This window comes from Perca flavescens, chromosome 17, assembly GCF_004354835.1.
Source record: "Perca flavescens isolate YP-PL-M2 chromosome 17, PFLA_1.0, whole genome shotgun sequence".
In the NCBI taxonomy this organism is placed as follows: Eukaryota; Metazoa; Chordata; class Actinopteri; order Perciformes; family Percidae; genus Perca; species Perca flavescens.
In genome coordinates, this window is record NC_041347.1 from 6,772,219 (window position 1) to 6,843,737 (window position 71,519).

The 71,519-nt window shown below is 42.0% G+C and overlaps 3 protein-coding genes across 5 annotated transcripts; 2 read left to right on the forward strand and 1 right to left on the reverse strand.

Annotated features, from left to right (window-relative positions):
• Positions 1-647: 647 nt before the first annotated feature.
• On the forward strand, positions 648-10,614 carry wbp1la (WW domain binding protein 1-like a). Of its 2 annotated transcripts, XM_028603864.1 has the most exons (4): positions 648-826; positions 3,580-3,682; positions 7,142-7,303; positions 9,750-10,614. In XM_028603864.1, exons 1-4 carry the CDS (start codon positions 764-766, stop codon positions 10,238-10,240), a joined length of 819 nt encoding a protein of 272 aa, XP_028459665.1. In that variant the 5' UTR covers positions 648-763; the 3' UTR covers positions 10,241-10,614. The 2 variants fall into 2 exon arrangements, with proteins under 2 accessions (XP_028459665.1, XP_028459667.1); XM_028603866.1 differs by lacking the exons at positions 648-826; positions 3,580-3,682 and adding an exon at positions 6,450-6,893.
• Positions 10,615-29,157: 18,543 nt separating this feature from the next.
• Positions 29,158-53,108, forward strand: nt5c2a (5'-nucleotidase, cytosolic IIa). Of its 2 annotated transcripts, none has more exons than XM_028603430.1 (18): positions 29,158-29,216; positions 33,102-33,208; positions 38,818-38,891; positions 41,441-41,558; positions 41,671-41,766; positions 42,001-42,092; positions 42,813-42,870; positions 43,141-43,234; positions 43,336-43,389; positions 43,577-43,660; positions 44,806-44,847; positions 44,944-45,051; positions 45,197-45,263; positions 46,702-46,872; positions 47,303-47,354; positions 47,591-47,651; positions 51,953-52,129; positions 52,733-53,108. In XM_028603430.1, the coding sequence occupies exons 2-18, from the start codon at positions 33,108-33,110 to the stop codon at positions 52,982-52,984; spliced, it is 1,701 nt and encodes a 566-aa protein (XP_028459231.1). In that variant the 5' UTR covers positions 29,158-29,216; positions 33,102-33,107; the 3' UTR covers positions 52,985-53,108. The 2 variants fall into 2 exon arrangements, with proteins under 2 accessions (XP_028459231.1, XP_028459232.1); XM_028603431.1 differs by lacking the exon at positions 29,158-29,216 and adding an exon at positions 32,446-32,513.
• Positions 53,109-65,710: 12,602 nt separating this feature from the next.
• borcs7 (BLOC-1 related complex subunit 7) lies at positions 65,711-70,017 on the reverse strand. The gene is made up of 5 exons (XM_028603748.1): positions 69,834-70,017; positions 66,963-67,025; positions 66,285-66,328; positions 66,153-66,173; positions 65,711-66,030 (listed from the first exon to the last, which is right to left on the reverse strand). Exons 1-5 carry the CDS (start codon positions 69,963-69,965, stop codon positions 65,979-65,981), a joined length of 312 nt encoding a protein of 103 aa, XP_028459549.1. The 5' UTR covers positions 69,966-70,017; the 3' UTR covers positions 65,711-65,978.
• Between the last annotated feature and the right edge of the window lie 1,502 nt (positions 70,018-71,519).

The window sequence follows — 71,519 nt, forward strand, 5'->3', positions numbered from 1 at the left end:
ACACTGAAGAAATGACACTTCGCTACAATGTAAAGTATTAAGTGTACAGCTTGTATAACAGTATTCAAATAGCCTGAATTAAGTATTGTGGTGCTGAGATGTCTCGGACTACAAATCATATCCTACAGACTAAAGAAAAAAATCTTTGTTTGGTACAGATCCTCGCAAAAATCACACTATAATCAATTTAATTTTTTTCAATGTTAATATATTTTCAATGAAAATGAGAATAATGATACAAAAACGATCATTCCCTCCAATATCGTGAATCTTATCGCAATCGCAATATCAGTCAAAATAATCGCAATTAGATAGGTCTATTTTCCTCGTGTGTGCAACCCACACACATAACAATCCAGAGACATATTGTAATATAAGTAATTACTCTCAATTGGCAGTAACTAGTAATCTATAATGAATTACATTTTGGAAGTACGTTAACTTGCCAAACACAGCCTATTGATAATGACATTATGTTTCCTATTCAATCGCCCCGCTGAATTCATTTGAAAAGATTTACTGTTGTGATAAAAGATGCACACGTCCAGCACCATTTCAGAGTGACGACGGAAAGAGCCAATCGCTGTCCAAGAAAACGACAACGTTCATGAATGGACCAATGGCTGAGAGGAACAGCGATCTGATGAGGAAGTTGAAGTTGGACTTGTTTTGGTTAGACACTGAGACCGACTTTTTGTTAACAATGCGATGGTTAAATAACAATTTAGTGGTTAATAAACATTAGTATTTAATATTTTTGGCAATGGGGTCAGTGAAGTTCAACGCTGGCCAAGAAAATTCAGCGACGGCGACCGCAGTTGCAGAGGTAACAACTATAATTTAGCCGATGTTTTGTTTTTAGGTTAACGTTAGCTACATTAACTTAGTTAACGTTAGCCTATTGGCTAAAACGAATGAGCCCGATGTTGACTGATCAAGTAACTTTTTTTTTCATTATTTTGGTTGCTGACTAGAAGATTGGGGGATTTTTAAACTTTAAACTAACGTTACCTTCCTTGTAGGCCAGTGTTCGTTTTCGCCCCAGCAGTCAGAAACATGGGTAATGTTAACTTTACTAAAGTTAGCAGTAACTTAGCAGTATGTTAAAATAGCAAATTAGATTAGGCTAGCTAACTTGGGTAACGTTAGCAAGGATGGGTAATAACACACGTTTTAAATTAGTTTTACACAAAGTAATACGGATGATCTGCCGATATATAACTCTTGAACCAGTAAGGACTGTCATACTATAACCCTGTATATGACGGTCCCATATTAAGCCTATAAATAAGATTTAAAAATGAATGCTGAAATATTTAGTCGTATGTTTAAAGTAGCTAGTGACATGACACATTTAACACCGCATTATTTACATCCTTTTAAATAAATAAATCTATTGAGACATACTTTTTACTTTAGTGATAGCTACTGTTGTTGTGACTCTGGAAAAAGACTAATGCGTGAACGAAGTAGGCTACTGCCAAGTTATATAATATGTCACATTATAACCCAAGTGACACTAGATAAGTACAGTATGTGTGGTTATACAGATATCAAAATAGAGCATTTGGTCATGGTGGGTATTTATGCACCGGCAATATAGCTGGCATTCATAATCGAGTCACAGAATATGGTGGAATATGAAGTAGGTCTGTAAGCACTGCCTACACATTTGGAAACCGAAAGTGAGACATTGGAATCTAATTATAGAAGCTGGTTAAGTTTGCTGTAAAACGAAGACTTTAGGGTTAGAGCTGAAACTATTTTGATGATGAAGTTGGAGAGGGCAGGACTATATGATATATATAGCTATTTAGTGTATTTTTCTTTTTGCAAATTGAACACCTTATGTAAAATTTTACTTTATGCATATGCATAACTTGTTTTATTATGTATCCATCAAAGCACTTTGGGTGTGTTTGGTAATATTTATTGTAACAAGTAATAAGGGTGTTATGCTTAAATTGGGTGGCAAATAGTTTGACCACTGTCTCCTCAATGTAATGACATTTTCAGAGGTTTACTAAAAACACTTATGTGCTTGCGATGCAAGAAAGTGTTATGGTAAGTAGTTTTATATTTTTTTCATAAATTACCCAGTTTTTGGTACTTTGTCAGAATGCTGTAGGGCTTGACAATATATTTGTATATTATAACGACATCGATATATGAGGTTAGAAATCCTGTTCAATTTTGGATATCCTAATATTGTGATATGACATAAGTGTTGTCTTTTCCTGGTTTTAAAGGCTGCATTACAGTAAAGTGATGTCATTTTTTTTTTACTTACCTGACTTACTAGCTGTTTTATTATTTGCCTTTACCCACTTAGTCACTGTATCCTAATTATTGGTGATTATTTATCAAAACTCTCAAACAAAACACATCTCAAAGCAGTTGCACATCATTCGGAGGAAACATGTCGTTCGACCAGGAAACTGTAGAAAAACAGCGCACACCGTTTTGAGATTGAGCGTGCCCAAGAAAAACAGGAAGCAGCAAGACATTTGCCCAGAAGCCACACGTGGTCGCTCAGGCGCGCGCACGGTACTGCATACAAAAGTCGTAACCCAGCGGCGCATTGGCGAGGAGAAATAGGGCTGAAAAGGCAGCACCCAAACGCCAGATTGTAACACAAGCAACAATGACTAGTCGTTTTGGTGCCTTGTCCTAACTGTCATCGCCGCATGATGCTCACTTTTTCTTGGCTAAACGCCGTAGAGACCACCCCCCTTCTGGGGAGTGTGTCCCGGTGTGTCCACTGTCCTTTCCATTCATTTCTGTAGGAGCAGCCATGCAATGTATTCTGGTAGCGTCACGGGGACTTTGGAGAAGCGGGGCTTCTGCCTCTCAAAAACCCCATAAAAAGTCTTTTAAACTAACCGTTATAACCGGAATAAGGACAGATTCCGCAACTGCACAGCCCATTTCTCGCATAAAATTTATATTATGGTGTGTTTTGAAATCCGGGAACAGATGCGTTATTATGAATCCCACTTTGTTTCTTGCAGAGCGAGCGGTCAGAGCAGAGGTGAGTTTAACTTTAGTAGCGAAGATATCAACTGAATACAGCACGTGGATGTTGTCCGGTGCGTTCTTGACTTCAAATGTGACGCACCAGAAGAACAAATCAAATGCATATTTGTCTACTTGCAAAGGGAATGTCTTTCATTAGCAGATTTTCCAGTTCAAAAACTCACATATATGGAAAATGGTATAAGAACAGTTACACTGTCGTCTGGTGGAGATCCCAACACACTACAAATAGGCAAACTGGCCAATACTTTACACAGCCATATCAGTGGCTATAACTAAACAAAACGAGACAAAAATGATCGGCCCTCTATCGGCAGATATTGCTCATTGATGATTATAAATCGGTATCGGAAGGCTAAAAACATGATCGGGACATCTCTAACATTAACTGTATCCGCATTTAGTACATGTAGCCATGCAATCAACACAGCATGTTTCATTTTACTGAAACATGCAGAGCAGCATTAAGCAACGAGATTGTTTCTTTCAGTAGCTTCTTCAACCCAGTGTTTGTGACCGAGTGGTATGTTTGTGTGTTTACAGGCCAAGTTGGTGTGCCTGGGGTTAAACAACCAGAGCTACATCTGTGAGTCGGGTCACTGCTGTGGAGAGACACAGTGCTGCAGCTACTACTATGAACTGTGGTGTGAGTTACCCACCTCATCTTTATTCATTCTGAAGTGTTTGAATGGTTTCTCTTATTGGCACACAGAACTACAAGCACACAAATGTGTCCATAAATAATCCATACAGCTTACACAATGTGCGTTTGCTATATTTGTACTTCATCAAACAAATGTAACCCTGAAAGTAAAGGAAATCTGAAATGCAACAGAAGGGGACGCAGAATGAGGAGCTGATGTTTGATAAAGGTCAGTCCTGACCTTTATAAAAACATCAGCTCCTCATTCGGCTGTCACAATTCTCCAAATCCTCGATTGGATTACATTTTCGATTCTAAGGGTCACGGTTCGATTCGATTCTCGATTTTTACATTTATTTATTTTAAAGCACAGGTTGCTATGCCATTTTTAGACTAGACTTTATGCAATTTAATATATGACCTTTGTTCGCAATGCACCACACTACAATGTCAAATTTAAAACATTTATTAACAACATAATATAACAATAACTTATATCTTCAGTCAATTGGAAACTTAAGCAAAATAACCTGCCATCTAGTTTCTCTTTTGTAACTGCACATGACATTCAAGTCTTCTCTGAACAATTACGTGTCTTAAAGGTCCCATGGCATGAACATTTCACTTTATGAGGTGTTTTAATTTTAATATGAGTTCCCCCAGCCTGCCTATGGTCCCCCAGTGGCTAGAAATGGTGATAAGGTGTCTCCTTATGAGGTCATAAGGAGAAAGGTTACCTCCCCTTTCTCTGCTTGGCCCACCAAAGAGAGAGAGACATCATGACTTGCAAACAAGCGAAGCATGGCCCACCCTCCACCTTGCCCCCCTCCCCTATCTCCTCCTCAATAGCATTTAAAGCTACAGACACAGAAATGGCGTGTCCTAAGTAAAGCTCATTGTGGGACTGGCCCTAGTGGCTGTAATTCTGGACCAAGGCTGAATTTCGGGAAAGAGACTTCAGATACAGTATTAGGGGACCACTAAGGTCTATATAAAAGAGACTTCAGATACAGTATTAGGGGACCACTAAGGTCTATATAAAAGAGACTTCAGATACAGTATTAGGGGACCACTAAGGTCTATATAAAAGAGACTTCAGATACAGTATTAGGGACCACTAAGGTCTATATAAAAGAGACTTCAGATACAGTATTAGGGGACCACTAAGGTCTATATAAAAGAGACTTCAGATACAGTATTAGGGGACCACTAAGGTCTATATAAAAGAGACTTCAGATACAGTATTAGGGGACCATTAAAGTCTATAGACTTCAGATACAGTATTAGGGGACCACTAAGGCCTGTATAAAAGAGACTTCAGATACAGTATTAGGGGACCACTTAGGTCTATATAAAAGAGACTTCAGATACAGTATTAGGGGACCACTAAGGTCTATATAAAAGAGACTTCAGATACAGTATTAGGGGACCATTAAAGTCTATAGACTTCAGATACAGTATTAGGGGACCACTTAGGTCTATATAAAGAGACTTCAGATACAGTATTAGGGGACCACTAAGGTCTATATAAAAGAGACTTCAGATACAGTATTAGGGGACCACTTAGGTCTATATAAAAGCATCCAAAAAGCAGCATGTCATAGGATCTTTAACAAACTATTTCCGAACAGTTGAACATATACCACACAGATTAACTGCCATGTTAGTCGTGCTGCCAGTGGAAGAATATGGTACACGCACATAGCTGAGCTTGCAAACTGTGGCTTTTTTTGTCGACAACGCAAACTCACTGGAAATCCAAAATACTTCCACACCGGCGACTTCAGTGAAAGAGGCGGGGGTTCAAGTTCTGTTGATGGGTCTCCTGCATCTGCATTTGCCATGCTATCTTTTGACTGTCTGTTGCTAAGTTAGAGAAGGTTGACTGGCAGTACTTCAACACTAGTGTTGACTGACCGAAGAGCCGGTTAATTAACCCAAGTAGTGTCACTGAACCGAGAGAATGCTGAGTGTGATCAGTGTATGCTCCGTTGTGTGTAGCTGGTCTTCTTCTGCTACTGTGTGTAGCAATCTAGCTCATTAGCGCCTCCACTGGAGTGGCGGTAGAATCAATCAGGAAATGGGCTACCTCGAGCAGGCTACACGCAAGCCCCCAGGAAGAGCGCCATGTCTTAAAGCCACCCCCATGGTGGATAAGGGTGGAACTGCACCCTATGGCCCAGAAAGACTTTTCACATAGACTTTGCATGGCGACAGAAACTTCTATATTTCAGCGGATCATTTTTTTTGGGGTACATCAACCTACCAGCCCGAACACTTAAAGGGTCCTCGTTTAAAACGTCATGTTTTTAACATTTTTAACATTCACTAGTAGCCGAATCCAGAGTTATTAAACTAGGTATGATGAACGCGCATAATGGCCGAGCAGACCCGCCATGTCGCCCTGCACTTCACATGCTCACATGACCGTTCTCCCGAGGTCCTGTAGCTGTAATAATGGATATAGCTAATGGTTGTAATTCACCATGTTTTCTATTAATACATGATATTATCTACGGGTGTGACGAGATTAAAATGTGACGAGATTTCTCGTCGAGGTGAAAAGTTTACATATTGTGTTCGTCTTGTCTGTCACTCTTTCGCCGTTTATTATTTCCGCAGGAAAACCAAAATGTTGCCACACAAATGATTTAAAAGTGGCAGGGGGATCTTCAATAGTAATTCCACGCTCCATCACGCTGACATCACATCGCCTCACGAGACAACTTTTCACCTCGACCAGAAATCTCGTCTCGTTCTCGTGAACCCAATCTCGGGATGTGTCTCGTCTCGTGGAGTAAGCGTCTCGTCACACCCCTAGTATTATCTTATGATACATCCAAGGGATGTATGGATGTATGCTGTAAAGCCTGCAACGTGGATGTAACGTCATTAGCGTTTCCCAAACTGACTGAAGGTCTGGTTTTTCGGCTGGCCGTCTATTACTGCAATCCAAAAGGGGACACAACCAAATCAATGACTTTTTCACGGCACATCTCTGTTTGACGTCGCTAGCTCACAGCAGACGATAGGTCACGCTTGGAATATAAAACTTTTTCCACAACCAGTCGGCAAACCTACTATCAAGTCCCTGTTAGATATTAAATACCGTAAACATATTCTTTTTAAAGCTTGGAAATACAACCAGACTAGCTCGTAAAAAACTGTCGAGGGGTGGAAAATCAGGGTAATAATATGATAATAGCAAATAAGGGTAAGTCATGTAGTGTGAACTATGTATGTATGTATATAATAATATAATAATTATTATACTTATTTTTTATGTGACGCAACATGAAAGAGTGATGCAGTTGAGAGGTTTGGCTTATTTTGTCAATGAAAACAATAGTAAAAAATGTATATTATGCTTGTTGCCAGTACTCAAGCTAAGACAAAAAAAAGACAAAACTTTGTACCGTTTGTCAAGCTATGTATCAAGTGTGTTCTGGTACATCCCTGCAGGGTTCTGGTTGGTGTGGACTGTGATCATTATCCTGACATGCTGCTGCGTTTTTCATCACTGGCGCTCCAAGCAGCGCTTCCAGCAGCAGCGCCGGCAGAATGAAATCAACCTGATTGCATACAGAGAGGCTCACAACAACTCTCAGCTACCCCTCTATCTCAGTAAGTAGCTGTCTGGTATGCTGCCATTCCACTGCCTCTACACATGCCACACATAGTTAGTTTCTACCTCTCAGACACACATCAAAACATGTTTGTACATACCTGCAAACTAGTCGCTTTTCGGCAAAAATTGCCGTTTTGAATAGGAAAATGTTATCCATGTGAATGTGAACCCTCTAGTCACTTGTCAGCCGCATGATCTCTGTGGGGAGGCGGGGTTCCTGGCGTAGCCTACCACAGAGTGCAGCAAAAGATCCGCGTGAGGAGAAAACTCTAGTTGAGAGTTGGAGGAATAAAAAAAAAAAAAGATTGGTTTCAAAGCCAAACGCGACAGCTGCAGTGTGGGAGCACTTCAGATTCAAGCCGAATGGCCGTGGTGAACCACTTAACCTGAGCGAACCGGTATGTCGCATTTGTTGTAAAACAGTAGCAACTAAACACGGCAACACAACAAACATGCATATGAACCTGAAATACAATCATCCGAGCTGGAAAAAAAGTACAACAGATGGGCCGTCTCCGTCTTCCCGACAGTACCCAATCACTGGGGCGTTTAGTCGACAAAGTACAAACAGGACAGTGCAAAATGGTGTGCACTCCCAGACAGTGTAGTTCGCTTCATTGCTAAAGAGATGCTGCCCTTTAGTATCGTCGAAAAGACGGCATTTCAACAAAAAGCCGGCATTTCGACGAATGCCCGCTCTCTCTTTCTCTTTCTCTCTCTCTCTCTCTCTCTCTCTCTCTCTCTCTCTCTCTCTCTCTCTCGTCCTTGGTGCACACCCTGCTGTGGACATAGACTGCAATTCACTTTTGCTTTATTTGAACAAAGATTTATGCTGGAGAAATTATTTTTAAAAAGCTTTTTTATATGGCCTGTTGAGGCATCTTTTGCACTTTTTATTTACAAAAGGTCCTAACCCTTATGTCTGAGCCTAATGTTTAATATTTTTTGAAGTGCAATTTTGTTCACGGTACATCCATTTTATTTATTGTTTTTGGTCGTGTTTGTTTTTTAATCAAGTGCGTTTTTTGTCAACGATATTATGGTTTATCACTATCATTTCTGGGACACTGTGTAGCCAGTCCGTCAATGTCTTTTGGATGATTTGCAGTGAGGAGGCTAGTATGCTCATAAATCATTTTTCCGATTCGGGTACTTATCTATTTTTAGACATAACGTTATATGATCCACTAGTCTCGATAGCAGTATCAATAAGCTCGGACCTTATTGATTTTCGTGTTTTGAGACATTTGGAACCGGGTCCTAATAGAACCAGTTCTAGAGACCCATTCCTACTCATTGTGCACATATACACATTCAAAGTTCAAAGACTGTCCAATACAGTTCACAGACTGTGATTTGTTACAGACTTTCATATTCATGTTTACACCAGGCTCATTCGTCAGTGCTTTATGTCGTCAATTATCACATGTTTACAAGGCATTTAACATATTAGTCACTGTGATTAAAGTAGTTTATAAGTAAATGAATATGTCATTCATATAAATCACTGAATTTCATCATAACATACAGGCCTGGCCAATTGGAAAGACTATTTTATGTTTAATCTATCTAATAGTGTGTTGGTCAAACTATATAAGATTTATTGTTATTGTCTTTGTTGAATAATACAGCCGATAAAGAGCTTAAAAAATAATCGCATTTTAAATTCTAATCGCAATAGTGGTTAAAAAAAATCGCAATTAGATAATTTTTCAAAATCGTCGCCCTGCATAATAAGCTGCCCAAGCCCTACTTTCAAACGACCAATAACAGACTGCTAAACGGTGGCAATGCCTGGGGGTGTTCAGTCTATAATCCTGGTTCCCTATATCACTGGTTCTCAAACATTTTTCAATAATGTAGCCCCTTTGAACAGTTTTTTTAAGCCATGTATAAAGAGGAACACAACAGCGATGTCAGCGATAGATTTACTAAACAGCCTTGTGTCTGGAACACATTTAGATGCTGATGGAAAAAAGGCGAAAAGACGGTAGATAGAAGGAAGTAAGGCAAGAATAGGTCGAAAAAACTAACAAAATCTTTTGAAAAAAAACAAAGAAGGAAGGCAACACTATGGACAAAAGTGACAAAAAAATTCAAATAAGCGACAAACTTCAAAAAAATTGACAAAAAACTTTGAAAAAGCAGAAAAAAACTTTGAAAAAAGTGACAAAAACTTTGAAGAAAAAAAGACAGTAGAACAAAATAAGGAAGAAAGGCAAGAATAGGTCAAAACAAATGACAAATCCTTCAAAAATAAGGTGACAAACTTTAAAAAAAGCGACAAAAACCTGGAGAAAAAAAAGACGAAGTAGAAGTAACTACAGCCTTGTAACTGAAAAACATTTTGCTAAAAATCTCATATATATTGCAGCAGCGCTAATCGTTCCAGCACCGCTGTATGTGTCATCTCTCATACTGGTCTGTGTTGTTACTCCCCAGGATTCTTGCCCACATACCTGCTGCCAGCCTATGAAGAGGTGGTTGGCCGTCCGGTCACGCCTCCTCCTCCTTACACCCCTCTTCAGTCAGCGCCTCCACCCACAGAGCCACCTGAGGAATCTCCTGGGCCCCACTCGGCGATCTCCGACCCCAGCAATGCTGATGCAGCGCTCCCTGCTACTCCAGAGGTCACGGAGCAGACCCACGCTCACGGCGCTCACAACCCCAACAAGGACTCGACACCGGGCAGGTACCGGCGCTTCACGGGGGATTCTGGGATCGAAGTGTGTGACGGCCAGGAACTGTGGGACCGGCACAGCTTTTTAGAAAGAGGAGATGAGACGGACGAAGAGGGCGCGGGGCAAACGGAGGAGCCATGTGATGGCCGTGGTCCCGAGACCTTTGAACACAGCCATGTTAGCGGTGCAGTCATTCACCAAGACCCAGATGGACACACCGCTGTGGACACAGAGCCACAGTCTCATAGCTAATCCAAAATAATGTCTTTAACAAAACTCTGCAACATCATACCGTTGGCGCTCAGGGGTTTGGGCTCTTTGTACAGGTGTACGTTTGACTAACACCAGCGTGTGTGGCAGGCCTGGAGACAAATTACAAGTTTGACTAAATATTTTTACAATTTCCCAAGAAAATGTAAAGCCATTATGCAACTTAGGGCCCTATTTTAATGATCTCAGCGCACGGCGTGGAGCGCCTGGCGCTAGTTTGACGGCGGAAACAAGTGTTGTTCTTAGTGTCTTCATTAATCAGACGTGTGTTTTGGGCCTAACAACAATCAACCAATCAGAGATCATCTCCCATTCCCTTTAAAAGCCAGGCGTTTGGACCTTGGAGCATTGCTATTATGGAGGATTTGCACCGTAATATTTTATTTGTAATCTTCTGCATGTGTGTGTGCTGCTGTGCGTCCCTGTGTGTGTAACAAGCATAGTGTGCGCACGCTGTGCACAAGCCTAGGAGCATTTTACTAAAGCGCTGTTAGAATAACAATGAAATGCGCAATCACTTTCCGCTGCCTCAAGATAGCAATGCACCCAGAATGCACCTGAACACACCTCCCTGTAAGACCAGCACGCCCATGGGCGCTCAGATGGGCGCAGGTGCATTTGCTGTTTAAACGACGCGGGCGCTGGACGGGAAATTGACAACTGCGTCGGGCTTTGCGCTGGGCCGGGTGCAAGATAGGGCCCTTTTAAAGTGTGTTTTGTTTGTTTTTTAACCAAGCTCAGCCCATTCTCAAATTCAAGTTTTACAAGTTTGGCCAGGTGCTCATGTTGATGAGCTGTCTGCCTTTAAATGTTTCCTGCCAGGAGGCAGCACTGATACTTGTGGTTTTTTTCATACATGTTGTTTTCAGCTTTGTTCAAAGGTTCTCTGAGTCACAGAGCCCCATGTAACTAAAGGGGCTGCTGCTCCGTCCCTGACTGGAGACTGGGGCCCCCTGACTGGAGACTGGGGCCCCCTGACTGGAGACTGGAGCCACCACCAAGATATATCTGTAACGAGCTGTAGTCAGCCTGCCGTCTAGTGGTAGCTATCTCTTAAACTCTCAGGTTGTAGGAGGTCATTGATGAGCAGGACTTTTTAGCATTCATGTAATAAAGTACTTCAAGCTGTCAGGTATTTAGCCATAAACAGACAATCGTGGCCGGTTATTGTATCAGTTTCTGGATAGATTTTCCCCAAACATTATTGTCTTATGATACATATCATTATCATGATCTAAAATGACATGTATTGCACAGGCGGGTTTTTATCCATTCCGTCCACTCCTAATAGCCGGGGTTTAGAACAAGTTCAGTTGAAGTGGTAATTTCAACTCCGTGCCGTGGTTGCCTTGTCCAAACTAGCACAGGTTTGGCTGAACAGGGTCAAAACTGCAGCCACACAGGAACGTCACACACCAACATTGTGTAGTTACGCTGTACATTAAGTGACCCAGAAGACAAAGCTCTAGATCTACCTGTCAATTTTTGTTCCTACCCTCAGCTATGGTCAGGAAGGCTGGGTCATGACCGAAAGAACGAGATCCAGGGTACAAGCGGCTGAAATGGGTTTCCTCAGGAGGGTGGCTGGCGTCTCCCTTAGAGATAGGGTGAGAAGCTCAGTCATCCGTGAGGAGCTCGGAGTAGAGCCGGTTTGGGTGGTTCAGGATGACTCCCTCCAGGCACGTCCAGCTGGGAGGAGGCCTCGGGGAAGACCCAGGACTAGGTGGAGGGATCTCCAACCTGGCCTGGGAACGCCTCGGGATCCCCCAGTCAGAACTGGTTAATGTGGCTCGGGAAAGGGAAGTTTGGGGTCCCCTGCTGGAGATGCTCCCCCCGCGACTCGACCCCGGATAAGCGGACAAAGATGGATGGATGGATTAAGTGATCAACTCACCAGTCAACAACTTTGCATATTGGACTCTGGTTTCTTCAGCTGTTTGCAGGCCTCCCCCAGTATGGGAACTAATCAATAACCTCTGTCTCTGCAAACGACAATCTATATAGTATCAGGACCTGCCTTCAGTCAAGACGGTGTGCACACCAAACCCATGATCCAGTCTGTGCGATAAAGCAGATTACAGTTTGACTTTACACTGTGGAAAATTAATTAGCATGTCCTTCTTTACTGGAACTAACTCATGAAATCAGGGTTTATTGCAGAAATATCCATCTAGAAAATTCATGGTGACATCTGTAACTTTCTGAATGTCTTGTGCATATATAAATGTTCTTTATAAAAGTGATTGATTTGAAGATATACTGAACTCCAGCATGTTTGGTTCTGTAGTAAATGATCCAGGTTCTTCTGATAATCATTAGGCCCTGTATAAGTCTTCAGTCAGCTGGCACACTGGTGTTGTATGAGATGCCATAGTGCCATAACTTGTAGCCTTATATAACTTTTGAGTAGAGAATATTTAGGTGATCTTACACATACTGTAGCTCTGAAGTCTCCTTGACTTGTACTCAATGTACTCAATGACAGATTCATTGTCATTTAATTCATGTTATATCATGCAGGATTTGTGTTGTGCACATATGAGATCTGGGTTAATACCGCAACAATCACCAAACTATTGCTATGTAAAGAAGAATTTCTGAACATATTGCCATCTGTGTGTTTTTCTGAAAGCGCACACAAGTTTGTGTTGGAGAGTTGCTTGTAATCCATAAGTGTGTGTGTGTATTCAAAGGGACGGACTGATTATGGTGCAGCTAGAGGATACACTCCATGTAGAAATGTGTCCGTGACACACAGACCTTCCAGTGCACTGAGGGAACTTCTCTCTAACTGAGTCAGTTGAGCACCTTTCCACATATGCAGCCTTAGGCAGTGGTGCAACACTCTGTGTTTATGCTCTTTAATATCTGCTGAATGAAATTATATTTTTCTGTCACATTTTGTATGAAATATGGTTATTAAAAGTTATGGAGATCACATGGCTTCTAGTCTATATCCTCGACGTTCCACTTCCGGGATTGCGGCATTGCCGATGGAAATTCAGCCGGATTTCACTCATTTCGGCCAGATGTCCGTCCCCTTCCTCAGTCTCTGTGTTGGCGTTCTAACCTCTGGTGGATTTGTGAGGACTATGGTTAACTGCTCCTCAGATCTCTGCAGGGTAAATCCAGACAGCTAGCTAGACTATCTGTCCAATCCGAGTTTTCTGTTGCACGACTAAAACTACTTTTGAACGTACACATGTTCCACCAAAACAAGTTCCTTCCTGAGACTATTTAGCAGAGGCACCGTGGCTTCGTCCGGAGCTTAGCCCCGCCCACGACGATTGTGATTGGTTTAAAGAAATGCCAAAAAACCAGAGCACGTTTTTCTCCCATCCCAGAATGCTGTGGACTAAGCAAGGCAGCTTTATTTGTAGAGCACATTTCATCAACAGGGCAAATTCAGAGTAGCCTCGTGAGACCATCCTGATCTCGTGAGCTCCAGTTTTCCTCTCGCAGATCAGTCTGGCATCTTGAGGTAGAGAAAATTTGGAGCCGTTCGCCAAATGACCGGGCCAATCAGCGTTGGTTTTGAGGTGGGTTAGGTGGTGATAGACCGATGGTTTATCCAATCAGCTAACCAGTATTATCAGCCAGCGGTATAGCCCTAATTCTGTTAGCCGCTCGCTAATGCTTTTTTTCTCTTGGATCCTTCTTTTGGAATATGGTCCGTGAACCTGAAATGGTGTCTTTTATTCCTAAATTCTCGTTACACAAACGGCAAATCTCCTTTACCGACATGTTGCTTGCATGCTGAGCTAACGAGCTATGCTTTGCCTGCAGCAGCAGGGGCGGGCTTGTGGTTGTATTTTCATACGCTTCGTGGATCTGATTGGTTGATTTGGCCCGTCTATCACCAACATAGACAGATGGTTCATCCAATCAGCTAACCAGTATTCCGCCCCTTCCCAAAAGTTCTCCAACGGAAAGTTCCCAGATGGATATGCCGAGCAAATGCGAAGCAATCCATCTGGCGGAGTCAGGTTAAATTCAAAGTGCTTTACATAAAACATTAAAAAGCAGTTAGAAATTAATACAAAATTAAAAACCAATAAAATACAAGAATTAGATTTACAGTACAGTGCAGTACAATAAATTAAAGAAAGGTCTTCATCCTTGATTTAAAAGAACTGAGAGTTGTGGCCAACCTGCAGGTTTCTGGGAGTTTGTTTCAGATATGTGGAGCATAAAAACTGAACACTGCTTCCTCTGTTTAGTTCTGACTCTGGGGACAACAAGTAGACCTGTCCCAGACCACCTGAGAGGTCTGGGTGGGTCATAGTGTAGTAACAGATCAGTAATGTATTTTGGCCCTAAACCGTTTAGTGATTTATAAACCAGTAAAAGTATTTTGAAATCAATTCTTTGAGGCACTGGAAGCCAGTGTAGAGACTTCAGTACTGGAGTGATGTGATCCACTTTCTTGGTCTTAGTGAGGACTGGAGCAGCCAGACCTTCGGCAGACCCTCCTTTGCAACTCCGCGGTTGACCCATGGATGTATTAAGAGAACGGGTTGACCCCATGGGACCTTATTTCGGAAAAGATGTGTACGGTGGTGAACGGGGAGAGACCAATAATTATTTGATCCCGAAACCAGTCAGTGATGAAGAAAGGAGAGGAAAGGTGCCAAAATAAAAAAAAGCAGCCCCTTCGATTTTTAACAGGCTACAAAATAGTTCAGATCCTAATAGTTTGGATTTATTATGAGTAAAATATTAATAAAATTAAAAAAGCTTCAAGTTTCTGAAGAATATTAACGTTTGCTAGCTGACTACGTAGAAGTCACTTTGCTGTTTGCTAAGTGATTGTCACAGGCCACCGCTAAACTGTTGCCAGATAGTTGCTGAGGTAGTTAGGGTTTCTTCAGGGGGGGGTCCTACAAAGTGACAACACTCTGACAAATTAGCTCGTACCTGATTTACATATCTGTTATCTGGGTTGGAAATTTTTAATAAATGTATTTCTTTTTCTTTCTTTCTTTCTTTCTTTCTTTCTTTCTTTCTTTCTTTTCTTTCTTTCTTTCATCTTAATTTGGTTTTGTTTGGATCATTTCTCAAACCAAATAGTGTTTTCTTCTATATGAATTGAAAATGCGCAGTAAGACCTTGCAGCTGTGGTGACTCAGCAGACATTTTGTTAGTGTTCAGATGAAGCTCGTTCTGCTCCTTGCTCTCCTCACAGGTAACTTACATTCACTCATCAATCACATTATCAGTGACTTCAGGTCAAAGTGATCAAACTCATTAATAGAAGAGCAAAAACTATTTTACATGAGGTTTGAACTCAACTTTAAACTTAACCTTAACTTCAGCCTGTTTTGTCTCTATGTGCATTTTGTGACCGTGTGCATTTTTTATTAGTAGTAGCGGTAGTAATAAAATTATCTTCACTCTTTTTTGTTTATCTACAGTATTTTCTCCAACAGTTCCTTCCTTATTTAAATGTAACAGATTTGTCCTCCAAACCATTTCTTTCTTCGTTTTTGTACTTTTTCTTTTGAAAGAGACTCATTTTTAATATCACTTATAATTACTAATGTATTTTGGAAAGTTATTTGTCAGTCAATAAGAGTGATTTCTGTTTCAATAAACAAACCAAAGTAACATCTGAAGAGCTGCAGTTTAACACCCCCAGATACCAGCTGTCTGATGAAGGGCACAAAACCAACATGCTGTGGTTTTTACTTCTATTTCTGTCAGATCAGTTCACTCTCTATTGTCTTGTGCGGGAAATTGTGACTTTCAGCTCAGCAAAAACAGAGGACAGAGATGTAGCTTAGAGTTTATAACAAAAAGCTTTTTTTAAGCAATTTGAGCTTTAACACAAAGTGGGACCTTATATCTACGGCGTCTATTTGTGTCTTCACAGTTCGTGAATGTGACAGCAGCCCAGTTGATGGTCGAACAGGCGAAGACGTCACTCTGTCCTGTAAGTATGACATCAAATACTTCAAAGCACTGCCAGTTTGTTGGGGTCGAGGACAAATACCAAACTCAGGCTGCAACAACCAGCTCATCTCTACAGACGGAAGTGAGAGAAGAAACCAGAGTTTCCAGTAGCTATAAGTTACTGGGACGATGTTTCTCTGACCATACTGAACATCTCAGAGACGGATGCTGGACATTACGGGTGCAGAGTGAGAATCCCTGGATGGTTCCAGGGATGGTTCATTCATTTTGACTGTTGAGAGAGGTGAGAAATTATTTTAAAGATTGTACTCCTTTTAAGTGTCATATTTGTACTCTTGGGTTTGTACAAAAGGTCAAAGCGTGTAAAAACATATTATGGGCTCCTGGTCAGCTCACCTGGTAGAGCGGGGACCCATATATATACCCATATGTCTTCAGCTGTCCTATACAAATAAAGGCCTACAATTCCACACAACAAACATATTATGATTCTTATACTGCAGCTCATCTTCCTGAAAAGCCCAGTCTGCTCTGATTGGTCAGCTGGCCCACTCTTATGGGATTGGACAACCAAATTCAAATAAGCTAGTGGGCGGGCTCAGGCAGCACCTATGGGCAGCAAAAACTGGGCTAGCTTCTCAATCAGTGACATCACTAATGGAGGAATTTCTAACAGGAATGTGAGCGAGGCGTTTCAGGCAGTTGAGAAAAAGCACTGTCTGTGGGAGAGAAAGCTCCATTTGGACTTGTTCTTTATACATCTATTGCATACACACAAAACTATATAGTACACTAAAAGACGGGAAAATCCCAAAAAGTATAATGGACCTTTTTCACAGCAGACATGTTGACTTGTCATAGTAGGAAAAGCACAGCTGACAATGATAACCTTAACGATGGCTCAATTCCATCAAGTGTCCCAGTAAGATATTTCAGTGAGTCAGCATGCAGGACCTCTCCTAAGTGGGATGCAGCCATCATTAATGGTTTTGAATACACCTGTGCTTTTCCTACTATGACATGTCAACATGTCTGCTGTGAAAAAGGTCTATAGTGTCTCTTTAATAACAAAAAGGGGAATTGTATCAGAAAAGTTAGAAGTTAGTATTGAAGGATTTTGATAACTTGGATTCTCCATCAGAATATAAAGAGTCACAGCTGGACTGGACTGCAGAGGAGAGCTCCAGGAAATCCAAAGATGCATTCAACCAGCTTCTCCTCCAGTTCTCTCTGTAGTCAAACAGCTGATGAAGACTGATGTTGCGCAGTGATCTTTACTGGTGTTGCACAGGTTAATCTTACACTTGTTTCTGTAGCAGGTACAACACAAACACAGAGAGAGTGGATAATGGTCGAGCAGGAGGATTCATTCACAGTTTGAACTCTGCCTGTTAGTTAAAAGTGTTGTTAGTGAAGACCAATCTGTTTATATTGAGCTTTAAACTCTAGATCAGAACTCCATAAACAATGGCTATATCTATTTTCATACCTTCATCATGACTTGTGTTGCTGACACAACTGCACTAAAAACATCTGCTTTCATTGCCTTGTCCTGTAGGTCCGACCTTGCTCCTCCCTACCTCCTCCCCCAGCAGCATCACAGCCGAGGTGACAGACAGACTTCCTGTGTGAAAATATTGTCGTTGCTGCTTTCAGAAATAAATTCAGACTAACAGCTAAAGGTGAAAACTGTGAACACAATCTGCAGCTGAAATCAAGTTACTTTCAACAGCCTGGTCAATTTTGGACCAATTCAGTAACCCTGGCGTTTTATTTAAGAATTGTTTAGATGTTTGCTTCCACTCTGATTCACACATCTTTAAAGAGTATGGAGACCTGCTCTGTATAAAAAAATGTCTTGCAATAACTTCTGTTACGATTTGATTCTATAGAACCAGTCAAAAAGTTGTTTACAATAACTTTTGGGTAGAAAATCACTGCGTCATGTACAATTTAACATAAATGATTCCAATTGTTATTTCAATTATCTAAATGCATGACTCATGCTTTCATATTTCATTAATAACTGCTCATAACAATGCTCATTAGCTCATAATGCTGTTAGTTTGGAGAACTAATTTACCTTTTGGACCACAGACTAAAGAAAAGGACTGGTGACTGCTAGTTTTGGTTTTCCAAAGATGCCAGCAAAGCCACACAGTACATAAAGTAAGTACAGCAGAAACGTTAGACAGGTCTGACCTCCGTGTTTACCTTTTATATCTTTAGACGTTACACTTACAGCTGAAAATGACAACAGAAATAACAACACACTCTCACTCCCATCACGTAAAATATGGACCCTTGGTCAGGTGCCTTTGGCGTTGTTATTGACGCTAAAAGTCTCCTTTAGCATCAGATCTAAACACGTTTGGTCGGGACTATTGGCATCACTATTGAGGCAGTTAGGTTAAAGAAAAGGTTGTGGGTGGGCTTACATTTCCATGACACGCGGGACAAGAACGGGATGGTTGGGTTTAGGAAAAGAACAACGGGACGGTTGGGTTAAGGAAACGTGACACGAGCCCCGGTCTCCTGGGTGAAAGTCCTGTGTTTTTTGACCCATCCACCCCCCCAACCAACCTCCCTATGCGTATTTTCGGGCTTTCATAATACTCGCTACCATAGTCGCTCTTAGTGCTACATCATCTTCAAACCCTGTGTAGCTGCTGCTCTCCCCGCTGCGTTCTACACACGCTGAAGGGTGCTTTTTACGTTGTATCAGATGCTGACAGCCAGTGCCCGAACGTCGGTATTTTACGAGTTTGGAGTGAGAACGGGTTGGAAATAAACAAGTTTGCCGCTTTCACATATCTCGGCACTTCCAATCAACTGCCAGTTGTTCACACAGAGGTGATTGTTGTTTGTTGGCGAACGGTGATTTGTTCTACTGTATATGACTTGACTCGACTTGACTTTTCTCCATGGCAACAGCAAGCATTACAACCCATCCGACCCACCAAACTAACAGATAAAACACAGACAGCACCAGTGTTGCCACAGTTACTTTGAAAAAGTAACTTAGTTACTTTACAGATTACTTGATTTTAAAAGTAATTTAGTTACTTTACAGATTACTTGATTTTAAAAGTAACTGCCGACAACACCCCTACTACAGCCTCAACATAAAAATGACAACCGGTTTACTGTGAGGCAGCTCGGCGTTGCCAGTAGTAGGATCTGGTTTATTATGGCACGAAAGAGAGCGAGTCAACCGTGTTTAAGGGAAACATTTCCGCTACAACGTACTGCCCGACCAACTTCTTCAACTCTCCACTTACTGGTTTTGCACCAAAGTCCAGCTTTTGTTGTTTGGGTGGTGGGGGGCCTCCTGCTCTCTGCTTCGCACCACCTGCTGGGACTTGCTCTGTAAGTTTGACTGCAGCGCTGCAACTCCAAATGGTTCTTCAAATTTGACGTAGTGTTTTTGTAGCTAGATAGCACTTTGTCGCCACCTTTGTCTTTAGCTGACACAAACTCAAAATAATGACTGTATTTCCAGCTAGAAAGCGCGCATCTCTCTCCTCCCTCCATTGTTGTTTACGTTTGTGTCTCTGCGTGGTACACGTGACCTGTCCTCATGCTGAAAACGTGACTTGTCGCATACGTGACTTCACTCCCTGAGACGCAAGAAGAAAGCAAAAATATATATTTTTACTAAGGAAAATGACAAAAATAGTAACGCACAGTTACTTGGATAAGTAACTTTTATCTGATTACTGGTTTGGAAATAGTAACGCGTTAGATTACTTGTTACTGAAAAAAGTGCTCAGATTAGAGATTACGTGGCATCACTGGTCAGCACACAACCCAACATGAAGCATAACACCAGACGCGTAACTATCGGTAAGCAGGGTATGCGCTGCTTACAGGCCCGGACCAATCAGGGGCCCGCATCACTGGAAGACATTGATTGACAGCCGGGGCTCCCTATCGCATTTTCATTACTCGCGACAATCCAGGCAGTCCCACGTGCAGCCACTAACCAAGCGGGAGTGAGAACGAGTCAAATTAATTTCCTTGTTTCTGTTATGAACACAAACCAACAAAACGTAGAGCGAAAGACCGTGCAAAACATTTCCGACCATCCTGCCAACCTGTAAACATTTTAACATCAATGTACACTGTAACGTTTTTTCACTCTACAGTCACTGAAGCGGCTGCTGTTTCAATCCTATCGGCTCTCTGCAGCGGGCGGGGCTGCTGCTCCATTTCCCCCGCACGCACACACACACACGCACACACACACACACACACACACACACACACACACACACACACACACACACACACACAATCACACACGATGGATGCAGGAAAAAACGCAGATGAGATGACACAATGACCTAAATTGAGGACAGTTACGCTCATATTATTCTCCCCAAAACCCAAAGTCTCCCCAAAGTTTCCTTTTTATTTTTAAAGGACTATACAAAACATTTTTTTTTGCAACTTTCACTGTCTTCTGCAACTTCATTGCAACAAACATCGCAATTTTTTACAAAAGCTCCCGTGAAATCAGGCATTTTGGGCGGCAACAATCTCAAAAAAAGTGAAATCCTGGAGGGACTGCCCTTGTGTGTTTTTTCATGTGTTATGGTCCACATTCACCAGTGTTTTTTTGTTGTTGTTGTGGTGTGCGTAGGCTACTCCTGATTTTGTCAGTCATCTCATCTTTTATATGCTGTGTCTCTATGATCCTATCCTGTCCTATTCATGGTAGCCTATTCATGGACATTGCGCCGTCATCACGTGCTGTAGTAGGGGGTCCCACCTTGATAATCCTGCATGGGGCCCGGTGTCGGCTCATTACAATGATCCCACACCAGACAAAGACAACACAGAGACTAAATACATGAGATAATGAGGAAAAACAAGAGACAGGTGCTCCAACAGGTGAAACACATCAGGACTGGGCAGAGTAATCAAAAAAGGTGGGAAACACAAGACAGGAAGTAAAACAAGACATAACTAGGGTGAAAAGACAGACTTCAAAATAAAACAGGAAACAGAACATACAAAACCATGACAATCATATAAGAATTATGACATTATCCAGGAGAGTCTCGAGTTTATGTTCAGTAATATCGTTGATACAATTTAAAGAAAAATAGATGAATGAGGAAAAACACTTTTAGTGCTAATGTTAACAGCTTTTACTTTCTTAACAGCTCGATGGTTCCTTCTAATTATTGAATATGATAAAGGGGCCGGCAGCTTGAATCGCTAATGGTTGATAGCTAAAGGAAAGGGGAAAATGCCTTGTATCAACGTCTGTAAGATAAAGATGGAGATGTTTTCCAGACAGCAGCTTGTCTTGTAGTGATCCCAGCTATCAACTGATCACTGTTGACGCTGTTTCCACAACAGTTGTATCCTCTTTTACTGTTGTTAGACTTTAAATTTCACTTTAAGATTGTTGTTGATGTAAAGTGTTTGTGTGTTTCTACAGGAGAGCAGCAGTGTGTACGAGGTTCTGCTGTGTGTTCTGTTGTGGTTGGTAGCTTCGTCAGCAGTTGTTCTCATGGTCATTCTCAACAATGGAAGAGCTCATGTGGGCTTATAAGTTTGTACTCACTATATGTTTACATTGTCCTAATGTTCCCAGGCTACAATAAGTGCCACATTATATAGTTCTTTCCAGAAATCATCCTTTTAGATCATTATGATGTTTCAAAATAAGATCATTATGAAATGAAAGGAAAATGGTGATACTAAAGAAACTAATGATTGAAAACGAAGAGTAAAAATGTATTTGTCCTGTCTTTCAGCGATCAGCAGCAGCAGGTCAACAGTTTGGTCCAGTTCAGCTGGACATCGTCCACTCTGCACCTCCAGAGTCGAGGTCCAGTATGCTTGTATCCTGACTGGTCCAGCTTTGCCGACATCTCGTTTTGACATCTCCCGTTATTCAGATTGGAACAACTTCAAGTTACGCCCCCTGCACCAAGTCACTTCCCTCTCCCGCAGTCCACAGACAGACCATTTTCCTCTATACTGGACTGTATGTTATTATAAGATGTGTAGCTCAAATCAAGCAGTCTGATTGGTTCATAACCATGGTATAGTAACCGTATACAATGACAAGACATACTACACATACTGTATAAAATGAAGTTGCATTAAACTGGGCAGCATGGATGAAACTGTATGGCTACCACAGTAGACATAGAAAGCTTATCTTCAATATGTAAATTACATTTTTTTCACAATTTGTCTATTCTATTAAAATGTTAGATTCATGTTAATGTATAATTTCAGGCAAATATTAATTTAAAAAAAGGATATAGAAAATTTATATTGAATGAAAAATTATTTTATAGACATAATTTGGCGGCTCCCCCCTGAACTAACTCTGAGGACCCCTTAGGGGTTACAGACCCCCTGTTGAATATCTCTGGTCTAATGAACTGATATCTGAAGGAAGTCTGCACACACAGTAATGATACTATGACACAGCAAAGTAAAATCAGCAAAGAATCCCTTTCAGCCAGTTTTGACAGCTCTTTTGTGTATTGGATTGATCAGATGAGATAAAAAATGAAAGGAGCATTGTGTGTGCCTCTCAAAGTCGTTCCTTTGCTTTCCTCACTCTCGTTTTCAAGCTGAACAGACAATCAGATGAATTGGCTGTTCAGGGTAGCATGTGGTAGACAGCATGGACCATGAACTGGATGCTCTGTGGTTCTGCCTGTCAGATGTCATTCTAGGTCAGCTTCCTCTCCAGCACTCCTTCCCACCTAGTCCACGCCCCCTGCTGCCTCATGCTTACCATCCTGCTGGTCCTCACCTCCTCGACACCTGCCCACACCTCCTCCAGGACTAGATGAAGTCTGTCCTTTCCATGGGCCTTGTCGTATTGTGGCTGTGAGATGGCTCCCAACCCGGCACGCTGGGTTGCCACTGTTCCAATCAGAGCTTTGTGTCAATCAAAGACCTTGCTTAGGCTGGTGACTCAGCAGGTTCTCAGCAATAGATGGTATTGCAGCGCTATCATGACACAAGCGGAAATTGTCCACCATCTTTCCTCTCTTCACGACCATGGACCTGGATTTAGTCGGTCAGTTTTGGGTAACCTTTTTTTTTTTTTAACCTCAGGCAGTTCACCACTTACCTTTGTACCATTTCAAGCTATTCCTTGGACTAAAATTTCAATAAAAAACTAAAACAATTGGGGTGTTCTAAAACTTTTGACCGGTAGTGTATATAGGTAGAAAGTGCCACTACAGTGCAGAAACTGCAAGAGTGCAGATGCGGTGGACCCCAGAATGCTAAACAATTGGAGCAGAGTGGGCTTAGGGGAGCCTAAAGAGACAGGCGCTAATGCTGTGCTTCAGTACCATCAGAAGTCGGAAGCCGGGGCTGGAAATGACCCAAGTTGACCGTGTTCCAGTAAAACAAGTCAGAATAACCATTATTTCACAGTGGGTTTGCGCTATCCTGGTTAACCATTTGTTAGCAATACCAGTTGATAACAACGCATAATGCTATATTTTGTGCATACATACAGCGTGGCAACATGTCGACAGAAGTTGAGTAGTACTGTGTGTGAGACTTTAGAGACACAAATAAGAGCTGGGAATGACATCACACCCCAGCCGGATTTCACAGTGGGGTTTCCTCTATCCAGGTTAGCCATTGTTAGCAATACCAGTTGATAACAATGCATTAAGGTGTATTTTGTGCATACACTGCATGCAAAATCTCCACAGATAGAAGTTAGACAGTACTGTGTGCACAACCGATTAAATGATATAAAAAGGCCCAAACTGAAAGTGATAATTGAGGCGCTTCATTTGACGCGCCTCAATTGATGCTTTTACGGTGCACCGCAGGCATCCGATTTGAAGTGCCAACAACACAGAACTAGAAAAAGTCGCTATTTAGGCAAAGTATTACAGATGCCCCTATCAGTGGTGGCATCGGACTTAAGCTTGATTTATACTTCTGTGTAAAATCTACGCCGTTGATACGTACATACCTACGTGGAAACACGAACCTACGCCAGACCTCACGCCGTAGCCTGACGTGCACCTCTCGAAAAATCTAATTACACGTCGCAGTGATGTATGTCGCTCGGCCGTGGCGTGGTAGCGTTGCATTTCCCCCGACTCATGTCCTGGTTCTCCTTCTCCATAAACAACATGAAATCAAGGAGAGGGTTAACTTCTCCTGCTCCAGATTTCTCACTGTGTTCAGAAAGAACAGGGGAGACTCTTTGTTTCTCTCACTAGGACTCTAGAGTCGCTACTCACTCCGAAGCTAATTGTCCACTTTCTCCCTCACTCTATCACCCAATCCCCACACACACACACATGCCGGGTGACGCACACGCACAAGTATAAACATCAGACCACTTATGTAGGCTACGGCGAAAGCTCTGTGTGGAGCCTCCGCACAACCATAAATCACACTTCACTCCCTTAACAGCTCTAGTTTACCTGTCATTTCAATTTTGAATGATTCAGACATATTTAAGTTGCATACATTCATTTTCACTATATGCTAGACTATACTGAGTACAAATTGAAAGCACCAATTACTTCAGCTTTTACTAGCTACTGCATTGAGCAGCCATCTTGGATTTTGAGGTCGGTGCACTGTGAGGTTCTCCGACTTTCCGGGTCAGGAATCCAACTTTAGGTGGCCTTCCAGGTGAAATTTCTATCTTGGAACGTGGAAATTCCAATTTCCTACTGAACCTGAAAATGAGCATAATATGGGATCTTTAAAGGAAGCGTTTGTATCCCAAAAAGTCAAAGAGGAAGGGTGTGGGTTACTGGGAAGACTGGAACATACTGAACTATTTGATCTCATCACGTTTAACACTGTAATATGTGTAATATATCAGACTGTGGATCATCATTTTTGTATGTTCTCAATAGACAAACCAAAGACAGTTATTAGGTATGTAATGCCGTTTTATTCAATATTAAATAAATGAATAAATACATAAATACATGAATGAATAAATATGCCTTTAAAATACATCATGAAATAAATAAATGAGGCAATAAATACATACGTGATTAAATAAATGTAAATATTCGTATACAAATGAAACAATTAGTTAAATAAATATATTAAAAGATTTTACTTTTAATTATTTCATGCTACTTTTTTTTCATAAGTCCACATTTATTGATTTCCGTGGACTTTTATTTCCTAATGCCACATTTATTTATTTCCCTCTCTATTTATTTCCACTTCTTATATGTAAATCAGGGGGCGTGGTTATCTCTCACATTCATTCACGACCGGCAGCTCGCGGTGCTGTGTACCCAGCAGCAGTGTACGGGTTGAGCAGAGGCTGCAAAGTGCACACCAGGCCGCCGGATGGTGTTGCTAAGAACTATTATCAGACTATTATCAGACTATTATCAGACTATTATCAGACCGGCCTTCACGGCATCAAAACACTACCGGCCCACCGGGAAAAGTCCTCCCTATCCCAATTGCCACTCCGCTACTGTATGTGGATGTTTCTGTACACATTCATCTTGTTTCTTTCTTGCACAGCAGTCGTTTCCATAAACCATAAACCATAAACAATTAGACAACGTTTGAACAAAGGCTTTCGCGCCAATGCACTCCAGCATCACAGCATTTGGTGTCACAGCGTTAGCGGTCAAAAACCATTTGCCCTTTCCGGGACAAACACCTGCCGACAACAATTTGGAGCTCACCTTTATAACCTTGCCCCAGGTAATACCACAGCGACACCCAATGTACATACAAAAAACAACACCCAAAATCTGAACACTTGAAACAACATATTTGGCTCCTTGTACTCTCAGCAATGGTGAGATCTTGCCAGATCCCTACGCTATACAGGACGATCTGTGGATTGTGGATGACAAGAAATGGACAGCAATTGAATGGCCTGATATATACAACTATCTAATTCAGACACCAAGTGTGTATACTAGAGAAAGGATTAGAGCATACAAATCCCTTAATGCTATGTGGTCATGTGCAGCTTGTCAGATACTTTGATGCTTCACCTGATTTTTGCGTGTTGAGGTCAGGTGTGCTCCCCAGTCAAAGGCAAGGCATTAAAGCCAAGCCGTATGATGCCTGGGTGTATGTCCCACAAGGCCCTTGGGTACATCCTCATGGCTAACTGCAAATGCATGGCAGGGTACATCTACCTATCAAAATGTATCTGCAGTCACACAAAAATAATGTATGCTAATTCTGCTTTTACTCACATTACCCTGTCCATCACTCCAGCCTCGCCTCTTGTTGTTGTCATGCTGCTGCCATCACGTGTCAAGTTGAACTGTCAGGACGGAAAAATGCTACTGAGGAGGAGGTTGCCTGCACGTCCAAGCCCAATCAGTGGAAGGATATGTCCCGGTCAAAAGTTGAGCCACAGAAACTAAAAATTATTAACTTTAGCTGTCCAAAAAGGCATCTAACCAAGTTACCCCAATCTCGTTGTGTACCAACACTCCAACACGTTCCAGGTAGGCTTCACACTGAGCCATCTGCATCCTAGAGGTGCAAACATTATGAATAGAAAGAATATAATACAACTTCCTCCTTCTGTCCCACTCTTCCATTTGCCTAGATTTGGAATTACTTGCAACATGTATAATTTAAATGAGCAGATAAAACAACAGATAGTCCTGCATGTAAATAAATGATGAATACAGTGATGGTGTTGCATTTTCATAATACAAAAATACATACAAACCGTAGTAAAACGTTCACTGAAAAAGTTGTATTAAATATACTGCCTTTCTATTGAAAATATACAAATCTGTTCCTACACACAGCAATTACATCCGATGATCTTCAGGCTCTAAAAACAATATGCCCAGATGCTGCTTTGTTTACAGCCATCAACACCGACATGGACTCCCTGAAATATGAACTCCCTGAATCTCTGACAGCTATGTATGATCCATCTGCAAGGGACCTGTCACTCACCAGCTGACCTAAAAGTTAAGTGTGAAGTTAGCTTTGACAAAATGAGAGAAAGATGCACAATTACTAAACTGGAACATCTACAGGATGTTACTAAAGAGCAGGCAAATTGCACAACATGGAACATAAACAGAGTAGGACATATAACTGGAAGTACAGGGTTGTTAGATGCAAGCAGTCTTCAATTGAAAATGTGGTCAAACATGTAGTGCAGTATGACGCCAAAGAGCTCACTGTACCAGCTGTCATGTGGGGCAGGCAAATGGAAGATACTGCACGTCAGTGTTACGAAACAGAAATGAGGAAGACGCATACAAATTTCAACCTAAAAGGAGTGGGGCTAACCGTGAAAGCAGACCAGCCATATCTGGCTGATCTCCTGATGGGGTATTCTCCTGTGACTGCTGTGGAACAGGTTTACTAGAGATCAAATGTCCATACAAATACAGAGAGGGACTACAGGCGTCTGAAGCTGCTGCTACCTTCTGCCTAGATGAATATTATGAGCTGCGCCATAACCACTCATACTACACACAGGTTCAGCTGCAAATGTATGTTTGCCAATTGAATATGTGCGATTTCATGGTGTGGACAAAGAACAATAGCATCACCCGCCGGATATGGAGAGATGGCCACTTCCTTGAAGAAGCCCTTTCAAATGGTGAAGTCTTCTTCATGGAACCAAGTCCTCGTTGCAAAAGAGCCACCTTTGGCAAAATGATCACATGCAAAGACTGTTGCCAACAGTTCCACTACAAATGTGTGAATGTTGTCAGACAGACCAAAAATTGGAAATGTGGATGTAAAGACATATGAATATTAGCCTAGGTGGATACTGTACTGCACGTGACGCCCCAAAAAAGTCACCTCAAGTCACACATCATTGTTAAATACATATTCATTAATTTCATTTTGTTTGTTACATTACATCATATTTCAAATATCGTTACAAATTGCATTAATTATTCATACATCACACATAGTTATACATTTTTAACACTTGTTTTTACATTCATTGTATTGTACGCTATATTCAAGTTGTCGGTCCGTTTGATCACAACAAAGCAGTGGTTCTTAAACTAGGGGTCAGGACAAGTTTCTTTTTTTTTTTTTTTTTACATATATACATACAAATGCTGCTGTTTATTTCCAGGGGACCACAGACCTCTTCAGATTTGTGAGACCTGCACAAATGGTGACAATGTGTATCCAGCATGTCAACCTGGCTTATTGGGATGACGCTTTTTTTTTCAATATTTGAAAATTCTTCAGCTCACCAATTACACGTACGAACCCCTCGAACCCTCGATAACTGTCGGGATGTGTCAACGCACGAACCAGACAACTGTGACTTACCCTTAGTGAAACTAGGGATTTTTAAAGTTGCTCACACACTCGCCAACTCCTCTCTCACACTCGCCAACCCTCTGTCTGCAAGTATGACATTGTCATGGTCAAGTTTGTTTAAAAAGTTATTATATACCTACTAATATACTGTTATTAGTTTGTCTGAGGCTCGACCCACCCCACCCATCTGACAGAAAGGATATGGAGTCTGCAGGTGTTATGCCAATTAAATATTTGATTGTGTTCTGGTGTTTGTAATTGGACCAAGTTTCAGCTCGGGCTTTCAAAGTGTATGTCCTCTGTATAAAAATGTCAGTACAGTCAATTATGCATCTACAGTTTTTGAATTTGGGTTTAAATGATTTAGGCAAGTTTGCTCTCACTGCTTCCTTACTGGGCCAAATTACTAGTGGTTTTAGGACGGAGAACAGCAGGGGTACCCGCTCCCTTAAAATTTTGGAAACAGTGGAGAAGGGAAGGCCGAATCGGTAGCCTATGCTATGTCCTTGTTGGAGAGGCCAAGTCTGAATTTCATGAGCACTAACAGGAGGTGGTTCTCCCATGTTAGTCCACCCTTCAGTGTGATCGCTGTGCTGCTTTTGAGAATGCTCAAAAGCCATAAAAAAAGCCTTTTTGGACACACAAGACTGATGACAAAGACAGAAGTGTAACTTTACAGCTGGTGGCGATAATGCTCCTTCCGGCTGCAATTCTCCAGTAGAAGAAGAAGAAGAAGAAGAAGAAGGCGGCGGAAGAAGCAGCAGTGGTGAGTAGTGTTGTTGTGCCTTTGTCGACATTGTCTTTAAATCTTACAGTCTGCAGTAAACCGTGTTTGAACACAAATGGAGACAACAATCACAGTTACCTATTAGTGTGCTGTTTTAAACGTGGCACACAATTATTATTTAGCAGTTGTTATTTGTTAACCGGTAACTGTTCACCGACCAGCTGAAACATAACGGACCAGTCACTTATTGGCTCGCTAATGTTAGCTTTGCAAGTTCCACTACCTTGTTTACGGGACAGCGAGCTAACTTTAGCCTAGCCTCTACGTTTCTGCTCTTGTTTGGAGGGAGCGTCAACGTTATTCCAAACTCTGTTTACACATCTGGCTTGTGTGTGATACAATAATATAATATGGCCCTGTATGTAACACGACCGACTGATACATATGTCGGTGTTAAACCGTCAGGGTCAATTAGTAGTAGGGTTATAGTAACGTTATATTCCAATAATTAACGTTAGTGTCATCAAATCTGAGTTTTACGTTCTGTTTGGTGGAAGAAGACTGCATCAATTAACTTTATTAGGCAAACACATCTTAAAATGTAGTATTTTATTTAATGGCCACTGTGGATCAATTCATAGTTTTGATATTGAAAAAAATATATATACAGAACGTTGCACATCAGAATTTGCACTAGCAGCCCATGGACAAAAATGAAATAAAACAAATGTCTTGTCAAAAAGACAAGAAGTGGATATCTAAGACTAATGACCAACTCCTGTATGTAGATAGATAGATTATGGTGGGCCTATTGTTTCAGCCCTAATCACAACACATGTCCATCCTAAGATTAACGGGAACCTGTGGTTAGCTGTAGGGCTGAAACGATTCCTCGAATAACTCGAATAATTCGATTACAAAAAAATCCTCAAAGCAAAATTCTTTGCCTCGAAGCTTTGTTAAATCAATGTAATTAAAGGAGAATTCCGGCCAATTTTTACGTTAATCTTGATCGCTATAGCTACGCGAGTACTTTCGATAGAAAAAACCCCGACCCAAATCAGTGCAGGTAACACAGAGAAGCTGCAGCTACGTACTACAAGCGTCCCCTGAGCTAAAACGGCAGTGCTCGGGGCAAGTTTTAGAGTGCCTTTGTGCCTCTTAACAGACACAAAATGCAATTAATATGTCTGTGCCACAAGAACAGGGCCCTTACGTGTTAACAAGATGCGTTTTCAACTCAGACATTGTTTAAATTCACCTACCCTGGTCCCTGTCTCGATCCTGCCAGTAGCTAGCTTGCCCTGCTAGCTGATAGCCGTTAGCTGCTAGCTGCCGTTTGGTGAGTGTATTCAGACAGGCTTCTGTGATAATGATCCCAATAACAATCCACGGAGTGGTGGTGGTGTGGCTATGTCCTCCAGAGGACAGGTCATGTCACGTCTTGAAGTGTATTCCCCCCTAAAAAAAACAGTAGTGCTGTAGTAGCTGTTTGCTGCTAGCTGCCCTTCGGTGAGTGTGTACAGCCAGATAGCTGTTAGCCGTTAGCTGCTAGCTGCCGTCCGGTGAGTGTATTCAGCCAGGCATCTGTGATAATCATCCCAATAAAAATCCACGGAACGCCCGGTGGTGTGGCTATGTCCCCCAGTTACTGAAGGCTACCTTTAGCTTGTGCTTGGAGCAGCAAGTTCATCTGCCTGTTTCCCCTCTGTCTGTCAGTCTCGTTCTTTCCAACTCTTGTGAGGCTAGTTCTTCGTCTGTATACTCTGGTTCGAATAAATAAGGATGACCATCAAACGCAAAAGGCTCTTCCGTGTGTTGCATATCTGCTATATTCTTCATACTCCAAGCTTCTTCCGTTATAAACAACTCTGATTTTCACTCTTCACACACTACGCTCCAATCTGCAAATTACTGTTTACCTTTTTCTGCTACAACTGAATTCCCAGGAGACCGCGCGATGCAACAGCTAGGCTTCAATAACGCTATTACTGTGCAAGCCACAGACGTCGTTTATCCCGTTTCCATGTAGTTACATAGTCACTGATATGGTCATAACCACTACAGTGCTCAATTACCTATTTTGAGGGGGAAATAATCTAAACCTTTCGCTGCAAAGGCATGATCTGTCCTATGCAGGATATCCACCAACCCACCGGGCGCTCCGTGGATTTTTATTGGGATCATTATCACAGAAGCCTGTCTGAATACACTCACCAAACGGCAGCTAGCAGCTAACGGCTATCAGCTAGCAGGGCAAGCTAGCTACTGGCAGGATCGAGACAGGGACCAGGGTAGGTGAATTTAAACAATGTCTGAGTTGAAAACGCATCTTGTTGACACGTAAGGGCCCTGTTCATGTGGCACAGACATATTAATTGCATTTTGTGTCTGTTAAGAGGCACAAAGGCACTCTAAAACTTGCCCCGAGCACTGCCGTTTTAGCTCAGGGGACGCTTGTAGTACGTAGCTACAGCTTCTCTGTGTTACCTGCACTGATTCGGGTCGGGGTTTTTTCTATCGAAAGTACTCGCGTAGCTATAGCGATCAAGATTAACGTAAAAATTGGCCGGAATTCTCCTTTAAGGTTGTACGGCTCACTGTGTTTCCGCACGGAGGATTATTACTAGCGCACGAGAGGTTTGCGCTTCTGCGGACACAAACAAGACTAACGGCCCAGATTACAAATGAAGGAAGACAAAAATAGCGAGGGTCTAAGAGAAGAGACAGGCGAGAGAATTTGACAGAAAGTTTGGGTGCAAAGAGCCAGAGGCAAGAAGGGGAATGGGGTGAAAAATATTAACATTTGGGCCACCAAAAATGTACTCTAATAATGTATTATTTTTTTAAGGGTCTTGGAATTTGGCAATAAAAAATGTTGCTTTTTCTAAAAAAGGAAACCTGTCTTTTGTATATATACAAGCGACAGGTTTCTTTTTTTTAGTAAACAGCAATAATAAATATTTACTATAGTAAAATAGTATTAGTTAGTTAGTAATTAGTATTTCTTATCCGATTAATCGATGGAATAATCGGTAGAATATTCGATTACTAAAATAATCGATAGCTGCAACCCTAATTAGCTGCATTTTCGGAGTTAAACTCCACAAGCGCTTGCAGTCTTAACAACCTCGCTGGCTGGCCACACACACACACACACACACACTTTTCCAACATTAATAAAGTTTGCTGCATGACCAGAAGGAATGTGCTCTTTTTTTTTTTTTGCTACAGTTAAAAAGTGTAAAGTTACATTTTTGTCACCTTTTTTAGTTCAGAGAGGAAAAGTTGCTGTCCTGTTAATCCTCAGGATATAATATCATCGGGTCACTCCCTGTGAGTAGACTGGGTACAATTTATAGTCAATGTCACTATTTAACACACTAATCTTACTTAAATTAAGAATAGAGTCTCACAAGCTGTGTGTGTGTGTGTGTGTGTGTGTGTGTGTGTGTGTGTGCGTGTGCGTGTGTGTGTGTGTGTGTGCGTGCGTGCGTGCGCGTGTGTTTTCTAGGGCTGCTTGATTATGGAAAATAATATAATCACGATTATTTTGGTCAATATTGAAATCACGACAATTTAACACGATTACTCGTTGACTTCTGAAAAGAGGTTGCATTTATTAAACTTAAAAAACAGTGGAAAAAGTTAAATAAATCAACAGTAAAAGAAAACACATACAACTGTGACATTTGCCTTAATATTTTTCCTATTTAAACTTTATTTTTTCATTCAGAACACGAGAAAATCTGAGTTTACCTGCAAAACGTAATGAGCTAAATAATTGTTTTTCTCGATTATTCTGTTTTTGTGATCATTGGGAGCTGAAATCGTAATCGCGATTACATTTTGATTAATTGCACAGCCCTACAGTAGTGTGTTCTGGCTTTAGTGAGCAGCTTGTGTCTTTGTGTCTTTTTACAGTTCAAGATGACGACTTCATGGAGTGACCGGCTGCAGAACTATGCCGACCTACCGGCCAACATGGACGGTGTGGCCATGAAAAAGTATCGACGAGAAGCTCACCACAGGTACGTGTTGGTCAGACTGCAGCAAACAGTACTCCTGAAGTCTTAAACCTAGACCAATCCTGTTCCACACACAAAGGCTATTGGCTACACCAGTGTGTGCTTTTACATGCACAGAAGTGACCAGGGTATGGTCTTGCCACCAATTAAGTAAATAACCGGATTATGTCAGTTCTCCCTGTATACAGTACATCAGCAAGGAAGAATTGGACAAATTGTAACTCTACCACTGGTACAGTAGGTGGCGCTTTGCCAACATAAAACTGGTCAGAGTAAGGTTTTTATCTTCCGGTTCTTCTGGTTGACCTAGTAAAAATCACAACAACTTGGAAAATCCTCTCCTCCCCATCCAGGAATGGCTCCTCTTGACAGTTGTCTCCTCAAAGATTTAAAGCTCATGTTGTTGCTGTTATTTTTGGCTCCATTGCTTCCAACCGCTCACTTCAATTTTCAGTCAAAAACCACTGCAGCGGAGTGGGGAGGGGCAGTTATATCCTTACAGAGCATGTGCAGACGCGTACTACAACACTGACTTGGGCTACCAACCCGCCACTGATGACCCAAAGTGCTCGCTGGCCAGGTTGAGCCCACAAACAAAGACAGGGGAAGAAAAGAAGGCTCACGTTAGGCTAAAGCTAACTCCTCTTCGGCCATCACTATGCAACATTTTCTTTGTCAATCAAGAGTCTCTGGTGGATCACTGACTGGAATATCAGTTTAATTTTCCCTTTTAAAAAGTTTAAAAATTGCCTAGGTAAAATGTACACCTAAAAGAACATTTCTTTTTTTTTCTTCCCTGAAATCTCTTGAAATCTGATAGACATCTAGACATGTTAAAACCTAACCGAGTCTCCCAACAATTTAAATATCCATATAATTTCCAGCCATACTTAAAGAGTAACTTAATACCAGGCTGGAAAGCAGTATTCCTTTTTGCTTGTGCATGTTTCAAGTCTGTCCCTGAGTTTACTTGTACATCACTGCAGCACGGGGAGACGTTACACCACTAGAGTTCAGCAAAAACAGTAGTTTCTGCTCCTTTTTAAAAAGAAGTGCAGACTTAAAAAAAAAAAATAAATAAAAATAAATAAATTTTATATTGAATTTAATTATTATAACCCTAACCCTTTCGGATGATTTGTTGAAAACCGTAATAATAATACATTTTATAAATAATATTTGTATAGCACCTTTTTATACAAGCTTCTGCTAATGCGACGTATGCTGTTACGTAATATCAAAGGCTGAGGGGAAGTGAACAAGGGAAGTGGCACTACTGATGAAACACAGCTTATGACTCAATATGGACGCATGTCGTCAGGCCTGGACTCGTAGCCAGCATGTGACATTTGGGGCAGATTGGACTATGCGTGGTCAAGTAACAACAGCTCCATGTGTTATGACAAAACGTGCAAATTATAAATGGGGGCGTGGCTACTTTATTGGGGCGCCAGTTAAAAAGGAACTCTCTGCTGAGTGCAATGAGCCCTCACATAAGCGTCTGCAATCAACCAGTTTATTAGTTATGAGTGGGGCTGTGGAAATTAATGAGTTAACGCACATTTTTTAAAGCAAGATTAAAACTCGACGTTCTGTGATTTTTGCTCCATAGTTTGTGAAATCAGAAGGCTGCAGCAGTAACGTTGTGGACAGCGTTGACTTTCTCGGCGCTCTCGTCCTCTGTCCACTGGGCAGTCACTGGAGGGGGGGGGGCTCTGAGAGATGAGACGCCGTTGTTCTTTTCCTAAACCCAACCGTAGCTTTATTCTTTTCCTAAACCCAACTGGTTCTTCTTTTCCTAAACCCAAACCCGTCCCGTGTATACAGCGCTCAAAATGCGTGCAAATAACACGCCACTTGGCTTAAGAAAGTGGGCGTGTATGTTTACGCAAAGTCATGATATCATGTTGTGTTACATCTGTTGTTGAATGTATGCTGTTTTGCATCGATTAAAAAAACTCCAAATAACCCAGTCCAAATTACTCCCACTACAAGCCAGAGCAAAAGCAATCAATTCAACTAATAATTTTAAATGAGGACATGAGAAATGACTGCAGCAGTCCTGGTGTGGATGTCAACCCCAAATAACCCCCCCCAAAAAAAGGAAAGACACAAGTAATATTTATGGAAATAAATAATAGTCATTAAGAAAAAACAGTTTATTGTAAATAATATAATAAAAACCTTTTTATATTCCACCCCAAATGCCTTGTTTGAGTACTTACAAACAGAACAGCATAGCATAGGCTAGCTTGTTGTTTACGTGCAAATAAGATAGTAAGTACAGGAGAACAGAAGCAGGGAAGTTCCTTCCTCATGTTTTAATTGTTTCAAAATAATAACAGACATTAGATTGCACACATTGCGCATGCGTCGAACCGTGCGGCGCACACACGCTCCGAACTGAGACAAGTGAACCGAACGGTTCGGATGTTTTTCCCTAAACCGTGACACCCCTAATAGCAAGTAATGGAGGCAGTTCCAATAGAAAATATATTATTGGCTGACCTAGACCGTAAACCAAAGCCATGTAGCATTACATCAGTGCTAATGCCCGCAGCCATGAGTTCAGTGGTAATACTATATGTAATGTATTCTCTATTACAAAGCTTTCCAAGGGATCTGGCCCAAAACCATCCTGCAACAAGGTATGCCATCCTTTTATTGTTGGAACAAACTGCGACTACTGACTAAATGCCGTTTTGATGTCCATGATATGAATTGATTCTGCATTCAACTCTCATAGAACTCCATCCATACTGACACCGATTGTGAGTTGGGTATCTCAGCAGTTGGTGGTCATTGTGATTTTTATTTTTATTTTTTTAAATTTTTTTTACTGTGAGCTCTTTCTGTTGCATTCCCCTTCTTCCTGCATCTTTCGTTTAAACTTCATCTCTCATCCATTCTAAATAAAAAAATTCAAGGCCAGTGTGCAGTCTAAGCGGACTCACAGATTATATGTTTGCATTATAATCTGTATTTTTGCATGAGCAACCCGACATGGCTCAGTGAGTCACTGCTGAGCAGCAATTCTATAAAAAAGTTGAACCGATGAAGATGAAAACCGGGAATGGAAAATGTCTGCAGGTTGCCTTATAGACTTAAAATGTATAAAATGATAGTTAAGGTCACGTGGTTAGGGCTGGATATGTGTTAGGAACTAGACTTTGTTTATAGCATAAAGACTGAATTACTAATCTAGTAATTGATCAATCATTTAAAGTGTTCATATTCTGCTTTTTGGCTTTTTCCCTTCCCTTTATTGTGTTATATATCTTTTTTTGTAGGGTAAGGTTTACAAAGTGAAAAAGCCCAAAGTCCCCCCCAAAGGGACTTCCCATCTCCAACAGAAAAAACTGCTCCAAACAGCTCTATTGTAGTCCAGCCTTTACTTCAGAGACAAACGTGGTCACTTTGGAACACATGTTATAATGCTCGCCTAGCTGCTAGCATGGCACGCCCTCATACTCTGCTTCTGACTGGCTAGTAGTCCTTACCTAGGTACTGTCAGGGCACGCCCTCATACTCTGCTTCTGACTGGCTAGTAGTCCTTACCTAGGTACTGTCAGAGCACGCCCTCATACTCTGCTTCTGACTGGCTAGTAGTCCTTACCTAGGTACTGTCAGAGCACGTCCTCATATTCTGCTTCTGACTGGCTAGTAGTCCTTACCTAGGTACTGTCAGAGCACACCCTCATACTCTGCTTCTGACTGGCTAGTAGTCCTTACCTAGGTACTGTCAGAGCACGCCCTCATACTCTGCTTCTGACTGGCTAGTAGTCCTTACCTAGGTACTGTCAGGGCACGCCCTCATACTCTGCTTCTGACTGGCTAGTAGTCCTTACCTAGGTACTGTCAGAGCACGCCCTCATATTCTGCTTCTGACTGGCTAGTAGTCCTTACCTAGGTACTGTCAGGGCACACCCTCATACTCTGCTTCTGACTGGCTAGTAGTCCTTACCTAGGTACTGAGCATGTGCGACTCCCAACAAAGATGGAACAGAAGGGAGATGGCTCACTCTGTAGCTAAAACAGAGAGCTCAACACAGGGTGAAAAGAGGAGCTGCAGCAATGTGCAGTACAACAAAAACATGGTGTTTTCTGAAAATTAAACCATGTAAGACTATTCTAATATAACCTTTTAAATATTATTATGAACCGGAAAATGAGCATAATATGAGCACTTTAAGTCATTCATCAAACAATGTCAAACATTCTCAATTCTATTTATATCAAAAAGGGTATCAGAAACACCTCTCAGTACAATTGAGTACGGTTAAACAGCTGTACAAACGACAGCCTCCAAAATGAGCACACAGTTGAATTCAGCACCTTTCTATCTAGAAAGGTGCTGAATTCAACTGTGTGCTCATGTATCTGTATGTGACAGAACATATCAGTAGAAAACTGCACTTTTTTTAGTGGTGCATTTTCAATTCAATTATAGTATACAGTATAGCATATTATTTGGTGGCAACGAATGAGAAAGATTCTGGTGCTCGTCTAATAACAGAGACAGCAGTGAATGTGGGGGGACACAGAGAATCTACACTAATAAAAATCTAAAATTGGTACCTTGATGACATTTTTTGTACGATGTCTTACCTTGACATTTTTCCTCTTCTCTGTCGCACCAAATGCCAGCTCTTGGGGGGAATTGTTGGGTCTCTGTAAATTAGGGTGTGATCTAGACCTACCCTATCTGGAAAGTGTCCTGAGATAACTCCTGTTGGGATTTGACACTATAATAAAATTGAATTTAATTGAATTCCTTGGACTCTAAAAGTATTAACAACTTAGACGTGTAGAGCTGGGCAATATATCGATATTATATCGATATCGTGATATGAGACTAGATATCGTCTTAGATTTTGGATATCATAATATTGCACAAGTGTAGTCTTTTCCTGGTTTTAAAGGCTGCATTCCAGTAAAGTGATGTCATTTTCTGAACTTACCAGACTGTTGTAACTGTTGTATTATTTGCCTTTACCCACTTAGTCATTATATCCACATTACTGATAATTATTTATCTAAAATCTCATTGTGTGAATATTTTGTGAAAGAACCAATAGTCAACACTACAATATCGTTGCCGTATCGATATCGAGGTATTTGGTCAAAAATATCGTGATATTTGATTCTCTCCATATCGCCCAGCCCTATAGACGTATAGCGTTTTAAATGCAATCTGTCAACATAATCACCAGAAATCCCGTGAGCTCACCATTTGAAGGGTAACAGTAGGCTATTGGCAGGCATAAGAGGTTTTGATTTCAAATGTACTGATCACTATAAATAACCAGTAGGATTGCATGTCTGTTGGTGTTGTGGTTGTTGTGTTTTATTGAAGTGACTCATGGTAGTCTTACTCAAACACAGTCTGCCATGCACCAAAACCTGACCTCAAGGAAGTGTTGCTCAGTCAATGCTGCTCTTTAGTTTTTTTTCCCTGTAGCTCTAAAATGTTCCACCAGACTGACTCGCCTACTATTCACTATCCGTTAGAAGTGTGCTGTATGAAGCCTATGCAGTGTAGCATTTCATGTGTGAACTGCCAGCTGTCATGCGTTTATTGACCATACTTTTTTTTTTCTCCCTCTTTTCAGAGTGTTTGTTAACCGAAGCTTGGCCATGGAGAAGATCAAGTGTTTTGGTTTTGATATGGATTACACTCTGGCGGGTGAGTGCAGTCTGAGCCTTGTGGTATCAGCCTTGATAAACACATAAAGGGTCAAAGTGTAGTTCTAGAGCCTACACCAGCTGCATGTACACTCTGAATGTCCTGGCACTGATTGTCTCACTGATACCCTTTAGTGAATACAGGACACAGTACATCACAACTCTTCAGGCCTATTTGATTTTTTAAGTCCTCACATACTCTCCGCTGGCAATATGTTTTAGAACTTACAGTACAATCGTGCATTTTTTTTCAGAGTAAAATGAATAAATAAAAAACAAAAAACTTAACTGGTTAAACTGCCAAATTTGTAACCAATGTGGTGCATTGGTTCCAATTTGGAACCACTGTTGTGAGGAACTGAGCCTCAATCTAAAACCACAACCAAAATGACCTACCTGACTAAACTGAGCCTTTTTAAAGTTACCAATACCAAACGGTCTATCATCTAATGTGTTTCTATCCATTTGGTGTTTGTAACTTGCCAGCAACACTACATACGGGGTTTCCGCGGGGTCTTAAAAAGTCAAACATTTCAAAAATCCAAATGTTAAGCCTTAAAAAGTCTTAAGGTCTTAAATAATTGTAACCAGGTCTTTATTTCCTACATCCATGTAACGCTACCTCTAATGCTAATTTTTTTTATTCCGTGGTGTTGTAGTTCTTTCTTTTGCTAGTCCAAATATTATTTTGCTGTATTACGACCACAAATGAGACCAACATGCTACTTATATTGCAGCCAATCAGCTTTTGTGTTATTGGCACAAGTCTCTTTCGGATTGTACCACAGACATAAAACAGATTTTATTCTCCAGTTATGGGGAAGTGCAAGTTTAGCGATATTTGGCTTGAAAAAAAACTGAATTTAGGGCTTAGTTGATGTTGTGAGAAAGGTCTTAAATATCATTCATAATGGTCTTTTTAAAAGGTCTTGAAAAATCTTAAATTTGACTTGGTGAAACCTGCAGAAACCCTGTACATAGGACTGTAGGAAGCACAAAGCTTTCCTTATAGCATAGGTTTCAAACTACCAGCCCTGGGGCCAGATCCGGCCTGCTAGACTTTTTCATAAGGCTAATTGTTAGGAATTTAGTGTTACATGTTGTCTGCAACGCTTTCTTTTCTGTTTTTTTTCTTTTTTGTAAATTAATTAAAATGTTAAGCTCACAGGTTAGGACCATAATGCAACACAAGACAACAACTTGTGAATCACTGACTCTGTTTACGTGCACATAATATTCCACATTCTGAAAAAGACGATATTTTGACTAAGCTGTTTCCATGGCTAATGAAAGTGAATATTCCACTAATATTCCCATTTACATGTAGCCGTGCAAAATACGATTTTCTTTCAAAGTTTTCCAGCGGTGGAGGACTTGTTGCAGCGTGTGAACACAGCGTCCCTCTTTCATTCCTTCAACCAGCTTCTTGAAAAGGTTGGCGTAGCGATGTGTGACTAGAATTTCTGTATTTTATACTTTTAACTATTCTCAAAATCCGGCTTTGTCTGAATGGCAGAGAACAATCCTCCAAAGCAAGTCTTTTTTTTTAATTTCTTCATTAAAATTTTGCTGCAAAATTGCAAGTCTGCAGGAGTTTAAAATGACTGTGTTCTTACGGGGACAGTCACCCACTGTAACCCAAGCGGCTCCCGTCCAGCTGTGTTTAAGATATTTCTGGCCTGGAGACAGTCAAAATAGTGATTCCACGTACCACGATAGGAGGAGGGGGCTGGGGTGGAAACGAGGGTTAGCTGATACCAGTTTTTGCATTCATCGTTATTCGTCAATATTCCTCATCTGTATATCAAACCATGTTATGCCTCGGGAACAAAGAACTAGTTTTCAGAGATTATGTGCTTGTGGACAGCTTTAGCACATCTGATACATGAGAGTCAGCTGTATTTATGAGCTAACAAATGATCGGAGAAGTCATTTTTCCAATCTCCAACATGTATTTTAATGCATCACTCTGTCTAGCTTTAAAGGTCCAATGTGTGTGAATTTCTCCCATCTAGCGTTGAGATCCCATATCTCAATCAACTCTCTCGTGCTACGCAGTTCAAAGTATGTATTACAGCTACGGTAGCCTTCACGCTTCAAAAAGCCAAGATACCCATTAGCAGCATTAGCAGCACCTGTGAGTTTATCATGTGACAGCGAAAACGCAAAAGGCGGAGCAGTATGTCCTGTATGTCCCTTACCGGCTAACGTATTTCAAGATGGGGCATGAATATGGAGCGTCTACCCCAGTTCATGCAAATGTAAAATTTCAAGCCAATAGGAATACTTGGAATTGATGGTGGTGGTAAATATTCATGAAAAAGGACAAGTTTGTGAACGGGCAACACAGATTTTGATAATAACCAACTAAACCCATTTTTACAACTGCACTTCCAAGCAGATGTGAAAGTTGTAAACACTAAAGATTGGTTTATATGGAAGACATTGCTGCGCGGTGCAGATAAACACTCTGTATAGTGTTCTTGTAGGGGGTGTCAGAGTGATTTGCGTGTTGTGCACATGAGCCTGTCTTTCTCCCTGTCTGTCTAGTGTATAAATCTCCTGAGTATGAGTCGCTGGGCTTTGATTTGACGGTGGAGCGCCTGGTGTCCATTGGCTATCCACAAGAGCTGCTCAACTTTGTCTACGACCCCTCCTTCCCCACCAGGCTGGTTGACAAAGCTCTGGCTTTTTTTTCTTTTTTTTAAATCAATTAAGTGCGCTTTGTGCTTTCTGTCTCTGACTGTCTGCCTTAACTCGCCTGTCTCCGTTCTTCTCAGAGGTCTGGTGTTTGATGCGATGTATGGCAACCTGCTCAAAGTGGATGCATACGGGAACATCCTGGTGTGTGTACACGGATTCAACTTCTTGAGGGGGTGAGGTCCACTACTCCCACTGAGCTGCAAACATAGTCTACCACATCTCTGTTGGTATATCATGTTCTTATAGCACATGCATGCAACAAGCACAGCGGTGACAAGACATTTCTGCCCACTGCTGAGGGAGCTAATAGAAAACGCAATGTATGCAAAAACTGAACTCTGTGTTGTACGTATAATAAGTCATGTCTCATGGTTCTTTCTGTTTCTATCTGTGCTCACTCTGCACAGACCTGACATCAGAGAGCTGTACCCCAACAAGTTCATTCAGCGTGGAGACACGGACCGCTTCTACATCCTCAACACACTCTTCAACCTGCCTGGTAAGAAAAAAAAAAAACATCAACATAACTACAACACAACCTTTAGTAATCTTAGAATTAAGTATTAAAACACAATAAAGTCATCAATGTAAGATTTTGAGGTATGTAAGTCAAGTTAAGTCCGTTTTATTATTTCAACCATATACACTGTATATAGTGAGAGGAAACAACGTTTCACCATGGATCCAGTGGTGTTACACGCTGAGCATGCTATTACATTTAAAATATATAATATATAGATATATAATATATAAAAAGGACATTTAATGTATTCAAGATGCATAAGCTGAGCATTATTAGGGCTGCCATTTTATACCATTAGGCTTTCGGCATCATTTTTGATCTGGCTTGTGATCATTTCTTTTGAATTTAATCACTTAGTGCATCATTTAATCTACGAAAGAATAGTGTTTTAATAAAATAATAATGACGCCATGTTGCCAGATTTCAAAGGGATTTAAATTGCTTAATTTATTTAAAACCCTCAAAGTCATTTCATTTACAATCATTTGGAATACAGAAAAGTAAAAAGGTATTTTGGAGAAGGTGGAGCTAGTAAAAAGTACAAATTATTTGGTGGATTTAAACAGTATATACTGTAAGTCCAACTGAAATACACACACACACACACACACCCAGACTATACCAGACTATATTCATGTCCACAGTCAAACTCACTAATTCTAGTCTCATTTCTTCTCATTTCTGATTTCTCCTTAGAAACCTACCTCTTTGCTTGCCTGGTTGATTTCTTCAGTAACTGCTCCAGATACACAAGGTACTGCATACTCACTGCTACATACTGAATACTGGCTGTCTCTGGGAAGTGAAGCTCGTTGGAATCATGAGTGACATTCTGAATAAGAGCCACTTTAATGTCTATCATGTTCAGAGTTTCAGTGGAATTTCAGTATCCCGTGATGCTCTCAAAGCTCCTTTAGAAGCTTCTCTGTCTGAACGAGAACGTGGTTCTGGGGGAAACGCTGTGTCCTCAGAGTTCCATGTTACGCAGAATCTCATGCTGACCTGATTTGAACTGTCTCTGTAGTTGTGACGCTGGCTTCAAAGACGGCGACCTTTTCATGTCCTATAAGAGCATGTTCCAGGATGTCCGAGACAGCGTGGACTGGGTTCATTTAAAGGTAGGATCATTTGCTTATCCACATGAAACCTGTTCCCAGTAAGTCATCTCCTGCACTCGGTCCAGTCGCAGTCATCAGTCCACTGTTATTTATTTTCACAGGGATCCTTAAAAGAAAAAACTGTTGAAAACCTGGAGAAGTATGTGGTAAAGGATGTAAGTAAGCATAATAAGGTCTGCTTATAAATGCACACCAACTACTGTATATACCAACTTGGGCTGTATAGTTGGAATGAAAAGTTCTGTATTACTCCGTAGTAATTAAACAACACATTTAAGCTCAGTCTCATCTTTTTGTTGTTAAATTTTTCTGTGTGATTGATTCTGTCTTTCCTCCACCAAGCCGAAGCTTCCTCTTCTCCTCAGTCGCATGAATGAAGTAGCCAAAGTGTTTCTGGCCACTAACAGTGACTACAAATACACAGAGGTGAGCAGACAGTTTACAGTCAGATATCTCTAATTAATGCTTAAAGAAACACGCCGACTTATTGGGACTTTGTCTTATTCCCCGTATCCCCCAGAGTTAGACAAGTCCATACATACCCTTCTCATCTCCGTGCGTGTCACAACTCTCTCTGACGCCTCCACCGCTAGCCTAGCTTAGCACAGATCCTGCAGGTAACCCGCTCCATCTAGCCGACTGCTCCCAATAAGTGACAAAATAACGCCAACATTTTCCTATTTACATGTTGTGATTTGTATAGTCACAGGGTGTCAGTGTTTCCTCTAGAATTCAGACATCAGTGTACGGGCTTATCTCCTAATGTTAGCTGCCAACCGTTACCTTGAAACCATCCAGCAAATAGACGGTACCGTAGGGTGATTTAACGTCTCCGCGGCGCTCATTTTACACACAGTTTAACAACAACCCTAAACACTTTGTGAACATTACTAGCTACGTTTTTAATGTTGGTTTTGAGCGGTATGCACCCCCACTAACCTGGAAAACGGTTTTAAAACAGTAACGTTACTACAGCGTGTCAGAGGAATACAGCGTATCCTGCAACCGGAGTCCGAGGCAGAGGGGCCATCACCGCAGCGTTAGCTAACGTTAGCTTCTTGTCTCATCTGGGGTCTGATAAACAGTAAATTCATCAAAGTCAGCGTGCCCAACGCTATTTTCCAATAAACTGTAGCTGTCAAATTTCACGGGACCCGCGTGAGAATTTTGTCACTTATTGGGAGCAGTAGGCTAGATGGTGCTGGTTAGCTCCAGGATCTGTGCTAAGCTAGTCTAGTTAGAGCCGGTTACCTTCAGCATCTGTGCTAAGCTAGGCTAGCGGTGGGGGCGTCAAACAGAGTTACGACACACAAGGAGATGAGAAGGGTATGTATGGACTTATCTAACTCTGGGGGATATGGTGAATAAGACAAAGTCCCAATAATTTGGTGTGTTCCTTTAAAGCAAACCAGAATCTACTGTCCAATAATGTACTAATTAATTTTGACATTTGCTTTAGATGGTTGCCTAATGAAGTAATAATGCCAGGTGTTGTTAATGATGGAGTATAGTTTCCATTTTTCCAGTTGTTCTGGGACATGTTAAAAAAACCCTCTCATGTCTTCTTACAGAAAATTATGACCTACCTGTTTGACTTTGCCCACGGCCCAAAGGTAACACTGCTGATTTAATTACATTTGTGTTGTCAGGAATCTCAATAGATTTGAATTGAACCACCTTGCTCAGAAATATGTGCGTGTGTGTTGCAGCCGAGCACACCTCACCGGCCCTGGAAGTCCTACTTTGACCTGATCCTGGTGGACGCCCGCAAGCCTGTGTTCTTTGGAGAGGGAACAGTGCTGCGGCAGGTTGACACTGTAAGTGTGTACTATAAAAGCCTGCACGGACATTGTACCATACCAACACCATTACTAAAATTTCAAACCGCAATTTTTTTTTTTTAGCTGTAAAGATAAATAAATATTGTATACGAGTGTGTGACTCAGTGCTGGTTTCTTTTAGACCACAGGTCGGCTGAAGATCGGCACATACACTGGACCTCTGCAGCATGGCATTGTTTACTCAGGAGGTAAATAAGGAACCTTCCTAACACTGGTCGAGTGTGTTTTGTGTTTATTTCAGCAGCCCCTTCGGACAAAAGCGCTAGTGTTTTTACCACACTTGCTGTCGTAAAGGTCTAGGAGTTAGCGTTACGGGGAGGTCATATAGTTGCAATGAATGTTTTGCTAAGACAGATAATCCTTCATTTACAATAAGAGAATAAGTTACAAATGCATCGTTGCATTTCAAGTGTTGCATACTGTAACTTTGGATGTCTCATAAGCTAAACTGGATATCACTGACCGTGTCACGAGCCAAAGTATTAAGAGATTGTTGTCGCAGCCAACGTAATAATAACTTAGATTAATATAGCGCATTTCATGAAACCCAAGGATGCTTTACACAAGGACAGGGACAAGGGAAAAGAAAATAGTAGGCCAACACAAACGCAGACTAAAAGGAATAAAATGTCCGTGCTAAATGGAAGGGACGTAATTTAATGTCTGTTACTTATGTACAACCCCATTGCGCATTGTAAAGTTATTTTATGAATGCAATAGACGTATTAGGTACCTGAGGGCCAATTCGGGGTCAATTTTGAATCATTTACAATCCCGTAATTGTCTCCAGCTGTTGACAGCCCGACCCAGACTCGGTTTCGCCCGTCGTCTTTCACTCTCCCTTTCAGCTTTTAGTTCTTCGTTTAATTTCCTTCTTTCCTGTGATGGCCCTGCCCCAGTATCAGCCATAACTATAGCAGATAACTTCGAAAATAAAATAAAAATACAATTAGGCCTATATAAAAAAATTTGGTTGGATACAATAACACAGGCTTTTCCGGTGTTCAGCTGATATCTGTGACCCTTTTAGAATGTATTACTGTACTGCCATCTACCTACTGTAAATCATTTTGTGACTTTGCGGGAAAAATCTGACCCAGACAGAGGCATTAATAAAAACTAGTAAAAATACATTCTTTTCACTGTTAGTCTCGTTTGCTGTTACAGGTCATTTATGATCATCAGATGAAAAATTACACAGTTTCAGAAACATTTAAAAGTTACATATATTAACTTTAACCAATTCATTACAGTACATGGTTTTAGGCCCAGCTTAAACAGTTGTTCACAGAATAAACAAAGTCAAATGTTCTGAGTTTACAACTGGACTATATTACATTTGCACTCCTGATGAGAATGCCCTAAATGTATCTGTATATTTCATATGGTCAAAAATAAGAGTAATAGATTTGTGACTGCGCTTAGGAAACTACAAGTCGTCGTCCTTGAATAAAAGACCTGATGTGCTGACTCATAGAAACACTCGTCAAACTGAAGTGTGGGCAGCATGTTAAACACTGTGTGGGGTAGAATCTCAGCTATCATTGCAACTTCATACAAAACCCATCATTGATGGTTTTCATAGTATGAAAAAGCATTCCCAAAATGCCATGTTTGTACTCCCAGGTTCTTCAGACATTGTGTGTGACTTGCTGGGTGCTAAAGGAAAGGACATCATCTACATTGGAGACCACATTTTTGGTGACATCCTAAAATCCAAGAAGCGCCAGGGCTGGAGGACTTTCTTGGTGATACCTGAGCTGGCCCAGGAGTTGCATGTGTGGACTGACAAGAGCTGTGAGACCTATACACACTCATGCATACATGCACATCTAGCTTGTTTGCAGTTCCATTATACAGTGTTATTTAGCAGCGCTGAAACGTAAGGACTGGGGTGATGTCCCCAATTCACTGTTACTTAATAAACAATGTACTGTATATTTTGGTTTTATTAGGGGGTTAGGAAATGATACTCCTACCAAGCATGACCGAAAATGTGACAGTGTTTTCTGTTTATTTTCCATTGGTCTATGTATCACAACAATGTGACCATGGAATAATTCACTAAAGCTCAGATCTGTGCTAGGCCCACAAAAGATAGTTAAAAGACTGATTTAAGAAAAGAAAGATTAGAGTATTGTTTTGGGATTTTCTGGTTATTGAAGATTTAGGCCATTAAACTATACTAATGCAAGTTTTCTTTTTTCTTTTTTTTTTTCTTTTTTAGCCATATTTGAGGAACTTCAGTCGCTGGAATGCTTCCTCGCTGAGCTTTACAAGTAAGTTCCTTTTTGTTAAGTCAACGGTTTGTTGTGTCTTGTAAAGTATTCTTTCAAAAAAGTTCTTAAAGGGTTACTTCCGTGTTTTTTTTCAACCTGTGTCTAAGTGACTGATCGGAGCAACAATCTTTGACATTGGTCATCAAGCGAGATCGCTGCAGTTGGCATGATGTGGGAACCACATTTGAAATAGAGCTGGGCTCACAGATCACAGTACACTTGTGTTTTGTCCTCAGGCACCTGGACAGCAGCAGCAATGAGAGGCCTGACATCAGCTCACTGCAGAGACGCATTAAGGTACAACTTCCTCCAACAAATCCACTTCCTCCTGTCTTTCACTTAAATAGGGCTTCACTAAAGTGGAGTCCACTATAAGTCAACCAGATTTTGAAGGATAAAGGTCTTTTCAGACAGTAAGCAGCAATTTGCCTGTGTAGCCGCTTGGGTTTCACTTCGCTCCTCGTGTGAATAGACAGGCAGACTAGCACTTCGTGTTTAAACGCCAGGACATGGAAAACGCTTCTGTACACTACTGTACCCTACTGTACCCCTGCTGGTAAAACAGTATTTTCTTTGCAGCCTAGTTTAGGTTAAAGGACAAATGCGGCGCAAAATGAACCTAGGGGTTAATACCACATGTGTACCGAGCCGACCGTGCTCTGAGATATGTTTTCATGCTAATCGAATGTGACCAGTTTTAGCGCAAAGCGCTAATTAGCCTATAACGCTAGTCGTTGGGGCATGGATGAAGTAAAAGAAAATCACTATTTCTATACCACTAAGTCTGAAAATATCACCACACTTCCACGGTAGCATAATGAGGGTCCCTACATGTAAACCGAAGCATTGAGAACTTTGTAAGTGTACAGACAGTTTATTAAAAAGATAGTATAGAAAGGCTGTATCATTCACGTATTCAGGCAGGCGGCATCTTGGGAAAACAGTCACGACCAGTGGAACGACGAACGCCGTGCAATGTGGACGGAACTGTCACTTGAAATCTCCCATGGTCCGTGGTTTCCCAATGGGTCGATAGGAATTACGTTTGTGAAATGTAATTACATGGAAATGCATGAATGTGTGTAGGTTACGCCCATGAAAAATTTGCCAAATCTTCTCTGCCAATGCCAAACAGCTTATTCTGCAATTAAATCGTTTGGTGTTTGGTGGATTGGATGATTGAAGTTTGAAGAAACAAGACATATTGGCCATTGAACAATTTATTCATTTCACAAACAGGAGCCTTAGTAGCGTGTGGAAGAACCATACACAGCCACACCAGCCTGGCACCTCCTCCTCATGCTGGTCACCAGCCTGGCATCCAATTCTTCAAGCAGCATTTGTTGCAAGTCAGCCAACGTGGTTGTGTTGGTCACTCTGGCACGAACAGCACACCACAAGTGTTCAGTGGGGTTGAGGTCAGGACTGCTGGCAGGCCATTCCATCCTCTCCACTCCCACATCCTGGAGGTAGTCTCTGATAAACCCCGCCCTGTGGGGGCGAGCGTTGTGATCTTGGAGGATAGAGTTTGGTCCCAGACTGTGGAGATATGGGATTGAATCTCATCTCTATATCTCTCTGCATTGAGATTGCCTCCAATGATGACAAGCCTCGTTTTTCCAGTGAGGGAGATGACGCCCCACACCATCACACTGCCTCCACCAAAAGGTGTTACTCTATCGGTGCAGCAATCAGCATAGCGTTCTCCGCGTCTTCTCCACACTTTGACCCTACGATCCAACTGCCGTAGGCAGAATCATCCAATCCAAAATAATCTACCAAACACAAATTTCCTTACTTTTTCTGCTATGTTTATCTGTTTATTAAAATATATGGGTGACTAACTACAAGGGTTATGGTTTGACTGATCATGACTGTCATCTTTGAGAGGATAGTACCTGATACTATTTTTGGTACCACCTCAGTTGAGGTTCAAAGCGAGCTGAACTGATACTAAAAGGAAGAATTAAAACTAGGGTTGGGTACAGAAACCCTGTGCCAATATGGCCTTAGCATGTCAACGACTGTCGTTTTGGGCTCTTGTTTTCGGTTAAGCAGAGTATCATTTTAGCACCGATATCTGAAAAAAAACAAAAACCAAATTGACTACTGATTGGACTGAGAGAATCATTGCATGACAACGGGACATGCTGCACACACCCGCCATTTTAAAATATCCAAGCTACCTTCAATGGCGGTTTGGGTATCATTTGATAATCCAGAATTTATTTGTGAATAGAAAATCAAAAAAACTGTCCTCGGTTATTTGTTTGAAAACCGAAAAACCTTTTCTAGTGTCAGAATAAAAAAAAACAAGGAAACAATTAATAAAGGCCCGTTTTTTTGTTATTGTCAATTCCTATCATGTTCCTTTTTAGATTGAAGAATGGAAAAGTCTGCGTACAATTCATTATATTGTTTGAAACCCAAATCACATGGTCTGTTTTTTTGTTGTTATTATTAATTATATTTTCAGTGCTGATTTCGGAACAGACTGTAGAACAGTGGACACACAAGAAGGCAAAATAAAAGTAGGCCTGTGTAACACGTTTTAGAGTTGCAAAACACCTATATTAATGCGTTCTGATCCCACCCCATTGCCAGAGCAACCAAATTCCCCACCATGCCATCATGTAAATTCAACACTGTTCTGCTCCCAACCTCTGGGTTTTACCACTTATCATGTGTAGGTGTCTTTAGTAGTCTATATCCACGACGTTCCACATCCGGGATTGCTCCGTTGCAGACGGAAATTCCGCCAGATTTCACTCATTTACGCCGGATGTCCGTCCCCTTCCTCTTCCTTTGTGTTGGTGTTCTAACCTCCGGTGGATTTGTGAGGACTATGGTTAACTGCTCCTCAGATCTCTGCAGGGTAAATCCAGACAGCTAGCTAGACTATCTGTCCAATCCGAGTTTTCTGTTGCACGACTAAAACAACCTTTGAACGTACACATGTTCCACCAAAACAAGTTCCTTCCTGAGACTATTTTGCAGAGGCACCGTACACCGCTTAGCACCGCCCAAGAAGATTGTGATTGGTTTAAAGAAATGCCAATAAACCAGAGCATGTTTTTCTCCCATCCCGGAATGCTGTGTGGACTAGCCAGACCCTCCTCCGCGCTGTGGAAGAAGGTCTGGCAATGCGAGACTATGGGGTTTAGTGAGGAAGGTTACCCATGCCTATGGCAAAATGCTTTGTTCTCCCTAATTTAAGTTAATATAGTTTTGTATTTTTTTCATTAGTTTTTATTTGTATTTCAAAATTATTCTTTCTTTCACACCTATTTTAAGTTTGCAGTTTTTGTTAAATATAATAACCTAGCTAAAGTGTTACACAAGCCAACTTTTATTTAGCCTTTTTCACACTTCTGCTCCGTCGTATAGTCTGTCCCCAATCAGCACTGAAAAAACGAATGTGCAAAAACCCAAATGAGACTGATCATTTGATTTAGTTTTTAGTTTTTTGTCTTTCAACATATCTTACAGGGTTTCCGCAGGGTCTTAAAAAGTCTAAAATTTCAAAATCTAAATTTTAGGCCTTAAAAGGTCTTAAAAGTATTGTGTTGTAGGTCTTAAATCATTTTAAACAGGTCTTAATCTTCCTACGTCCATGTAACACTACCTCAGAATATTGTTTTCATTCCGTGGTGTTGTAGTTCTTTCTTTCGCTAGTCCAAATATAATTTTGCTGTATTACGACCACAAATGAGACCAACATGCTACTTTATTGCAGCCAATCAGTTTCTGTGTTATTGGTGCAAGTCTCTTTCAGATTTTATTCTTCGGCTGTGGGGAAGTGCAAGTTGGTGAAACCTGCAGAAACCCTGATATTAATTTACATTTTAATGGCCACGTTGGTTTTATTCTGATCTTCAGCAATGTACTTGAGTCGTTTGAAGTGCTGACAACTAAAGTGTTGAACAACTTGTGACTCGGTCAGTCCCTCTGTTAGGTCCTCAGGCTTAGATCATCCTTCGTTAAAACAATCAGGTCCTTCTTCTGGGATGACTATACAATACATCTTATCGTTTACTTGGCCAGGAGATACTCCTATGGAGTCACGTCAGAGGCTGGGGCCACGGGTCCTCGTGGTCCCCCCGCAGCTAATCACGTTGCTCTGACCTTTTCAAGAAGATGCCTATCGGTTATCTACAGACATTAAACCACTCCAAAATTCAAACTCAGAACATATAAGGTGGCCATTGTATGGCCGGCCCCAGGAATAGATGGCCTCATCTTGCAAATGTCACATGACCACACTGCAACAACTCTTTTGAGTCTCCACAGTCAGATTTCTGCATCATGCTACAAAATTATTTATTAACCAACACCACAGGCAAGCAGAGACAAGCAAATATACTCTGCCTAATTCTAGCGGTCTTGAAGGAAGTGACCACAAATCAATACGAACGTATTTATCCCTGTAAAGCAATATAGTTAGTATGCCCATGCACAATTCTCAAAAGCGGTTCCACTGCCAGTAGAAATGACAGATTTTTCCTGCATAGAAATGTTTTGTCTAGTTCCAAATAAGACACCTCAGGGCTTCCATAATCCTCAGAAAACTATCAGACGCGTGCTTGTGTCCTTCCCAGAAAGTGACCCATGACATGGACATGTGCTACGGCATGACGGGAAGTCTGTTTCGCAGCGGGTCCCGACAGACGCTGTTTGCCTCCCAAGTGATGCGTTACGCGGACCTGTACGCCGCCTCCTTCATCAACCTGCTCTACTACCCCTTCAGCTATCTGTTCAGAGCTGCACACGTGCAGGTAAGCATCACTCGCACTTCTCACATGTGTCTGTCACGTGCACGTTATCAGTTCCTCCGGGATTTCTTTTTTTTTTTTTTATTGTTGCGGCCCAAAACGCCTGATTGTGTGTGTGCGGGCGTCAGTCGTGGGGGGGGAACTGAGCAGCAGCCCCGCCCGCTGCAGAGAGCCGACGGGATTGAAACAGAAGCAGCTTTCAGCGACTTTAGAGTACATTGATGTTTCTTTCTTTCGCTGAACGTTTTGTTGGTAAATGTGAGATGTTCGAGTCCCACACGTCTCGTCTTCATATCAGAAACAAGGGAACGAATTTGGCGACGTGCGTGTTACGTCAACCCTTTCTCACTCCCGCTTGGTCGGTGGCTCTCAGTCACATGACACAAAGTCTGACCGATGGGACTGCTGGGATTGGTTGAAGTCGCGGGAAACTCCGGTTATCGGTCAAATTTGCGGAAAAGTTGCGGCGATTGGTCAAAATTGCGAGTCGCACCACATTCACGGTGATTGGTTGAATTCGCGTGAATTGATTGTGATCGCGAAATCCTGGTGGGACTGCTTTATGTACTTTTTGACAGATGGCATTACATTAAACCCCCCCACCAGATGCCTCATGAGTCAACAGTGGAGCACGCCCAAGTCCACATCATTGACACCGAGTCGCCGCTGGCCACACGAAACCGCCACGACGTCGACTTCAAGGAGATGGAGTGCAAACGGCACCAGCTGACTCGATCCATCAGCGAGATCCAGCCCCCCCACTTCTTCCCTCAGCCTCCACAGGAGATCACTCACTGCCATGATGAAGATGATGATGAGGAGGAGGAGGAGGAGGAGGAGGAGGAGGAGGAGGAGTAGAGCAGAGAGGTCTGCAGATTGCTGTCACATCCAATACATCCTGCTTCCACATGTCTGGTCTCCAAACTCACACACATGACCCACCACCATATGCGAGACAGGATTTTTGGATTTCTGCAAGGAACAAGCACGACGAGTAGTTGGTGGCTAAATAAAATAGGACCTCAATTCCCAAAGCTCACCCTGAAGTCCTTACTCGGTAACCCTTTACTTGAAGGTATCTACATAAGAGTGACATGACACTGCCATGAACACATGGACCCTAACCCTAACTTGTGATAAGAAAAACCGAATGACACCTACTAAAAGAAGCGTTATGCCATAAACGTTTATGACTTCAGTGTCATGTCACTCTTATGTAGATACCTTCAAGTAAAGTGTAAACCCTTACTCTTATAGAAGTCTGCATTACATGTCTTAAAAAAAGTAATGTAGATAGTACACCCTGCACCACAGTTACTGCCTTATTCATCTCGCTTTGAGTTGATACAGTGAGTGTGAATGAGAATTATTGTTATTTTGAACATGAATGTTGAGTTGTTTTCATGGTCACAGGTGAAAGGTATGGAAGCCCATGTCTGCCAGACGACAATCGCAATACTGGCAGGTTCAAATTATAAGATAACAAGTCAGTGTTCCGACTTGCCACATTTTAAATTTCCAATTTAAAAGTCCAATCTTTGGCTTGATCTGATTGACTTGACAAAATGTATAAATAGGAAATTAGAAAGTCACAATTTTGACAACTCATAATTTAGAATTTAAGTTTTTTTTTTTTTTTTTTTTTTTATAAAGTCATCAGTTAAAATGTTAACTTAGTCAAATTTGGGATAAAAATGTGTAGTTGAGTGAGATTACTCCAAATTTTGACTCCCGAAGTTTTGACTTATTACCTCACAGTTATTATTCAAAATGATGATTAACTCACTGTCGTGATTTAGATTTTTATCGTGCGTGTTTGTGTTGTTGTCGTTGGCGGTAATGGTCCTCCATAGCAGGTGAACCTGCTGCTGATCACGACTGCTGTGTCTGCTGTAAATGTACTGGTACTGTAATGTGTGTGTGTGTGTGTGTGTGTGTGTGTGTGTGTGTGTGTGTGTGTGTGTGTGTGTGTGTAAGTCAACGTGATGAGGGTACAATAGTGTATTTTAGTGCTGAGAGTATTATTACGTTATTTTAAAAAGACCTGTGATTTAACAGGAGGACCTGTTTCTTAAAAAAAAAAAAAGTCTGATCTGCTGTAGTGATCACAAAGTATTGATCCTTAGATGAGGTGGAACGTGGCCTCATCTCTGATTCACAGAAAGCAAATGTGTGAAGGTGAGATTCTACTGTTTTTGTGTTTTAGTCTCACTCAAGAAGTCGCTGATTACATTTGCTAAAGCTTTTTGGACTGAAGAGACATATTTTGACTTGTTTAAATGTCCTCTTGACCATTATTTGTTTGACCTTTTTCAGCCCCGGGTTGCACCTTGGGATGCTTATCGTGTTATTTGAGGTTTCAGAGCAAAAAGCACCAATGATTTAAATGTTTAATATCCGAGTCATCTCAGAACTGTTGAGCATGCCTCTGTGTTTGCTGTCAGCTTTGAAGCCTAACTTAGACTGTAATAATCAGACATACTGAAATGCAAAGTGAACCAAATGAATGTATTTTTCATTTTTTTACCAGCAGTAGGTAATGCATGGGTTGACTTTTTTTCTTTTTTTTGTTCTCGTCTTAATTGAAATGTTGCCTTTGTTGTGAAGAATGTTGAAAGCAGCGATTCTGCAGTTGAGATGGTTTAAGTCATGACTGATGTTTGTAATAAATTTTCTGATCTGATATTGTAAGGCAAGGCAGCTTTATTTGTATAGCACATTTCAGCAACAGGGCAATTCAAAGTGCTTTACATAAAACATTAAAGAGCAGTTAAAAATTATTTAAAAAAAAAAATTTAAAACAGATAAAACAGATACCTCTCCGTGAACCATCACCTTATCGTGGTGGAGAGGTTTGTGTGTCTCTGTGAACCTGAGGGCTGTGTTGTCTGGAGCTTTGTGCTCCTGGTAGGGTCTCCCAAGGCAAAGTGGTCTCAGGTGAGGGGCCAGACAAAGAATGGTTCAAAAACCCCAATGAAAAAGCTAAGCAGAGATGGAGTGACCCTGCCCGGAGGAAGCCCGGGGCCCCCGTCTGGAGCCAGGCCCAGACGGTGGGCTCGTCGGCGAGCGCCTGGTGGCCGGGTTTGCCACGGAGCCCGGCCGGGCACAGCCCGAACAAGCTACGTGGCAACTCCCTCCATCCCATGGGCCCACCACCTGTGGGAGGAACCGTTGGGGTCGGGTGCGATGCCACATGGGTGGCAGTGAAGGTCAGGGGCCTCGACGGACCAGACCCGGGCAGCAGACGCTGGCTCTGGGGACGTGGAACGCCACCTCTCTGTGGGGAAGGAGCCGGAACTGGTGCGGGAGGTGGAGCGCCACCGGTTAGATCTGGTGGGGCTTACCTCACGCACAGTCTTGGTTCTGGAACCATACTCCTGGATAGGGGTTGGACTCTTTTCTTCTCCGGAGTTGCCCAGGGTGTGAGGCGCCGGGCGGGTGTGGGGATACTCACAAGCCCCGGCTGAGCGCCGCTGTGTTGGAGTTTACCCCCGTGGACCCAGAGGGTCGCCTCCCCACGCCTGCGGGTTGTGGGGGGAAAACTCTGACTGTTGTTTGTGCATATGCACCAAACAGGAGTTCGGAGTATTCGGCCTTCTTGAGACCTTGACTGGAGTCCTGCATGGGGCTCCAGTGGGGGACTCCATTGTTCTGCTGGGGGACTTCAACGCACACGGGCAATGATGGAGACACCTGGAGGCGTGATTGGGAGGAACGGCCTCCCTGATCTAAACCAGAGTGGTTGTTTGTTGTTGGACTTCTGTGCTAGTCATGGACTGTCTATAACGAACACCATGTTCGAACATAGGGATGCTCATAAGTGTACCTGGTACCAGAGCACCCTAGGCCGAAGGTCAATGATCGATTTCATAATCGTTTCATCTGATCTGAGGCCGTATGTTTTGGACACTGGGTGAAGAGAGGGGCAGAGCTGTCAACCGATCACCATCTGGTGGTGAGTTGGGTCAGAGGGTGGGGAAGACTCTGGACAGACCTGGTAAGCCCAAACGTGTAGTGCGGGTAAATTGGGAACGTCTGAGGAGGCCCCTGTCCAACAGACTTTCAACTCACACCTCCGGGCGGAGCTTTTCGTGCATCCCTGTGGAGGCTGGGGGCATTGAACCCGAGTGGACAATGTTCAAAGTTTCCATTGCTGAAGCTGCAGCGAGGAGCTGTGGTCTTAGGGTCTTAGGTGCCTCAAGGGGCGGTAACCCACGAACACCGTGGTGGACAACGGTGGTCAGGGAAGCCGTCCGACTGAAGAAGGAGTCTTTCCGGGATATGTTATCCCGGAGGACTCGGAGGCAGTTGCAGTGTACCGGCGGGGCCGGCGGGGCTGCAGCCTCTGCCGTGAAAGAGGCAAAGCAGCGGGTGTGGGAGAAGTTTGGAGAAGACATGGAGAAGGACTTTCGGTCGGCACCAAAGTGCTTCTGGAAAACTGTTCGCCACCTCAGGAGGGGGAAGGGGAACCATCCAAGCTGTGTACAGTAAGGATGGGACACTGTTGACCTCAACTGAGGAGGTAATAGGGCGGTGGAAGGAGCACTTTGAGGAACTCCTGAATCCGACTAATACGCCCTCTATGTTAGAGGCAGAGCTGGAGGATAATGGGGGATTGTCGCCGATTTCCCAGGCGGAAGTCACTGATGTAGTCAAACAACTACACAGTGGCAAAGCCCCGGGATTGATGAGATCCGTCCAGAAATGCTCAAGGCTCTGGGTGTGGAGGGGTTGTCCTGGTTGACACGCCTTTTCAACATTGCGTGGAAGTCTGGGACGGTGCCAAAGGAGTGGCAGACTGGGGTGGTGGTTCCCCTTTTTAAAAGGGGGACCAGAGGGTGTGTGCCAATTATAGGGGTATCACACTTCTCAGCCTCCCTGGTAAAGTCTACTCCAAGGTGTTGGAAAGGAGGGTTCGGCCGATAGTCGAACCTCGGGTTGAGGAGGAACAATGCGGATTCCGTCCTGGTCGTGGAACAACGGACCAGCTCTTCACTCGCAAGGATCCTGGAGGGAGCCTGGGAGTATGCCCAACCGGGTCTACATGTGTTTTGTGGATTTGGAGAAGGCGTATGACCGGGTCCCCCGGGAGATACTGTGGGAGGTGCTGCGGGAGTATGGGGTGAGGGGTCTCTTCTCAGGGCCATCCAATCTCTGTACAACCAAAGCGAGAGCTGTGTCCGGGTTCTCGGTAGTAAGTCGGACTCTTTTCAGGTGAGGGTTGGCCTCCGCCAGGGCTGCGCTTTGTCACCAATCCTGTTTGTAGTATTTATGGACAGGATATCGAGGCGTAGTCGGGGTGGGGAGGGGTTGCAGTTTGGTGGGCTGGGGATCTCATCGCTGCTCTTTGCAGATGATGTGGTCCTGATGGCATCATCGGCCTGCGACCTTCAGCACTCACTGGATCGGTTCGCAACCTAGTGTGAAGCGGTTGGGATGAGGATCAGCACCTCTAAATCTGAGGCCATGGTTCTCAGCAGGAAACCGATGGAATGCCTTCTCCAGGTAGGGAATGAGTCCTTACCCCAAGTGAAGGAGTTCAAGTACCTTGGGGTTGTGTTCGCGAGTGAGGGGACAATGGAGCGGGAGATTGGTCGGAGAATCGGGCGCAGCGGGTGCGGTATTGCATTCAATCTATCGCACCGCTGTGACGAAAAGAGAGCTTAGCCAGAAGGCAAAGCTCTCGATCTACCGGGTCAGTTTTCGCTCCTACCCTCACCTATGGTCATGAAGGCTGGGTCATGACCGAAAGAACGAGATCCAGGGTACAAGCGGCTGAAATGGGTTTCCTCAGGAGGGTGGCTGGCGTCTCCCTTAGAGATAGGGTGAGAAGCTCAGTCATCCGTGAGGAGCTCGGAGTAGAGCCGCTGCTCCTTTGCGTCGAAAGGAGCCAGTTGAGGTGGTTCGGGCATCTGGTAAGGATGCCCCTGGGCGCCCCCTAGGGAGGTGTTCCAGGCACGCCCAGCTGGGAGGAGGCCTCGGGAAGACCCAGGACTAGGTGGAGGGATTATATCTCCAACCTGGCCTGGGAACGCCTCGATCCCCAGTCGGAGCTGGTTAATGTTGCTCGGGAAAGGGAAGTTTGGGGTCCCCTGCTGGAGCTGCTCCCCCCGCGACCCGACACCGGATAAGCGGACGAAGATGGATGGATGGATGGAAAATAAGAGAATAAAAGTTACAGTGCAGTATAAGAATTTAACAATTTTTTAAAGAAAGGAAATGTCAAAAAGAAAAGTCTTCAGCCTTGATTTAAAAGAACAGAGTTGGAGCGGAGCTGCAGTTTTCTGGGAGTTTGTTCGATATGTGGAGCATTAAAAACTGAACGCTGCTTCCCCCTGTTGGGGTGGTGATGGCGCAGTGGATATGACACATGCCTTTGGTGTGGGAGACCTGGGTTCAATTCCCACTGTGATACATCAACCAATGTGTCCCTGAGCAAGACACTTCATCCCTAGTTGCTCCAGAGGTGTGTTACCTCTAGCGTCAGGTAAATGACATGTAATGTAATGTTTAGTTTGGACTCTGGGCACAGCAAGCAGACCTATCCCAGAGAGGTCTGGGTGGGTCATAGTGTAGTAGCAGATCAGAAATGTATTATAAACCGTTTAGTGATTTATAAACCAGCAAAAGTATTTTGAAATCAATTCTTTGAGGCACTGGAAGCCAGTGTAGAGACTTCAGAACTGGAGTGATGTGATCCACTTTCTTGGTCTTAGTGAGGACTGGAGCAGCAGCTTCTGAATCAGCTGCAGCTGTCTGAGGGATTTTTTAGGGAGACCTGTAAAGACACCGTTACAGTACTCAATACTGTACATTGTAGCCAAGTTTGGATTTTTTAGGGTCAAATGTACTCATAATTCCTATATTATTTCTACCCTTTACATCTGTGAGTAATTATTGCGGACAGGATTTCTTCCAGCCCAAAGCTGCCACTAACTAACAGGCCTGCTGGTCTCTCGTGTGTCACCAACTTCCACAACTTGGTACCGCTGTGTGTTCTGTTATCGGCTCAGTCGCATCACACAGAACGGCTACGTATCTGCCATCACAGGTCCTGTTCTTTCTCAAACTTAAAACCAAACATCTAACCAGAGCTTTTCTTGTCTGCTCACTTTTTGTGACTCTCTAATTTATCCTCTTTTATATTGCAGTCACAATAACAACAGGTTTTCCGCAGGGTCTTAAAAAGTCTGAAAAAAGTCTTAATTTCCTTGAAGAATTTGGTTCCAGGTCTTAATTAATTATAAACGGGTCTTAATTTTCCTACGTCCATGCAACGCTACCTGTAATGCAAATTTTTTTCCGTGGTGTTGTAGATTTTTCAGTCGCTAGTCCATTTATAATTCTGCTGTATAGACCTTTTTCACGGCAGGCATGTTGACATGTCATAGTAAGAAAAGCACAGGTGTATTCAAAACCATTACTGATGGCTGCATTCCACTTAGGAGAGGTCCTGGTATTGTGCATGCTGACTCACTGAAATAGCTTACTGGGAAACTTGATGGAATTGAGCCATCGTTAAGGTTATCAATTTCAGCTGTGCTTTTCCTACTATAACAAGTCAAAATGTCTGCTGTGAAAAAGTTCTATTACGACTACAAATGAGACCAACCTTGCACAACATAAAACTCTTCAGCTATATGTGGAGTGCAAGTTTAGCGATACTTGGCTTGAAAAAAACTGAATTTAGGGCATAGTTGTTGTGATATGGGTCTTAAATTCAAGCATGATGGTCTTAAAGGGTCTTAAAAAGTCTTAAATTTGACTTGTTGAAACCTGCAGAAAACTATGAACAAACATTTGTTTGGGAACCATGATGCTGGGATCAGCATCAGCAAATCTTTGAAGAAGTTGTTAAAAAAAAAAAATGCTTGTAGTATCTGTTTGAGACCTAACTATGAGCCCGACTTCTTGAAGTCCTGAGGTGAAAAGATTTGTGAGAGGCAGAAGATGCGAGGTGTTCCATGATGAGCCCCTGTCCCTGGACCTGTATCCTCCCAGACCTCGGGGCTCTGATGAGACAACGTACTGTCCTAGCTGAAGAACATCATTTAGACTCGAGGTTAATGAAGGGGAGATGGAAATGGACTTCAACCCTCCTGACAGGGTCAGATCTGTGCCTGAGGCAGGGGGAGGGGGGGTAGAGGATATGGGCTGAAGGCGAGGAGCCATCTCAGTGATACAGGTCACACGTTAGGTGAAGGGTTTGGAAGATTTCAAGTGTTTGTGCATGCTTTTTAGTGGTGAATCAGTCAATCATCCATTTTAGCAGGTAGTCTCATTGAGATCAAGAGAGATCAGCTGGGTACAAGGATAACGGATACAGTGTGAGCATAGACATACACACACATTATTATTACATACTGAAATATGACACGTGATGAGTGAGGGATGCATCAGCTGCACTGTGATGCACTAAAACAAGAACTTTAAAAGTGTGTAGGGAGAGGCATGCAAGGCACCTTAAAGCTTTAGTGCGTAACTTTTTGATATTAATGAGCGTCCGTTACATTCAAGCCATTGCCAAATAAGTCGACACAAAGTTAGTTAAGACTATCAGCTCCACACAACTCTCTCTGTTTGTCAGTAGGGCTAGGATTCTACAGTAAAATGGTGTAGTCTGGCGACTTTCCCACGCAGAAACTCGAGTGACGAATTCTGAACTTCATATTCCCAAATGTCTGTTACAGTTCCATCCATCCATCCATCCATCGTCATACGCTTATTCGGGGTCGGGTCGCGGGGGCAGCAGCTCCAGAAGGGGACCCCAAGCTTCCCTTTCCCCGAGCCACATAAACCAGCTCTGACTGGGGGATCCCGAGGCGTTCCCAGGCCAGGGTGGAGATTAATGCTGCGTTCCAGTCAACCCGTAACGCGTTTTTTTCACAACCTTCTACCCGTTAAAGTGTCCTGGAACGGCAGTCAAACCCGTAACTTACTCCCCGTGAACTGGTACCAGATGGTTGTGCTCCCAGTTACAGTTTTTGACGTCACACACACATAAACAACAATGGCGACCCCTGTTGATGCTGTACAGACGCCGGTTAAGATTAACGGTGAGAAATAGAAATAAACAGACATAAATAGGCAACGTAAAGTAATTCTGCACATTGTAATCAAAACAATACAGATATGATACAGGTTATGTTTATTAAATGAAGCCCAAAATACATCGCAGACTAGAAATCGCTAGTATCAGCTAGCGCTTGCTAACGTCAACGTTAGGTAGCCTAACCTGAACCCTGGAACGCTACCAAGTCGTGACTTGAAGTCGTAACTTACGGGCTAAAAATTGGAACGGAACGCAGCAATAGTCCCTCCACCTAGTCCTGGGTCTTCCCCGAGGCCTCCTCCCAGCTGGACCTGCCTGGAACACCTCCCTAGGGAGGCCCCTAGGGGGCATCCTGAACCACCCGAACCACCTCAACTGGCTCCTTTAGACACAAAGGAGCAGCGGCTCTACTCCGAGCTGAGCGTCTCACCCGATCTCTAAGGGAGACGCCAGCCACCCTTGGAGATCGGGTGAGAAGCTCAGTCATCCGTCGGCCTTCATGACCATAGGTGAGGGTAGGAACGAAAACTGACCGGTAGATCGAGAGCTTTGCCTTCTGGTTCAGCTCTCTTTTCGTCAACAACTGTGCGATAAAGGGAGTGTGCCGATTCTCGGACCATATCTCCCGCTCCATCGTGCCCTCACTCGCGAACAATACCCCAAGGTACTTGAACTCCTTCACTTGGGGTAAAGGGCTGTTGTCAGACACTTAGAATATTAATCTGAGCCTGTCAGCGGCAAAACGAGCACTTCTGTGAAGGTAAATACAAGCTGGACAATTGGCCTATTAACTTACAATGTAACTTGTTTCACCTGCCTACTGTAGAGATCTCGCTTAATCCTGGACCTGAGACACAAAAACATAGGGAAATAGGGTTGAAAAAAACGGTAGTTACCCTTTTAAAGTATGTAGTATGCAAAATCAAATATGGTAAAGGAACAGCTGGCATGGTCCTTTTAAGCTTACAATAATTGTCCCTTCATGCAGCTATTTCAAATGTCTTTCCTTTACACCAGAAATGTGAAGTGACTGAAAGGTTCCACTGCTGGTGCATATAGTGTTTCTCTCGCATGTGTATCGCCTCTCAGAAACACAGCATCCTTATAATGAATCTGTAGAATTCTAAAACTACCTTACATACATGGATTCTGCTGACTATAGTGAAGGCCAGCATGTCCAGCTCATCCGCAGCAAACTCTCAACATCCTGGTAACGGGACTCGGCAGCGTGGCCTCAGGGACACCGTCAGGGTCAAGCAGCTGTTGGCCTTCAGGCTGCTGATAAGTTAGTTCCTTTGCTCCTTATCGTGGCTCTGCGCCGACGATGCAGCCAATCAAAGGAATATTCTTTTAATAAAGACCTTCCACAACTTTTCATTTCGTGTTCCCTGGGCTGCTGTGAGACTGTGGAGTCTGGAGCGTGACACACGCACCACGATAGTTTAGTCTTTCTCAATCTTGAATTACAATAACTAGATATTTGTTGCTCTGTGGGCAGGGCCTTCAGTTTCATTTTTGGGAGGCACACCGCTTACATGTCTTTGTTTATGTCATATTAACAGTTGAAATCAAAGCTGTCACAAAATGGAAATTGTAAATGTTAACGCAGCAGTACAGAAGATTGCCTTTTAATGCATCATTTAAACACAAATGAAACGAGAGTTGTAAGTGTAGTACATTTGAGTAACACCTGCTGCAGCTCTGTACTCACAAGGCCTGTGTCCTTTCCCCAATTCAGCATTTCATCTTATTAATCCTGTCTCCTCAAAACCTACAAAAGCCGCACCGGTCAGTCCAAGCAATGTTTGACAACACTGACAACTATCGTTCAATGAACGCGTTCAGGCACAACACGGTTTTAGGGTCATGGTTTTTGGTTCTTGTTATTTTTTCCTTTTAATCTTTAACACTCAAATATACTTCAGCATATGATATATACTAAAATTAGCATATTGAATGCATGTTGCACAATACATGCCCACAGTGGCAGTTCTGTCTATTGTTTTATTTCCACTATCATCAGAGGTAACATAAAATCCAAAATGTTCCCACACACCAGACCATACATGACGCTGGCGCATCCTCCAACTCCGGGCAGCCTTCCTTATCTCTCCCACTTGGCATTTCTGCACGGGACGTAATGTGACGTGGCCTGCAGCAGCACGCCACGCTCCACTTGATGAGCGGTCAGCTCGGCGCCTCTCAAAATCGGACAAAAATCTTTTAAACTGACCTTTGTCGATCAAAAAACTCGTTTTTTTTCGTAAATTTCTTGTTTAAAATGTTTTCAGAAACACGTTTCGGTGAACTATTATCGTAAAATACGAGATCGCATTCAGAACGAGACGCCATTAGAGTCTGTTTTGAAATGCGGGAGCAGCAAGACCCACGTGACGCGTTCGTCCAATCAGCTGCCACGTGTTGCGTTCGTCACGCTCATCCCCCTCGTCATTTCCAGTAAGTGTTTTAACATGGGTGTCGAAAGTGGGCGCTACGGCAGTAAGAGGTTAACAGTGTACTGATGAACCGTGCAACGCACACACGCTCCAAACCGAGACAAGAGAACCGAGACAAGAGAACCGAGACAAGAGAACCGAGCGGTTTGGATGTTTTTTCATGAACCGTACCACCCCTACTGGTAACCTCAGAACAAATAAAGTCAGAATACTGTTTCTGGACTACTGCACATACACACAGAACAACTAAATTGCACTTACATGTGGCTCTTTGTAGTTTGGCTAGTGTCTTTCTGTGTGATTCTTGCTGTTCAGAGTTTGTACCTTCATGGTTGAATGCACTCACTTTGGATGAAAGTTCCAGCTGCTTGAAATGTGATGTAACAAAGATCAGTATGTATTGTAAATGTGAAATGTCGTGGGTAATAAAGTTTTTTCTCTATTGTTTACACGCTAATGCTGACACTTGAGAGACACCACCTGTCCTGTACCAACCCCCTGAACCAATTCTGCCCAAATACAAGCACATTTCCTGCTTTACACTGCAGTTCTAATTAAACACTACACACAGTCCTCTATATTTGATGCAATCTTCCAAAAATAACAGCTCCTGTTCACATGCAACACACTATGCCATTCAAAATGCCTTCCTCGGCTTAGAATTAGGATAGGAACCTCTAAAAATACCACCACCTAGCCGTCCTCTCCACCCGACTGAATACACTTTAACACGTGGGTCCTCTGTGAAGGCCGTCTCAGAGCGAGCATCGAGGAGGGATCATCGAGGAGCTCAAACAGCTGACGTATTCATGCGATGCTCCAGAGGAAAGGACGTCTCATCCCTCTAAAACACATTTACTCGTTGCCTCTCTCCTCCAGTGATTTCCTTGCGTCTCGCCCGTGCTTCATCGGTGGGAGGGAAAGGGCGCGAGGAAGGGAGGCAAGTGGAGGACTCGAGGAGGCAATTTAAATACATGGCCAATAAACATAATTTACATGACATAATACCTATTTTTTTTGTTTAAAAAAAACTGAAATTGTGGATTATTTTGACTGATAGTTAAGATCAGAGGATGTTGAGTGGATCACAGTTTATTTTAAATGCTATAAAATTTGAAAAAAAAACACCCACAATTCAATGAAAGTAATCATTAATTTTACGTGCCAAGAATGTTACATGGCTTCCATACAACGTACAGCCACGCATTCATGTTTTTTTGGGGCAATTTGGTTCAAAGAAACCCACAATTCTGATTTAAAAATGGGTCAGATTTGACCCGAGGACAACACAAGGGTTAAGATGATGAGATGCAGCTTACAACCACACATGACCAGCTTCACCGTAACGTCTACGACAGCCATCCCCCATACATTTATATATCTCTTCTACCAGCTATGGAAGATGCATGTGTAGATAGAGCTGTAGAAACCTTTCAGGGCTGGATTCACCATGCTAGGCCAAACGTCCCCTGTTGCTCTACCAGGGAGATACGGTGTTGATATGGTGCTGTGGCCAGACCCACAGCCTATTGTTATTTTTACTCTATGTAGAATACTGTACAACTTCAACTTTGTTTTTGTTGGGATGTATAAAGTTTTTTTTTTTTTTGAGGGGGTGGGTGGGGGAGCACATTTGTTTATATTACAGTACATGTTTTTTTTTATTATTTGGGTATAAAAAACAGACAACACTGATAAGGCATTTATATGAAATGTATTCATGATTCATTCTATTTTGAGAAGACAACATTGTTTTGAAGACAGAGTTGTGTTTGTGTGTGTGTGTGTGTGTGTTCTGTTTTGAGTTCTGAGAATATGACCTATGCTTTCAGATTACAGACAAAAACTGTAATTGCATATCAATTATACAAGGCCAGGAGCTAATCTCTTCACTCACTGAAAAAAAAAAGTGCTGGACTGACTACCGTACAAATGTATTACAGAAGTTATGCTTTGATAAAAGCTCTCTCTAGATTTCACCTGTTCTCCAGGTCTGCATTTTACCACTCACACACACTTACAGTTATGTGCCGTTTGACTTGATTCACAGGGCAGCATTACGAGGAGACGAGATGATACAGATAAGGGATTTAATAAATTAGTGTGATACAATTAATCAAACATAACTCAATAAAAAAAAAGAACTTCCAAGGTCCTTGCATGGCGGATTGATTCTTAAGCCCAGGCACAGAGCAGCACATCCCTTCCTGTCCCAGCTGCACCGACCACCAGTGTGTTATTATTATTATTATTATTATCATCCCACATTGAACCCTCCTGCTGAGCCCCTGTTGGTTGACACAGGGTCCCCCCTGAGGGTGGGTGTGCGTCCTCTGCTGCTCCCTCACTTTAGCAGGTGTCTCAGCTGGTCCTGCAGGTTTTTAGAGTGCTCCACGCTGGGGGGGTGGGGGGGGGAGTCAGTGCACATTATCAGTGTGTGTGTTATGGCTTACTGTTGAGACACTGATGTCAGCTTTTTTATACTGAAGCATAAACAGAGTGTAGTGTTTAGACTTACTTCTTCTGGATGGCCTCCTGCCTTCGTGACAGACAGACAGACAGACAGACAAACAGACACTTTCAATATTTACTTCCAATTTGAGCAAAAGATTCACATGTTTGTACTCACAAGCAGCTGATTGATACTTACTGGTACTGTAAATGTGTGGTGATAATGGACATTTTTCTCAGACTCTGGAAGACAGATGATAATGATGTTGGGTTGTGGATCGTATATACAAGCATAGGCGTAATTTACAGGGGGGTGGGGGGAGGGGAGTTGTTATCCGTGTTATATATCCATGTTGAACCCGAAGTTACGCCATTGCATACAAGAGAAGATAACTTTGTACTACTTCATTTAGCTGTCAAAAGCACAAACCAGAAAGCCCCGTATGATGGAATGTAATCTTTTCAGTGCGAGGTGTTCATTTAAAGGGCAATTTCGGCGCAAAATTAACCTAGGGGTTAATAACATAGGTGTACCGAGTCAAACATTCTCTGGGACATGTTTTCATGCTAATCGAATGCATCTCTAGCTTTAAACAAGCTACCGCGAACCAGTGGTTAGCTGCTAATGCTAGCTTTCGGGGCACATGGTCAATCACAATTTCTACACCACTAACAAGGCTCAAAACAGCTACAAACTTCCACAGTAGCTTAATGAAGGTCCCTACATGTAAACCAAAGCATTGAGAACTAAGTGCTGGAATTGTCCTTTAACTCTTTAGTTTGTGGTACGGCTGTCTTCATCAACAGTGAATAGTGTCTCCAGTACTTGGTTCTATTATCAGAGGTGTATTCACTATCTCTGTACTTTAATACTTACATCCTCAGAATGCAGGATGGCGTCCTCCTGGATGACCATATTTCGTGCTGCTTGACCAAGGAGCTGGAGAAGACATCAACAACAAGACGCATTTAGGGCTGCAACTGATTCTTTGTATTACCAATCGACCTGTCAATGATTTCGTCGATGCATGCCCAGTACAACCACAGTCTATTGTGCTGGCCACCGAGCAGGAGCCTTTTTGGGTTAGGGCCTTGCTCAAGGGCACCTCAGTGGTGGTAATGAGGGACAAGCGCTGTTCTTTCTTTCCCCACCCAGATTCGTCTGGGGATTGAACAGACAACGATTTTTTATTTAATTTTCTTTTTGCTGGAATTGGAAAGCTGGAATTGGAATACTGTGCCCATGCATGCATGAATTAATTATCCTGATGTGGTTATACTCAGATCCTAGTCAGAATAGGAGTCTGATGCTGCTCCATTGGGCTGGGATTGTGGGGCGGGTTTCAACCGAACCGGGAAAGGAAATGCCTCTGCACTCAATTGGCTAGACCTACAACCAATCAGAGCAACGGAATATGTGACGTATGTTGAGCCAGACCTATGGGGCCAGCTGATAACTTTTGCCGAATCCCGTAGGAAGGACGGCAAAAACATCTTTCCGATCGACAAACGCCTCGATCACGGTTCTCTGTTCCTCTTTTAAAATGAATGCGTTGTCGATATCTTCTATAACAGACGCGATGGCAGCCATCTTTGTTGTAAACAAATTCAACCCAAGCGCTCTTTGGTGACGTGGTTGATTACGTTACTGTTGATCACATGTCCATCATCATATAAAGCCCGCCCTGACAATTTGATTGGTCCGAACAGCTCTGGTTGGAGCATAGTTACCCCACAACGGATCAAGTCCAGACCGAACTTCCCGACCTCAAATGTTGTGGGCGGGGCTAATTTCGGCTGGTATCCAGGCTATGAATTAATCGTTTGCCTGTAAAATGTCAGAAAACAGTATAAAAAAAAGAAATCTGATCACTATTGTTGTTGTGGTTCCTATCCTATCATCTACTGGCTCGACTACTGTGAGTTGATTCTGAAAGTTACAAAATCTGGGAGGATGAGGCACGAAGCAGGGTTCAGTTCATAATGTTCTAAAGGTTGAATGATACACACAGGAATATTTAGACCTACAATTGCTCCATTCACTTTCATGACGCGAGTAGAAAGATAAGAAAGAGGCTCCATAAGAAGGAGGACTGGTTCACAGGAAGGGAAACAGTGACAATGTATTAAACTAATGTATGACAATGTATTGCAACAAATGAGCAAGGCTTTGTTCAGAGTTGTTACAGAATGGAACATATTCACAACACAAATAAAAGGCCAAGTGAAGTCTTCAAATTGCTTGTTTTTATAGGCAACATATTTAGTTTAATATCACAGAAGCCAAAGAAACAGCAGCGAGTTCCTAAAATCAAGTTCCTTCTTCAAACGATTTATCGAATAACGTCACTCATTAATCGTTTTAGCTCGATTAGGCATAGTTGCAACAAAAGGTTTAACCGAGGCGGCTTTCGTCTACGAAGAAATTATGTTATTAGGTTTGTCAGTGGAAATATAATATTAGACTAATGTTTAATTTTTTTACAGAGGGGGAAGAAGCATTCAGAGTAGGCCTGCACAATAAATCATTATAAAATTGCGGTCTTGATTCATAACCTGTTTGCAATTTAATTTTTAAATGACTTTGATTTTTTTTTTTTTTATTAATTTATTGAAAGTGTTTGAAATTGACATGTTTTAATTATGTAAAGAAGAGGAGTTTAGATAGAGCCTGTATCAGGGCCATATTTAGTTCTGTGTGTTATATGTCCCTATTTCTGGTAGTCTACTGTACTTAAATGGCCAGTATGTACTTTATTTTCTTTATTCATTGAAGCCTCTGTGTTTACAGGCTTGTCGGGATGCGCAATGTGCTCTAGGTGACCAAAAAAAAATATAAGTCTGTAACTCAATTTTTTTTGTTTTGTCATGGTTCATGTGTGCAATAAACATTACACCTTGTGAGAAAATAATTGTGGCAGATAATCGTGATATCAATTCTAAGCTAAAAGAAAATCATATTTTTCCTCCAATCATGCAGGCCTAGTTCAGATCCTTAACGTAAGTAAAAGTACAAATACCACACTGTGAAAATACACTGTTACAAGTAAAAGTCCTGCATTGAAAATGTTACTTTAGTAAAAGTATGTAAATATCAAAAGGAAAAAGCCTCCCATTTCAGAAACTGGTGTTTATGGTCTAATCATTTCAGCTAGACTTGTAGGCCGTTATATTGTTGAGTAGTTTAATCTATAATAAAAAGAAATATTTTATAAACTACATGTTTTGTGTGAAAAATCTTAATTTGTAAAGTAATTTAAGCTGTAACAGATTAATGTAGTGGAGTAAAAAGTACAATATTTATCTCTGAAATGTAGCAGAGTAAAAGTCGAAAGTGGCATGAAAAGAAAAGACCTGAAATTTGTACTAAAGTAGCTCCAGTACTTGAATAAATGTAGGCTACTTAATTACATTAGCTACACCACTGCATTCTAATAACTTCTAACACACGTTATACGCTTTTATCGAAGACGTTTAGCTACATTAAAAAGCAATAGCAGTCTTAAGCTAACCAAAATAAAACCTGAAAGTCAATTTTGAATCCCTATTGATGGAGTCCGGGGCAATTATGGTCGATTTAACGTTAACATAACGTTAACGTAACGTTACTGGCAATGCTTTTATTTTGAATACAAAATGACGTTTCCGTTTGTTCTCTAGCTAGCTAGCTAGCTAGGTTAGCTCGTTCCCATTTAGATGAAGCTACAGCGACGGATTTCTTGTGATTAAATCACTCGTATCGTTATACCTCCTGACTTCGGGATCCCTTCAGCACTTGACGGGTCATTGCGATCACATCCCCGCTACAGGAGCCCACTTTATCGGATAGTAAGCCTTTGACAGACTGACCAAACCGCGGCTGGGACTCAGCTGACGCCATTTTCTGTTTTGGTTAGCGATGGTGCGTGGGCAGGGTCAAAATACACAGCAACGCGCCCACTAGTATTCTGGTAACAACTGTATCACTTTAAAATTCATAATCTTGCAAAACTAAAAACGAATGAATCGACTTTCCTTCGTATTTTATTTCCACATGCATTCATATCTAACAAGGTCATTCTCAGCCGTCACAGTCTGACTCCTGTAGTCAATAAAGTACAAATCCAAATACTGCACTGGTAACATTTTACTTTTAAGGAGGCTCCAAATAAAGAGGTATTATCAGTATAGTAAAGTAGGCTACTCAAAATGGCCCCTCTCATGGTGTTGCATTATTGTATATCATATTATTGTGTTGTATTTTAAGCAGCTTGTTCAAAATAAACTACTAAACTAAACTAAACTAAATACTTGAGTATTCAATTTTCTGCCACTTAACATTTTCAAGTTAAATAAATTTAAATTGCATTTCCCCAACAGGGGTATATTTTAAAAAGTATACATTATACAGTACACTAACTAGGCCATTTACATTTATCTGACAGCCCTAGTTTGTGCTTACATTGCAGATGAACATTTTACACATGAAACATATGAGCAGTTTATAAAATTGGAGATGCTGGTGTACATTAAACTACACAATAGTAAGGCGTTCATATGAGCTGCACCCAGAACAGTGTAAAAAAATATATAAATATATACATACATACATACATACATACATACATATATAATACAATTAAAATAACAGATAAATAAGGACATGTACATCTCAGCACAATCTTCCAATTATAAATGATTCAAATAAGAAATTGCCATGTTCAAAAAGGAGTGGGAAGAAGTTCAAAAAAATACCTACCCCCTTTTTCTATTTTTATCCTTTAGTTAAATACAAAACAATTTGATGCTTCTTATTTATACGTACACATACATCGTATATCTACCTACACTCACATAAACACATGCATACACATAGACACAGATGCATACCTACATGCATACACGCACACATTTACAAAAAAAATATCTTTTCCATCTATCTTCTTTGTTTCTGTCTATCTATATCAAACCGAATAACCTATCCCAACTAGACGTAGTAGGCTATATAAGCCCAGAAACCATCAGTCGGTCTACAATACTATCCACCAAGTCCTTTTCGTATCCATTCAATATATTCAATTTAAATAGTCTCTTAAAATTGCTCATTGTTGTACATGATTTCATCTCTTCACTGCAGCTGTTCCATAAATCAACTCATTTGGTTGTGATGCAGTGATATTTAGCATTTGTTCTTAGAAGTTTCCTTTGAAATACAAAAGTTCAAGGCTACCTCAAAATTGTACTTCAATACAGTAATGCACTTAGTTCCAGATTTCCACCACCGCTGACTACACTGTCACAGTGGCCATGTGTGGATATGTGTCGTCGAGGTTTTCTACAAGGATTCAGTGAATCAAGTGTCATCTTATCTTGTTGAAGTTGGCCCGGCCTGAAGAATTCCGAGTCAAGGATTTGGCATTGAAGGAGCTGCATAAAAGGCGGTCCCCGCAGCAGC

Bases quoted from the DNA above. Each gene is read 5' to 3' on its own strand.
- wbp1la (XM_028603864.1), top strand. From the start codon at position 764: ATGGGGTCAGTGAAGTTCAACGCTGGCCAAGAAAATTCAGCGACGGCG. The intron at 827-3,579 runs GTAACAACTATA...GTGTGTTTACAG, and splicing joins CGGCGACCGCAGTTGCAGAG to GCCAAGTTGGTGTGCCTGGG. The intron at 7,304-9,749 runs GTAAGTAGCTGT...GTTACTCCCCAG, and splicing joins TCAGCTACCCCTCTATCTCA to GATTCTTGCCCACATACCTG.
- nt5c2a (XM_028603430.1), top strand. From the start codon at position 33,108: ATGACGACTTCATGGAGTGACCGGCTGCAGAACTATGCCGACCTACCG. The intron at 43,235-43,335 runs GTAGGATCATTT...TTATTTTCACAG, and splicing joins TGGACTGGGTTCATTTAAAG to GGATCCTTAAAAGAAAAAAC. The intron at 43,390-43,576 runs GTAAGTAAGCAT...TCCTCCACCAAG, and splicing joins AGAAGTATGTGGTAAAGGAT to CCGAAGCTTCCTCTTCTCCT.
- borcs7 (XM_028603748.1), bottom strand. From the start codon at position 69,965: ATGGCGTCAGCTGAGTCCCAGCCGCGGTTTGGTCAGTCTGTCAAAGGC. The intron at 67,026-69,833 runs GTATAACGATAC...TGTCTTCTCCAG, and splicing joins AGGGATCCCGAAGTCAGGAG to CTCCTTGGTCAAGCAGCACG. The intron at 66,329-66,962 runs GTAAGTATTAAA...TCTGTCTTCCAG, and splicing joins CCATCCTGCATTCTGAGGAT to AGTCTGAGAAAAATGTCCAT.